At 36.8% G+C, this 72,089-nt stretch overlaps 2 protein-coding genes and 1 non-coding gene across 4 annotated transcripts; 2 read left to right on the top strand and 1 right to left on the bottom strand.

Annotated features, from left to right (window-relative positions):
* Nucleotides 1–1,859: 1,859 nt before the first annotated feature.
* On the top strand, nt 1,860–1,966 carry LOC141620699 (small nucleolar RNA R71). Its single transcript, XR_012532019.1, has one exon. It is a non-coding gene; the product is annotated as a small nucleolar RNA R71 (small nucleolar RNA).
* A 15,396-nt stretch (nt 1,967–17,362) lies between these two features.
* On the top strand, nt 17,363–22,844 carry LOC141608549 (glyoxylate/succinic semialdehyde reductase 1-like). Of its 2 annotated transcripts, none has more exons than XM_074427892.1 (9): nt 17,363–17,509; nt 17,663–17,855; nt 18,672–18,782; nt 18,862–18,963; nt 19,897–19,998; nt 20,207–20,322; nt 21,726–21,804; nt 21,889–22,059; nt 22,454–22,844. In XM_074427892.1, exons 2-9 carry the CDS (start codon nt 17,751–17,753, stop codon nt 22,535–22,537), a joined length of 870 nt encoding a protein of 289 aa, XP_074283993.1. In that variant the 5' UTR covers nt 17,363–17,509; nt 17,663–17,750; the 3' UTR covers nt 22,538–22,844. The 2 variants fall into 2 exon arrangements, with proteins under 2 accessions (XP_074283993.1, XP_074283996.1); XM_074427895.1 differs by having other exon boundaries at nt 17,375–17,509; nt 17,650–17,855.
* Nucleotides 22,845–23,987: 1,143 nt separating this feature from the next.
* On the bottom strand, nt 23,988–32,034 carry LOC141608543 (uncharacterized). Its single transcript, XM_074427886.1, has 21 exons — nt 31,525–32,034; nt 30,578–30,657; nt 29,557–29,643; nt 29,363–29,413; nt 29,154–29,271; nt 29,010–29,066; nt 28,856–28,920; nt 28,660–28,743; nt 28,517–28,567; nt 28,346–28,408; nt 28,203–28,249; nt 28,035–28,104; nt 27,849–27,911; nt 27,399–27,488; nt 27,218–27,256; nt 25,877–26,104; nt 25,696–25,781; nt 25,475–25,523; nt 25,290–25,370; nt 25,102–25,195; nt 23,988–24,779 (listed from the first exon to the last, which is right to left on the bottom strand). The coding sequence occupies exons 1-21, from the start codon at nt 31,640–31,642 to the stop codon at nt 24,451–24,453; spliced, it is 1,950 nt and encodes a 649-aa protein (XP_074283987.1). The 5' UTR covers nt 31,643–32,034; the 3' UTR covers nt 23,988–24,450.
* Between the last annotated feature and the right edge of the window lie 40,055 nt (nt 32,035–72,089).

Below are 72,089 nucleotides of genomic sequence, written 5' to 3'. Positions count from 1 at the left end.
CATTCCAGAACATTCTGACTCGGTTTTAGAAAATGAAGACGGTTTTTGACCCGGACTCCAAATGTACTCTAATTACTGCCAAAACGACCGTATCGGCACGTAGATGACAATTAAGAGGTAGACACAAGTGTTTGAGCGATCACTTGACGATAAACTTACGAACTGTCACAAATTGTTCCGCATACCAAACATGCGGCCCAATCATCACCGGGTGGTTTGCGGGAGGTGCAGAAATGAGGTATCTACTGCGTGCCATATGAAGATTCTAGGGACCAAAAGAGTTGGTTTCCAAATTTATAATAGATTACTAGATTTTCTATTTTAGGAAAGGCCATACTAGGAAATTTATTTATTGCTTTGCATTTTTCTTTATATGTTGCATGCATTGCCAAATCGCCATTAACATCACATGCATTTTTATATATATATCGTCTTTTCGACCGTGTTGATTATAATTATCGTTAGTTCACTAATGTAGTTCACATAAATGTGATAGATTAATTAATTCCTTAAAATTGAACAATTTACGTCTATGAGTGAGAATATATATCTTATTGTAATTCGATTAAATAAGATTCGTTTTAGTAATTAAAATGTTATATTACTAAAATTTGTTTATGAAACAATTAAGAGAGAATGGTTAATCTTAATTACAAAGTGTTGTAGATTATATTAACATGATCCGTTTTATAATATGTAATTGTGAATTACCTTTCAATTAGTTAAAATTGATTTGTTCATTTTGTAAATAACATTTAATTTGTTAAATGTAAATTAGTAAGACTAGTAACATGTGAATTATCACATATCACACAACATTACAAAATGACAATTGACAAAAAATAAAATGGATGTACACATTGTGATATGGACCGAAATTATGGGTGGTTTATTGTTATTGTAAAATGTTTTTTAAATTATTTAAAAGACATAATCATAACCTAACCTTACATAGCCTATACCCTACATGTTTTGGTAAGAGAAAAAGCAAAAGTGAAGGCCATGCATTGACCTTGTGTGAGACACCCCATCCGGCCAACTCCCTTAAAGGGGACTTTTGTTTTTCCATTTTTTTTTTTACTTAGCAACTCTCTTAAATCATATATTCACACACTTCTCTCTAAAATAGTTTTAGACTTGTTTTTGTTCATAAATCTAATACTCTAATTAGATTACTAAAGTAGTAATATTTAGTAATATTAGATTAATTTTAAGGTGTCTAATAATCATATCTAGTTAATATATTATTAGATTTAAGGGATAGTCTTGGTGCAATCAAGAGGAGAATCTCTACTTTGGGATTTTGGAAGATCATCCATATACATTGTAGCTCAAGAACAAGTGGAGGAAGGAGTCCTCACTTGTGCCCTTTTCGTGCCAAACCTACAATGTAAAGAACCTCATTCTTCTTCTTCCTTATTTCATTTTATGTTATGCATGTACTAGATCCTCATCTAAATCAATAAGTAATTTAGAACTATAATTAAATGAGTTTAATTAGAGGGTATATAATCCTTTCAGTAGTGTGGCCATCTATCCCACATCTCTCGCAGGACACTTCTTGTTGAACCATGTAAACCAGTTCTTGCTTTCCAAAAGACTGAGTAGTCTTCAATTAAGCTATTTGAGCAAGTATAGCCCCCAGCTGTTCCGCGACCGCACTATCTGAGCCACGTCCTCTCTTACTTCCTCTGGGATTACCGTACTCAGCTGTGTGAGTAACTATCTGATCAATCAATTTTCAAGCATTACCGTCATTAGTATTATCTTGGAATCTCCCATTAGCAGCTGAGTCAAGTAAGGCTCAATGATCATCATACAACCTGTTGTAAAACTTGTTGCAAAGGAACCAAATCTCAAATCCATGGTGAGGGACGGACCGCACTAATCTTTTGAACCGTATCCAAGCTTCATTAAAATCCTCAATAAGACCCTGTTTAAAACTTGTAATTTGACTTCTAAGAGCATTGGTTTTCTGTGGTGGAAAATACCTCTTGTAGAATGCAAGAGTTAGAGAAGTCCAATTAGTAACAGCGTCGGTCTCCATGTTGTTGGGAAATGTGTCCTCAACAATAGTGCGATTACATGATTTAAATATCATTATTAAATCTCATTTTAAAGAATACAATTGGGAAGTAATATTGTTACTGTCAACTGGTCAACATATATCGGTAATGATTGGTCGACTAGAGTTTGACATTCTGCGTCGTGTGACGGTGGTGATCAGTTGACCCCTAGGTCATACTTATAGGGCGATACTCTTAATTGATCATTTAATTAATCGTATAATGTTACGAGTTAATTAAATTACTTGAAAAATTGACGGACGATTTTGGAAGTAAAATTTACGTATCAAATTGAAATGTGATTAAATGAGATACGGTCTGAGTAATCAAATTATTACTCGGATGAAATTATTGTTTAAAGAAACAATTGGATTTGAATGAATTATTATAAATGCGATTTATAAACGGTAAAATATTTTGGCACAAGTAATTATGAAATTACTAAGTCAATTTTTGTATGTGACGTATTTTTATTAATACGTTGATTTTTAACATGTTAAAAATTACATAACAAATTTATGTCACATATGACATGTGACATATTGACATTTGACAAAAATAATATGGATCTCATATTATCATATGTGCCGAAAATGGGAGGTTGTTTAAACAAATATTGTGTTTGTTTAAGTTAGTGGTAAGCATAATGATAATTACTCTAATTTAGGCATGCATACCTAGTGCCTTTTGTGTAAGAGCACAAAGGCCATGCATAGGCCAATTCCCCTCACCCTACCCGGTTCTACATAGAAAAGAACAAGGGTTCTTTTTCTTATTTTTCTATTATTCACTATATGGAGTAGTGTGTGGAAAAATATAATTCATTCTAATCATAAAATTATTTTAGTGAGACAAAAATAATCTCTCTTCCTCTTCTATTCTCTCAACCGGTTTTGAGAGTTTAAAACCAAACATTTTTGGTTCAAATTTTTCACATGATTAATATTATACTAGTATTTGTAATATTAATTAAATTAAGAGAAAGTCTTGGGTATAAAGCTTAGGGAGAGATCCTACACTTGGATCTTGGTTCATCCATAAGGAAAGCTCAAGAACAAAAGAAAAGGAGATTTCTTTTGTGCCCAATAAAACCGAAATACTCATTGTAAGAACTTGATTTCTCCTCTAATTTATCTTATGTTTGCATGCATAAAATCCGTATTTAATTTTATGACAAATTAATTTTGACATATATGAGTATGTTAGTATGTTTATGAATCTACTTTTCCTTCAATCGGTATCAGAGCCACGGTTGTTTGCATGCAAATTGGTTAAAAGTTTTTCCGAGTTATAAGAATAACAAATAAAACTTGTAAAATTTGTGTTATTATGATATATCATGAAATTATTACATGCATGTTAATATTTCTGGTCCTAAAATGTTTTAGGATATTTTGGTTAATTTTTCGGATTTTTATTGTTCATATTTTACAATAATGGCATTTAAATGTGATTTTATGAGTAAAAATGTCATTTTTGGTCGAAAATTAGCTATACTTCGAATTTTAAGTTGATTTTTGGATATGTTGTCACATATATTATTTTGAGATAACCTGTAAATTTTCATAATTTTTGGACTTGTTATGCTCGAAAAATGAATTTCTCATTATTAAATTCGGATTTAAGTGAAAAATAGGTTAATATGAGTTAAATTTCGAATCTGGTCATAGAAAATTAATATGTTGTCACATGCAATTTTATAAGATGTGTGTAAAATAATTGGCTATAAAGAAGTCTTTTTGCATGATTTATGAATTTTTGAAGAAAAGCATAAATAAATAGTGACATTATTAGTGGAAAATTAATAAAACATAATCTATGACTTAGGAAAAACGTCTAATGTTGCATTTTATTATCTTTTTCAGATCTAAAATTGAAAAGGTAATGAAAATAATTTTTCCATGTTTTTATGATTATTTTATTAAAATAGATAAACCGCAACATTGTTTTTCCGGAAAAATTTCGAAATTTTTAACCTAAGATTTTGAACATTATGAGTGTCATGGAATTTTTCCAGAATGTTCATGAGTTTAAATTTCAAATTTTGAATTTATTTGAAATTTTGTGATTTATTTGAAGTTTAATAGCTTATTTTTGTAATTTTTGGTCCATTTATGAACAATTTTATAAAATATGGGTTAATTATGGTCAAATTATTAGTGAAGACTAATTTTTGAGTCCTAAGAGGTTAGGGTAATTAACTTATGCATAAATATGAGTTTATGTATTTTTGTGATTATAAAATGTTGAAATCACGCAAATCCGTAAAAACCGAGTAATATACGATATTGGCTAATTAAAGGCGATTTGGCATTAAAATTGAGCATGTTCATACATATTATAATGCTGTTTTTTTATGATTGTCATAATTTTAATTTATGTAATTTTTGAATTATGTAATTTTACTTAGTATGGCCTTAGATTTTAATTGGTATTTCCCGAAATGTATGGGAATATCGATTCGGTTGTAATTTTATTGTGATCTCGTATCACCGTTTTGTAATTTAATAGATTTATTTTATTTTAGTTACAAATGTATAATAGGAAATTATGTAATTTATTATGTAATTTTATTCATTCCGGAGTTCCCAAAGACGGATTTCTTCAAGAATGGTGATACATAAAGACGGTGTTACCTCAAGATACGTGCTACAACCGAAGTTCAAGGGACCAATGGAGTTGGTTTCCGAATATGTAATAGTTAAAGAGTTTTTCTATTTTAGGAAAGGCCATACTAGGATTTATTTATCTTTATGCTTGCATTTTATTTTATGTCACATGCATCGCTAAATCGCCATAACTAAACATGCATTGTCATTTTATCGATTTTTATCGACCGTGTCAATTAGAATTATCGTAGTTTACCGCTTTAGTTCACTTAAAACGTGATAGATAATAAATTGACATGACCTCTCGCTAAAATAAACAATTGAGACTTAGCCTTACCAAAAATTAGAAACCCATGAAGTACCAGTTTCGCAAGGGAGTTGAGCCGGCTTTACCGTAAGACAAACCTTGTTACGTTGGTGAAGTGGGGTGATAAATGTCTATCCACCGAATTTATGTTAATGAAGGGTATTTCGGCACACCGTGCCCTAAGTTGAAATGAGTTTGGATCATGGACACATTTATTCGAAATTTGGGTTGAACTCAACGAAAGTATTCACGACGTATTTCCGGATGTGTTTCGGGCTAAAGATAAGTATTAATGTAATTTTATCGACCAAGAGTTCTAAAAGTAGAATCGATTAAAGAGTTAATCCACCAAGTTATATTGATGAGGGGTATTTCAGCACACCGTGCCCCAAGTTAATATGAATTTGGATCTTGGAATCATTTATCATAGTTGGGTAGAGGTCACTATGTAAATGCTATACTTGTTTACAAGTATTAATATAACGATGAATGTTAAGTTTTCCACTATTCCGTTTTTATATTGTTCTATTTCTTTACCACAATTCATATACGATATCATTTCGTTTTTGATAACGAATCTCCTTATAACATCGTAACAAAAGACAAATATGAATTTGCTTCTAAAAACCTCAAATGAACCATTGCTAAGGATATCTTGTAAAGAGTATAGATTAAAGTTATTCATTATCAAACAGGTTTTTGATTCATGACTAACACTTCTACTTACAATGGATTATGTTTCACATACTTAATTGAATTAAGTACCTTGAAGCGATAAATTGTTTTGGTAATTAGTTTTGTCAAGAATTCGTAATTGACCAAAATAACGCAACCACTTCAATGAAAGTTTTAAGACTAAAACGAACAAATGAAGAATAATCTTCATGAATTCAATTTTGCTTCTCAAAGCAAAGACTCATTGAAATAAGTGGGAGCATTCTCTTAAACCGTTAAGATGAGGACGAGGTTCAAGAAGTAAAGATTTGAATGGAATTGATACAAGGTAATGTTAAAGGTAAAGTTGTTGAGAATGACGATACTAAACCTATCAATCCCGACCGATAAAGTTTCCATTGTCTTAAATGTTGGACACGAGAAAGGAAACTACCCCAAATTATTGAAGAATTAACAAGTTAGTTGTGGGACATCTAATGGGACCTTCTTCTTTAAATGTTTATTTGATTAAACATAAATTTTGCTAGTACCACTTCGTCAATATTAGAAACCAGTGGAGGTTTTCATCATTATGTTTGATACATAGGATGATTAGAATATAACGACTAGCAACAATGAAGTCGAGAGAAAGAGTCGTTGTGTACTAAATCTAGTTTTTGGGTTTGGAGTTGTGCTTAATTGTGACTATTAAGTACATAAACTCTAAATTAGAATACAAACTTGTTACGATACAAAAGAGGTTTCACTTTTGTGACCCTATACACCACGATTTGATGTATGGCTAGCTCATTATCAAGGTGAATATATTCTAAACCAAACTAGAATAATATATATCATGAAGATGATGCAAGACTCAAATTGGTAACCCAAGATCAAACCTTAAATTTTGGAATGATGAACGCAAAGAGTTATCGAGTACTCTTGAAACCATTAGATTGTTAATGGTTTATGCGTATCTTTTATTCAAAGCAAGATGTCTCGTGCCTTTTGGTTGAAAAGGAGATCGAGGTTGTAAATCATCGATCCAAAATAGGTTGATCATTTTCTTTTACCAACGATTTAAGTTGACGCTAATATGTTCACTTAATAAGGTAAATAGAGAAATCTTTGAAGAATTTCGAAGAGTTCAAGGAATCACGATTTAGTCGTGATAGGATTATCAAAGTGAAGACTTTGATGTAAGCCAAAGGAAATGTGATATAGTATCACAAGTTAATCTCTCTTAGCACGCATTATGGAATAATGTGTGGTTGGATAAGAAATCAAACGCTATTCGATATGGTTTGAACTTCAATCAAGTTACTTTGAGTTACTTGATCCTTTTTGGGGATATTATCATCTTTGTCTAAATTATTTTTCTATTAAAACGAATCATATGAGATATGATATGGTAAGGTACCATGTTTGTAAGTTCTCACAAGAAACAAATGCTCATTTTTCCCTTTCTATTTTCACGAGTACGACGGGTTTGCGGCTCATGAAGCTGTCTTTCTAAAATACAAGTTTATTTTTAAAAGACAGAGTGGGAGAAATTATTCAAAGAGCCACAAAGAATGTTATGTCGCAAGAAACTGGTCTTTCTTGGCTACATGAGACGTTTTGTGTAAGACATTGTTTCTTCAAAACCTAGGAGGTTAAAATTCGTCACTTGTTAAAAATGATGAATTCATGTTACTTTTAAGAAAGTAAAGAGCTTATAACTTACAAAGAAATTGTTTGATTCAAGATTGATTACTTCTGGAAAGTAATGAACATATGACATACATAAGAGTGTTTAAGTCACAACTCAATACAAGGCTTAGAGCCATAAAAGTCCGAAATAAAAGGCTTGATTAGTGACAAAGGGTTTTGCACTAATAAAGACAAATTTCAAAGTTTGATTGGTTGCAAAGGGTTTTGCACTAATTGAAATGCTTAAGTCTATTTGGATCTTCTTAGGGATTGTGTTTCATTATGAGGTTATGAAATACATAGCAAGTGAATCTAAAACCCACTTCTTCAATAGAAGGAATGTATTCAATACATGTCTTGAGTTTAGTAGATTCTTGCAATCCTAAGATAATGTGAAACTTAAGAGAGGGTCTTAAGTAGGACATCAATGAGTTAGAATCAACATTTTGATCATGTGATAAAACATTTCTCGATAAGTCGAGAAGTTGTGTTTATACATGAAGTTTAGTGGGAGTTACGGAAATTTTAATTAGTCCGATATGTGGATGACATATTGATCATTGAGAATGATTTAAGACTTTTGGAGTATTATAATACATCTTGAATATCCGGATTTATGAAGATAAATCCACATGATATCGTCGATAAGAAGTCTTATGTTGATAAGATTCATGACTAGTTCAATTAAATTGAACATATTTGATTGATTCCATTTGCTTCCGCTGCCGGATCAATTAAATGAGTAATGATGTATAACACTTCATATACTTTGAGTATGATGAACTGTTTTCAAAATCGAATTTAAGTAATCTTTACCCAGTATATAAAGATTATCCTTAAGTGCTTGCAGAAGCATTAAGAAAGTAAAGCAGAGTGTTTATGATGCAATTTTGTGTAAGGGTGTTACACAAGTGACAATTGACAATTGAGGTTGCGCATGGTTTCCGACAAAACCATAATCAAAACACATTAGGATGGTTAAGATACCATTGTGGCTATGATAATTAAGAAGTAGATTTTCTAGAATCGTTCTAGGCAATAAAGAACAGTGAGAGATATTTATAACGGAAATTGAGTACACTTGCAATCATGAGATGTGCAAGAGGATGAGTCCCGCACACTGTGAAAACAGTGGGAGCTACTCTTAGGCTAAGAGGGCCCATGTCTTGATTGGATCTCGACACGTACTCAGAAAGTTTTGTAGTGCAAATGTATACATTACAAAGGAAAACGAGTATGTAGTAAGGTTGAGTAAGGTACAAGAAATTGATAAAACCTACTAACCAAAGCCTTCTCAAAGGCTAAACATGATGAGTCATGTCATTTCAATTGAATTGAAATGAACAACTACGTACAAGATCAAATTAGATTATAGAACATGAAATAGTAATCAGGCATTGACTATTCATGTGTGATAATCGCATTTGTCGTTCGAGTTTTATTTTAAAACTCTTTTATTATACTTTGTTACATCCAAACGGGTTGTAGAGACAACGTTGAACCCAGTTAAAGTGAACCCGGATTAACATAGTATTCGCCCATAGTCACTTGTATGAGGTGACGTCTCGAAGTGACTAGAGTGTGATGCGATTGATGGCAAGTTCAAGTGCCATACGGTCATGTGAGATGACTAGTCGATCACATAGGCAGATGTTAGGAACACCTTTAGGGCCTTATGACCGCTTATAGAGTTCGGCAAATTTATATAGCCTGGTCGTGGCGAGAGCCGCTATAGTATTCAAATGAGTCGATTCTTTTGACTAAAGACTATTCACCTAAGATGGCTCGGTTTCAGATTAACTTTGATTTGTGTTACTACGACCTTCGTAAATGGGGTCAAATGGGCATATTTTGGGTTATGATGGCTGTGGCTAGTCGAAGGGAATGAGTGCGATAGGAATTGTCCATCCCCTTGTCAGGGTTAAAACAATATCTCGGGGCCACTCGAGGAGTAATGAATTGGAAATGCGTGGCCACGCTCGGAAGGTATCCAGAGTGGATAAATCCGGTCAATCAGTTATTCTCCGGATCGAGGAAACCACTCTCGATATGATCACTTGCAAGTACGACCGAAAGACACCTTGCATTGAGTGGGAGATAGTAATAGGACAAGAGAATTGGTAACGCACACTTGTCGAGGACAAGTGGGAGATTGTTGGGAAATGTGTCCTCAACAATAGTGCGATTACATGATTTAAATATCATTATTAAATCTCATTTTAAAGAATACAATTGGGAAGTAATATTATTATGTCAATCGGTCAACATATATCGGTAATGATTGGTCGACTAGAGTTTGACATTACCTTGTCGTGTGTGACGGTGGTGATCGATTGACCCCTAGGTCATACCTATAGGGCGATACTCTTAATTGATCATTTAATTAATCGTATAATGTTACGAGTTAATTAAATTACTTGAAAAAAATTGACGGACGATTTTGGAAGTAAAATTTACGTATCAAATTGAAATGTGATTAAATGAGATACGATCTGAGTAATCAAATTGTATAATTACTCGGATGAAATTATTGTTTAAAGAAACAATTGGATTTAAATGAATTATTATAAATGCGATTTATAAACGGTAAAATATTTTGGCACAAGTAATTATGAAATTACTAAGTCAATTTTTGTATGTGACGTATTTTTATTAATACGTTGATTTTTAACATGTTAAAAATTACATAACAAATTTATGTCACATATGACATGTGACATATTGACATTTGACAAAAATAATATGGATCTCATATTATCATATGTGCCGAAAATGGGAGGTTGTTTAAACAAATATTGTGTTTGTTTAAGTTAGTGGTAAGCATAATGATAATTACTCTAATTTAGGCATGCATACCTAGTGCCTTTTGTGTAAGAGCACAAAGGCCATGCATAGGCCAATTTCCCTCACCCTACCCGGTTCTACATAGAAAAGAACAAGGGTTCTTTTTCTTATTTTTCTATTATTCACTATATGGAGTAGTGTGTGGAAAAATATAATTCATTCTAATCATAAAATTATTTTAGTGAGACAAAAATAATCTCTCTTCCTCTTCTATTCTCTCAACCGGTTTTGAGAGCTTAAAACCAAACATTTTTGGTTCCAATTTTTCACATGATTAATATTATACTAGTATTTGTAATATTAATTAAATTAAGAGAAAGCCTTGGGTATAAAGCTTAGGGAGAGATCCTACACTTGGATCTTGGTTCATCCATAAGGAAAGCTCAAGAACAAAAGAAAAGGAGATTTCTTTTGTGCCCAATAAAACCGAAATACTCATTGTAAGAACTTGATTTCTCCTCTAATTTATCTTATGTTTGCATGCATAAAATCCGTATTTAATTTTATGACAAATTAATTTTGACATATATGAGTATGTTAGTATGTTTATGAATCTACTTTTCCTTCACATGTCTAAGTCTCTTAACCGTTATGCCGCATCATCTTTCAGAGAGAAGGGAAATAAAGTCTGCTTCACTTGATCTTGAGTCACCCCAGTTGTCAAAGGAATGGAGCAACAATAAGTGACAAACTTCTCCATATGCTTTGCTGGGTCCTCTCCAACTTTTCATCCAAATAAATTCCTCTCCACCAAGCTTATGTAATAAGGCTTGATCTCAAAAGTTCCCTTGTCAGTGGTAGGGAGCTTGAAGCCTTTAGGAATGGAAGCAACCGTAGGTTCGGAGTGACTTGCTAATGTAGGCATCTTTGGTGTTGTAGAAGTCACAGGTGCAGAAATAAGAGTGCCCTCTTCAAAGGACGAATCTTCTGCAAAAGTATACCGCTCATAGTCAAGTGTACTCAAGTCTTCCACTTGGCTTACTTCTCTTTGAAATTTTCGTCTGTACTGAAAAGTCTTTTCTGGCTCGGGATCAAACGATAGGATCTCTAACCTGTTAGACCCGGGCATACACGAAAACAACAAGAAAAGATAAAACTGTCTCAAGGAACTGAAGTTCCCTGAAACAAAAGACAAAAATAAACAGAAACAAACAGAACAATTTTTGCCTCCCCGGCAACGGCGCCAAATTTGGTAAAGTTATTTTCAGTCGTTTGCCTTAATCAAAATAAATCCTAGCTTAGTACTAACAAAATAGCTAGCGGTAAGTCAGGGTCGAATCCACAGGGAGGCGGTGATTATCTAGTTTGTTTATATCTAAATCCGTCTTAAAGGTAACAAGTTATGGGGTTTTGATTGGTTTGATTTCTAACAACTAATAGCAAATTAAATAAAGATGATAAACAATAATATTAAAGAGTCTAGGGATTCGGGTTCACTAGGTAGTCATCAAAGGGTAGGATTTAATTCATTGATTGAGCAATTTATATTGTTGAAAGTCATATGATCAGTCGATTCTAATATGTCTTTTTAGATCTAACTTAACATGCAATCGCTATCATTAAGTCGGTCTAATTCAATTATCGTGGCCTATACTATTATTAACCCTGTCGGTGATATTCCTAGTTTATGCGATACTAATTAATCAATTCTGATCAGTAATCAACTAATTAGAGGTAAAACAATAATTGAACAACAATAGAAAGCAATTTAACAATCAATTCATAATAATCCCTTTTCTAACAACCTAGATCCCCTTTCACCCTAGATGATAAGTTTAGCTACTCATACTAATTATAATAGCAACAATAACAATAATAGAAGGCATAATTAAGAACATGAAAGATGAACACGCAATTGGAATTATAATTATTGAAAGATTAGAACAATACCGTAAAGTAGCAATGTTTAGATCCGGAAGGAAGAACAATAAAAATAAACTAAACTAAGTATTTTAGAGAGTTTTTTTAGAGTAACTATGCTAAACCTACGGAAAATAAAGCGTAATTAACCTAGGACACGAGTTTAGGTATTTATAATAATACATAACCGACTTAAGGAATTTGCGGAAAAAATATGGAAACTGGAAGGTTCCTCGATCGAGCCTAAGGTGTACTCGATCGAGGCACCAATTCTCAGATACCCCAACTCTTGGCATTGCACAAACTGGTTCCTCGATCGAGCCCAAGGTGTACTCGATCGAGTATGGAGGTTCCTCGATCGAGCCCAAGGTGTACTCGATCGAGTAACCAAGTTCGTGCTTCGCGCACTGAACTTCAAATGGCCGCCATTTCTTCGTTAATTGTCAGAAACAAGCGATTTTCACGGCGTCGCAAAGCTAAGAAGATAAGCTTTCACCTCCAGTTGGAATAATTTGGATATCAATTGTAGAAGTCGAGATATGGCTCTTCAAAGTAGGCATTAGTAATAAGAAGCTCTTTTCTTCGTGTTTTCTTCTTATCTTCTCTTCCTTCATTCTTATGGATTCTCATGCCATGTTTCGTGTATTCCTTCATGCTCACTCCACGATGCCCATTTCATTCCTTTGCTCCTCAAACTAGCACGAAAACCGTATCAAAAGTAATTAAGGGGAGACATAAATATGTATATAATTATGACTCATCAACAACATCGCTCTCAAATTGAAAGTTTCATTCTTATATGCATCAAATACTTATATCCCATTATCCCACAAAATTCGCAAATCATCTAGAAGAGGTTCCAAATAGACATCTATATCGTTCTCAGGTTGTTTAGGGCCGGAAATTAACAACGACAACATCAAATACTTTCTTTTCATGCACACATATGGAGGTAAGTTATAAATAGCCAACACTACTGGCCAAGTACTATGTTGGCTACTCATGTTTCCGTGTGGGTTCATTCCATCAGTGGACAGTGCTAGACGTAATTTTCTAGGTTCATTGTCGAACACGGGATACTTAGCGTCAATCGATTTCCATGGTATACCATATGCCGGGTGTCTTAGCTTTCCATCATTTATTCTTCCAGTTCATGCCAAGTTAACATTTTTGAATCATCGCTATTCGCATACATCTTTATGAATCGTGGTATCACTGGAAAATACCACAACACCTTAGCCGGGATCCCTTCCTTATCCTTATAACGCTATTCAAAACAAACCGGATAGTTAGTTAAGTTTTGATATACTTTTCGATACAATACGCAGTCATTTGGACATGCATGTATTTTCTCATATTTCATACCCACTCCTCTAATCAGTTTTTTAACCTCATATGTCCTAACAGGAAGAACATTACCATCTGGGAGCAAGTCGTTTATCAAGGCTAAAAAAACTAGTGAAACACGTGTCGCTCACCCCATTTGCCCCTTGATATTATACAACTTCACCACAACCGACATTTTTGTGTACTTACAACCAGGATACATAGGCGCTTCAGACTCACACAACTTCTCATACATGTTGATTAGGTCATCCAAATTAGTGTCATCACCTACATCTTCAAAAGCATTCGACTCATCATCTTTCTCTTCATTATCTGTAGACCCAACATTCAACTTGTCACCTGTATCAACACCAGCTTCGGATGTATTACAAATGTCTTCTTCCAACTCAACAAACTCGACAAACACGGCATCACTCAGCCTTTCGTATTCCTCAAGATCATGTTCTTCAAAACTATTCTCTTCCTCTAATGATTCCCCATGAAAATCCAACGGGTATAGGATCGACTAAAACTATACTTCTCTAAGTGACTTTTAACGTCCGGAAAAGCCATATATCTAACATTGCCACATCTTTCACAAGGGCATGGAATACTAGAAGAACCTTTCAAATTTTTCGCAACGACTTCATAAAATTCAGCTAAACCATCTTTATAGTTAGGGTCACTCTTATTTGCATCAATCATCCATGTTCGAGCCATATATCTACATTAATTCATAAAATTGAATGAAATTGACTAGTACAAACAATCCAAATTTCCTAACACAAACAAACCAATTTTCCTCACACAAAAATTGAATGAAATTGTGTAGTACAAACAATCCAAAAATTGAATGAAATTGTGTAATTCTACAGTTTTTTATATACTAGTCAAGGAATGAAATTATGTAAACAAACAATCCAATTTTCAACTAACTCAAGAAATCCAATAAGCAAACTAATAACCGCAGAAAAATATACAAAAAATAATAAGAATCTCATCATCTCTACCACAATATTTAGAATCCTAAAACAAAAATTGAATAAAATTATAAGAGATATTTTCTATGATAAAGAGAGTAATACCTGCTGCTGCTGATAAAGAGACAGAGACGATGAGGGAGAGACGACGATGACAACAGTGACGGAGATGACAGAGACGGCGAGGGGGAGTTTTGACAACAGTGACGGAGATGATTGTCGACGGGTTTGTGTTTCTGTTAGTGTTAGTGTTTGTGTGGTGTACAGTGGTGTTTGTTTTTGTTTTGCTACATATTGAAAATAACGACAACGGTTACTGAATTATAAACCGTTGTTATTTGTAAATAACAACGGTTATAACAATAACTGTTGTTAATAGTTTTCACTGAATTTTGCGCCAAAATAAGATAATCAAATTAACAACGATGATACCTATTACGCGTTAGACCGTTGTTATTTGTTTTAAAAATGACAACGGTTTTCATTTTTACAACCGTTGTCATTAGTAATAACAATAATTATCAAAATAGAACCGTTGTTATTACACGTAGCTGAGTTCCGCGAAAATAAAATTGTCCATTTAACAACGTTATTATGTATTACGCCTTAATATGCGTTGTTAATGGGGCGTTGTTATTGCCTATATTTGTAGTAGTGCTCATGTGTTTTTTTTTTTTTGTGTTTTTAATGTGGTTAGGATGATGAAATCACAAGACTCTCAACCCAAGACTAACACAAAGGTGGATTTGTGTTATAACCTGGCTCTTGGTACCAATTTGCAGTGTATAACTCCAGGACAATCACTATTTGGGAGAATAGGACTGAAAAAATATGTTGGACCATATAAATATATGTTTATGTTTTGATGATGTCAAGAGTACTTGATATTTTATATACTCGTTGCGCGTAATTGTTTGTTTAGTCTTTTAGATTGGACTTACTAATCGCAAGCATTAAGGAATTGTGATGAAAGTATGATGCGTTTATATCATGATCAAGCCCTCAATCAAAGATCAAGGTTTTACAACTGTTAAAGTATTATTCAAGCATTCATGAGAAGATGAAGCTCATTTAAAGAATAATCAAGCTTGAATAATGAAGAAGCCTACATTCGAAGATCTCCTAAGAAGATTAGAATAGTGTAGGTGGTTATCTCGTAATGGTAACGTAAGAATGCACTTCTTAGATTGGTAAAGTTATAGCCTCACAGCATTTATATTATACACGACTAAAATGTTTTCAAATTGTTTTTGAAAATTATTTTTGTTTCTTTTAAATGTTTTAGCAAAAAGTATTTATTATGCAAGTGAGGTTATATTCTTATTGAGGATGGTTTTATGATAAGCTTATAATTAGTAATTGTATTGAATCAACTTATGAGTTGAGTCACGTTACTAATTAGGGTTTCTAATATTACATACTCTAAAACCCTAAATCTAACCTAATAATATGCTAGGGCTTCACGAGATAATAAGGCATATGGGGCGTGTTGTTCTCGTGTAAGCATACTAATATAAGATAAATATTGTTAAGATTTTATTCTATAAATTATCTTAATATTGTTAAGATTTTATTCTATAAATTATCTTAACATATCTTTTATAATTAGCATAATATGGTTAGTATATATGACAAGATATTTTGTTGATAAAAATCTTACCATATCTAGGGATTTAAAGAAAATATATTAAGTATATATTTGATTGGATTATCTTATAATTATCCTATATCTTTTCTAAGAGATTGGTTAAATAAAATAAGGAAAGTTGTTATGATTTTTCCTTATTGTCATTCGGCATATCTAGGGCATTAAGGAAAGAATATTAGGTGAATATATGATAAGATAATCTAATAATAACTTATATCTTTTCCTAAGATTTTATGGATAAAAATAATAAGATATGATTCTATTTTCATATCATATTATTTCGGCCATATTAGGGTTTCAAGGAGACCAAAACTCATCTCACCCTTGCTATCCTCTTTTCCTATAAATACTTTACTCTTTGCTACATTTGAAAGTGAGACATTTGAGCATAACTTTGATTTATTTCAAAAAGCAAAAACCGTGTTTTAAAGCAAGAAAACCGTTTTGTTATTTTTTCGAAAAGGTCGTGTATTTTGTTAACGCGTGCATTCATTCTTTCGTTATCGTTATAAGATAATAGTGCTTAATTGATTTCTTACTCGTTCATTAACGTGAACTTTTAGTAGAATCATTAGTGCTTTCTTATTAGCGTAAGTTAGTCACTCGAGTATTTAACGGTACTCACTTGAGTTACAACTAGGGTTAGTTGTACGAGTTGGGTTAGTAAATTTGTAATCCGTAGAAAGGTACTAAATTTATTAATCGAGAATAGTGGACGTAGGTTTCGATTTGTGAAACTGAACCACTTCAAAAATCCGTGTGTCTCTCTTTCTCTTTCGGTTGTGAAGGTGAACGAATGAGATTGCTCCTGGCGTGGTCATGTGTCGGATTAAGCGACGCTGTTGCTTCTCCTATTAGCTCGAGGTGCAGGGGTGTAATAGCAGAAACTCGGCGCCAGTTTTGAACTTGTGGTGGACTGCTACTGTTGTCCGAGAGAGCAATGATGAATGAAGGACGGGGATAGTGGGGTTGCGGAATTAAACGAGGTGTTTCGTGTTGGGGTTGGTGTTGGTGTCGATGTCGGGTTGGGGGCTGTTGGTGAGGACGGAGTGTAGTTGTTGTCATGGTGGAAGGTTGGTGATTTATGTGGTGGATTGATGGTGAAGGAGTCAGATTTCGGTGCTGCTGCTGGTTGTCACACAAGCCAGAGAAGACCGCAAGAGCTATGAGAGTTGAAGATGGAGACTGAAGAGTAATTAATATTAACAGATAAATGACGGAAATAAACAGTAGGGTTATGTTAGAGAGTAGTTAGAAAGTAGAAGGGTATATGTGGGAATAAGAAAAACGTAAGGGTACAAGTGAGAAAACGTATAAACATAGGGGTACAGATGAGAAAAACCCCAAAAAAAATTAGTATTTTTACATTTACATTCGTTTTCTTTGTTGAGATATAAAACCTGTGAATTTGTTTGATTGAGAATTGGCATCAAAGAAACCAGAGGCCATAAAAGGCCCAAAAGAACTTGTACAAGCATTTGTCTGCTCCATCATCCTTCACAACACTCCGTGAAAGCCAAGAGGTAAGCGCACAATAACTCTCTTTAAGTTCAAATAAAAGTATCAACTTTGTTCGCATTTCAAACTTTAATTTACTTTTTAGTTATTTCTATAGTTGTTACAGTAATACAATTGGATTCTGGAATTAGTTACTCTACTGTAGAATTTTGATGCAGGGTAAAGGTGAAAGGTGAAAGGTGAAAAAAGGTTAAAGGGGTAAACTTTATTTGTGGTTGAAAGGAAAAAAGGGTGAGGAGATCAAAAATGGAAGTGGGGTTTCTGGGTTTGGGAATAATGGGCAAAGCCATGGCCTTGAATTTATTGCGCAATGGCTTCAAGGTTACTGTTTGGAACAGGACTCTTTCAAAGGTATCATTTCTCTCTTTTCTCCCCGAAATAGAAGCTGTTTTATTAGTAAGGAGTACGACTGCTTAGAACCCGAAACCTCAGATAGTTCATGCCTTCTTGGGTTTGTTGTTTTATGCTATACTTTTGAATTTTAATCTGAGTTACCCGTCTATTCTGGTTGATTTAAAACATTTTTTTGCTTCAAATTCCGACTTGTTTAGCAAATTCATGTGGATGGATTTGCTACTTGCATTTTCGTTATGGCGTGTTTGGAAAATGAAACAAGATGTTTGGTAGTTTCTTGCTTGATTAAAGCTGTTCTTACTGAACCCTTGTATTCATGTTAATGCCATTAATTTGGCCATATTGGGATACAAGTTTACAAGACTGGCTTGATAGTTCGTTATAAGTAAGTGATGCTATTGCTCCCGTTTTGCTACTAATCTGGTCGATGGAATCCATGGTTTATTTCTCTACACAATATGAATGCCTATATTTAAAAATAAAAGCATGTAAAGCATTTAGGTTGGACGGTTGGTTAAAATGATCTAATGTGTTCGTAATGTTACCAATGGTGAAGCAAGCGACACTTTCAATCAATCAAATAAGTGAACTGAGAACTCTTGAATCAGTTAATAAACAGATTGGCTTGCAGTTGATGTATCCATTTTGTTTGTGACTAATTTTTCTCATTTAAGGGTCATACGACAGTAGGCACAGGTTAGAAGTGGATAAGAACGTGCATGCGCTCCTTTTATCAATCAAATAAAGTATTAATTAGTTGGTTTATTACTTTACAGCTCATGTATGCATTTTTTTTTTCTTTCTGGAAATCAGTGTGATGAACTTTTGGAGCATGGAGCCTCAGTTGGACAAACACCTGCAGCTGTGGTCAACAAGTGCAAGTATACCATTGCTATGTTGTCTGATCCTTCAGCCGCCATTGCGGTTTGTGACCTCAGATCTCTATTTCTCATCCAATAATAGTTTGATTTTTCTTTTAATTCCTAGTTTCATGATCACTTAGGTTGCTTGTGGAAAAGACGGAGTTGTTGAGGCAAGTTGCAATGGTAAATGTTATATAGACATGTCAACAGTTGATGCAGACACATCCACGAAGATCTGTGAGGTCTGAAACTGCATTCTAATGCTAACATTTCTTTTTTGCTGGCGAGGGGGGCATACAGTTTTTTTTTTAGTTAGGACTATACTTGATTTTTCTATCCTTAAAGCTTTCATGCTATTAACTTTTGTGGTTTATGATCTGAGTTGCTTTTTCAACTATCACATGCTTAAGTGTATTTTTTAAAATGGCACTTTACAGTCAAGCCATATATTTTCAATTTCAGTGAGGCGAAAGTGACACTATTCTTCGACACTGAAATACGATGGAATAGGGCAAAACAACTCACTAAACTCTCAATGCTTTTTGTATTGTGAAGTATTTTACTGTCGTTACTTATGACCCAAATTTTCGAGATTCGTCCATAAACAACCTGTTTCTGATTTAACACTGAGGTCGGACTGCATACTTAATCCACTCCCTTAACCTGACATAGCTAATGCAGGTGTTTGTAATCCTATAAGCTTATCATTGCTATGCTTCCTTCACTGTTCTACTCATATTGGCATCAAGATGATTTTGTATTGCTTTCATATTAGTTGAATTGTAATTCTTTTGAGACTAGCCTTTGTTGTTGTAACTTCTTGACGACTATGACTGAAGTGCATAAGTAACAATCATTAATCATGTTAGATGAAATTATGTGAAACCTGCTGATTTACCTTTTTAACAATCCGTGGCACCGTGCCGGTCTCATTTAAAATACTGCAACGCTTGTACAAAGTTTGGATATATAGTCATGGATCCTGGGCTTGAATTGGAAGTTGATCTCTATTTGATAATAAAGAAGTGGCCAAAAATCTCACCTATATGCAATGTTCATCTAACTATTATAGGTTTTAGGTTTATATTTGGGACTTTGAATGCATGCCATTTTCCATGTTTCTTTCCTTGAATAGTCTTCACTCTCCTGTCACTAACTCATCAAATGATATACAGGCAGTTACATCCAAGGGAGGGCGCTTCCTTGAAGCCCCAGTTTCCGGTAGCAAAAAGCCTGCAGAAGATGGCCAGTTAATTATATTAGCTGCAGGAGAGAAGGTATTCAGCATAGAATAATTTTCTGTTGCTATCTTAATGAATCACTAACACATTTTAATCGTTTATTTTGGTGATAATGTCTAATGACAGCCTTTTATATGATAATGGCATGCTTGCTTGCCTTTATTTATTCTACACACATTTCGCTTACCATATTTTGCATCAGCTAATTATTGACTTATGTTTTTTATCTATGACTGAAATGTAGGAACTTTATGATGAGGCTATTCCAATTTTTGATGTCTTGGGGAAGAAATCTTTCTTCTTGGGCCAGGTTGGAAACGGAGCCAAAATGAAGCTTGTCGTCAATATGATAATGGGAAGGTCAACTTTTTTTATCATACTAAGGAAATTATCTTTTTTCATTTTTTCATTTTTTTTTTGTGAAATAACTAGCATAAATCAATAAATCATGGGTGCTAGTACGCTCACTAGAGTGCTAATGTCCAATTACTTGATACGTATCGTGCTGGTTGAGGTTTGAGTCTTGTGCATAATTTTCTCTTGTAACTTGTTTGGATCTGCTGGTGTCATGTTCAGTTGTTCACTGATGCGTATGTAAGAGGTATGACTCAAAATCTTAATTGTTACCGTACATCTAAATATGTTAAGCTTTCAGTGTACAATCCATAACTGATTGGATGGCACACTCTATACTCCACCATTGTCCCTTTGTTTGGATTCAGTTAGGAAAGGGAAGAAGAGAAATAAAAGAGAGAAAAGGGGGACGGAGGGAGGGGTGGGATATTGAGAAAATGTCATTTTTTTTCCAAATCTTTCATATGTTGGAGGGATTTTAATTAGCTTGTTGGAGGGAAAATAGTTCCCTCCATGTTACTGCAATGGCCGGCCCCAATTTATTAACTAAATTACCGAAGTTGTCTCCCTACCCCCCCTTTTCCTCCAAATTCCCCCAACCAAACAAGTGGTGTTAATGTTTTCGTATTTCCTGTACAGCAATGAAATTGTAGCATAATGTTTACCTTATCGATCCTTTTCTTATGAGATCGTAAAATATACTCCGTAGGAATGTTTAAAATGTTTCATTTATATTCCTATGGTAATGCTCCTTCATAAGTATCAAGAGTTTCTCTTTCATATTTATTACCGCTTAATACCACGTGTCGGACTCTATACTCTACCTTGTATCATTTGTCATAATTACATATACACTAATTTAGGCTTGGTATATAATCTTTATCCTTCGCGGTTTGTTTGTTGCAAAGTCATTAAGTAGAAATGGTAATCAGTTTTTGCGTGAGTTTAATTATAATTCCCCATTTGCATTCTATGTAATGCTCCTCAGTGTCTACCAGTGATCTTCTTTTGTTTTCGTTACCACCTCAGGTCATACTCATATAGTAATAGCACTAATAGCTGTAGAAGTAGCAACCTTTATTTCTGTAATTGTTGGCTGTCAATTTTCCTTGGGCCCAAACACATTTTCTTTTGTTCAGAATTTGTGATTGAATAACTCTAATGATTAGAAGTGGCCTTCTGATTCTGTTTTAGTTAAGACTCTACTTACGTACAGTCTTAATTTGGAGTGTGCAATCCTATGTCATGCATTTATGTTTGTTTTTGGCATAAAGGGAGCTACAAGGGTAGTTGTAATGATGATGGAATTAGGGTTTATGAGTAGCATCACTGGATGATTTTACCGGCTAAGCTAATCACATCTTATATTGTTATCTTGTGTGCATATTAACATTCGGTTATTGCCGCAGTATGATGAATGCATTTTCAGAAGGCTTAGAATTGGCTGACAAGAGCGGACTGGATCCCAGCACTCTTCTTGATGTGTTGGTAAGACATTGTATCTCTGAGGTTGTGACATGTTACTTTGTTTGGATACAGTCTAATCTTTTTGCCACTTTTTTCCACCCTCAGGACCTGGGAGCCATGGCTAATCCTATGTTCAAGATGAAAGGACCTTCAATGCTTCAAAAAAAATATCCCCCTGCTTTTCCTCTGAAGCATCAACAGAAAGATATGAGACTGGCTATTGCGCTTGGGGATGAAAATGCTGTTTCAATGCCAGTAGCAGCTGTTGCAAATGAGGTGATACTCTTCTCTCCCTCTGTAATGTGTTTTCACCATCTAGGAAAGTAAAGGCTTGCGAGTGACCCTGCCGACCTGACTCGAAACAATGCAACCGTGGCTTACATTGTTTTTTTTTTTTTATGTTATTTACTCGTATTTAGTAGAAAAAACCATGCCAGCTCGAAGTTATTAATCCTGTAAGAGCAGGTCAAAGGGTTAGGAGAGCCTTATTAGTTTCACTGCCAGAAGCAGAGCATCAAAGCCATAATCCATATTAGAATCTATGTTTGGCTGCTATGTAACTCAAACCTGTTATAAGTATTGTACAAAGGTGCATGTCCTAGTGTTTGACTTGGTTATTCTATGAGAAACTGGATTAACTTTGATCAACTACTTCACGTTTATCATCCAGGCATTCAAGAAAGCAAGGAGCATGGGGCTCGGGGATGAGGACTTTTCAGCTGTACATGAAGCAGTCAAGGCCTCTAAATCTTAAGCCATGTTCACATCATTCATGGGATACCCAGCTTGTCTTCCGGCATATGCCTAGTGGAGGCGGCGTTAGTGCTAGAGAATTTACGCTTGCAGTGGTTAAACTTGAAATAAGGTTTACGGTATCAGCAGCATTGATGGGACTCGGTATTCCCTTATTTTGACGGCAAAATTTGTTGGGCTCGCTTTCAGTGGTCCAATATGTTGCCAATGTTTATTGTTTTATTTCGTACGGAGTACCAAGACTGGTGTATGTTCAGATCATAGTCTATTTTTAACTTGAAAGAATCCTCATCTTTTGTTTTGGTTTATGTTTGGTACTTTGATGGTTCTTTTTTTCCCCTTTTTCGATACAGTGAAAAGGTGGCCAAACACCAAGAAGAGCTCCCCCTCTCTAACTTTTGAGAGAGAGAGAGAGAAGCATTTCTAAAAGTCTAAAAAATCTGAGGAAAAAATTTGTCTTTCTTAAGTCCTTTCTTTCCCACCTTTCTCTATTCACTTGAAAAGATTTCTTCAGTACATTTTCCTACTTTATTTTTTACCTTCTTTTAAGATTCGATTGTTTTACTTCCCCATTTTAGCACCGGATGAGTTACATACAATCAATATATCCTTAGCTTGAAAGTTTAAGTTAAACAGGAATTTAGATAGAAAAGTTTCATGTGATTAAGATTTAATCTCATGAATTAATTTTAGCAAAACTCAGTTAGTAATTTTTTAGAATTATTTGGTTTTTAGGTTTTTTTATTTATTTTCAGTGTTGCTTTGGAATGGAGATCCGAATCTTTAAACCTCTCCGTTAACGATTAGCGAAAGCTTGTGAATTTTTTATTAGTTACTTGGAGATTGGAGATATGCTTTCTTTGGCGTTCTCCTGTTTTTTTTTTATTGCCTATCTTCATTTTTCTTTCCTTTATTTTTCTTCTTTGATGTTTGGAAGCAAAATTTCACAAGACTAAGTTTTGTTTTGTACCCTTTGTTTCCTTTATTTCTTATGATTTGGGTATGTTGAAAGTTCTTTGCTTTTAACTACCGCTCTCATCCACGAGAATGTTATGGGTCAATTTCGATTGACCTAGTTTCCTTAAAAAACTGAAGACTGACCTCAATCCTTACCTGTAGGGCAAAGTAGCTTTGGTATTTACGGTTACCCTGGCATGATTAGTCTAACTTGACGGAATACCCTCATGCAACTGTTAAGGCTGTTACCATATCTTGCCTCGACTGTGGTCTGACAGCAAATGCGAAGCTAGCTACATTGCCAGGTCAAGTCTCAACACTAAACGTGACTAATTGAAACCTAGGGGAATACAAAATCAACTTTCAACTCTGCTCTAATCAAAAACTATTAAGGGAATAAATAGTTTGAGGGAATTCTCCATATGATTAATTGAAAATGCTTATCGAAATTTATACCCCAAAAATATGTGCTCAAAATAGAAATAAAGTATGTGTTCTAAGAATAAAAATACCAGCATTTCATTTCATCTGATAATTATGTATACAGACAGACACAAGTCCCCTGCTCCAAATAATTTGATTATCAACAACAATTATTCAATTAAGCAGGGCGTACATCGTCTGTGGATAAACATGAAAAACCAGACATAAGAGTGTACTCCGAAACAAAAAGACTCAATACACTTCTAAACTAAGGAGTATCAATTCCACCATACCACGAATGAATTGCTCAAAAAAGCAGCTACAGAAAAGATACTCTCGTTATGGAATGACGCAGGTGATCCCGACAAAAAACAACGGAAATGCAGCCCTGTTTGTATGCAGAATCCAAACATCTACGATACCTGAGCTTACTCCTCTAGTCTCTAACCAATAAACTATACATTACAATCGAAGAAAACGCTAGATAATCGAGCTACTCAAAAATCGCTGATCTTCAGCTTATCATTGACTTTACTAGTGATACCCATTCCCATTACTGCAAAAGCCATCGACGTGATCACCAAAAACCCCATTTAAACTGCCTTTAGCTTGATCTTTGTGAATCCCATTGAGCGAACCGTTAACATGTTTAATATAAACTCCGTTTAGTGACCCACTACCATGTTTTGCATGCACCCCATTTACTGAGCCGTTACCATTTGGATACTCCGGATGAATGGCGCCATTTGATTTAATGGAAAACATCCCATTGCAATTTGGTCGTTCCGTTTGTAATGAGTCATGTATAATTGTGGGGCTCCCTAAGAAGGCATCTAGTTGCCCAGTTGCTGCTGTTATTAGACCTATTATAGAGAGCGAGGATGAGATTAGTTGACAATCGATCACTTAAAAACCTTGCACAAAACCCTTAGAATTACTGTTGGTCAGTACTCCCTTTCTTCTATATGATAGTCCACTTTTCTTTGTAAGTGGTAAAACTTGTTTACCTTTGTATGTTGGTAAGTCAGCCTAGTACCGGAGTATATTGGGAAAAAAGTGAAGAAATATAGTATTTCTCCAAAAACATTGGAAGTTATAGAGTTTTGAACGTGGTAAGAAAACTGACTGTTTACGATATAGAGTAGTAAGCAGTTAAGAAGTACGGAAAGAGAGAAACATACGCACCTACAAACAGAGGAGAGGGTTTTCCTGGTCTTGACTTAAACTCTGGATGGAATTGAGCTCCAATGAAAAAGGGATGATCAGGCAACTCAATGATCTGCAAAACAAAAGAAAATCATCAAAATACTTTAGAAAAAACTTGAATTACCATATACAGAACAAAACCAATCACTTTGAAATGTAACCCGGACCTCCATTCGCTCGCCAGTTTCATCTTTTCCAGTGAATGACATACCAGCACTCTCCAGCTGGGCTACCATATCGGGGTTGACCTAAAATTACAAGGTATTGGGAAAAGGGTAAGTCGTTCATAAAACTACTAATTTATCCTCTGCCATCACAGGGAGTACTTAAGCTAATTGCCATGTAGACAAACCTCATATCTATGCCGATGTCTCTCGTCAACAAAGCTTGCATTACCATAACTATACAAGGAAGACAAATAATGTAAGCTTTGGGTCAAATATAGATTAATACAAATACTTATGTAAGACGGTTTCAAGTAATCCATTAAGAATATGGGTGAATTTTAAATTTTTAATAAAAGAAAATTACAAAATCTTAGTGTGAAACTTGAAAGAGATTTTCTGGTCTTACAGTTTCGAGCTTGTGCAATCCTTTACTTGAAAGTATGTTCTTCTTGAACCAAGACGCATTGTGCCTCCCATGTGAGTTTTTGATCCCTAGTTAAAGAGTAGCACCATCATAAACTCAGGCTGACAGAAATGGAAGACATGCATTTTTACAAATGAAAAATCATGGTGAACAAATTACAAACCTCTGGCATAAATATAACAAAAGGGCTCTTGCTATCTTTATCGAACTCAGTGCTGCTCGCATCTAGTACTCCAAGTCTGGAGCGAGCATATTCAAGTACTGCGGTCTGCATCCCTAGGCAAATGCCGAGATATGGAACCTTATTTTCTCGGGCATACTTTGCTGCAAGAATTTTTCCTTCCACACCTCTGTCACCAAATCCTCCAGGCACAAGAACACCATCTGCACCCTGAAAACCAAGGACTTGTTTGCATTATATTGGGCTAAAAATTACTATTTTTCAGTCTTAGAATAGAAAGGAATACAGCAAATGACCAACTAAACACTCTAGGGCTCTTGTATTCATGTAGCAGCAGAGTGTTGATGCATTTTACAATGCAATTTTCTTCACAGGTCAGCTGGAAACAACCTTACTATGTTTTTAACATAGGGATAAGCCTATGTACATCCAATCCCACTTTCGCCAGACTGGGGCCATTTCGGCACTACGGTGATGTTGATATGGAGACAAGAAATCATTTATTTTGACTTTGGAAGATGATGAATTATAGTATAATAACTCATCAAACAGGTTCTTACATCTGACCCCTTTACCCCCACCATAGGCGGAAGAGTTGCGACATTTGGAGACTAAGGGTCCGTTTGGATTGAAGGAATTGGAGAGAAGGGGAGGGGAGGGAAAGGGAGGGATTTAATTTTCTTTGTTTGGATAAAAAATATGGGAGAAAGGAAATGGAGGGGGAGAGAAATGAGATGACTTATTTCCTCTCCTATAGAACAAACTATAATCTTTCCAAGGGTGGCAAGATTTGGAAAGAAAACATTATTTGGACTCTAATTATACAACCAACATCCTTCAATCCTCCATCCATTCTTCATCTCCCTCTTTCCTCCCCTTCCATTTCCCTTTATAATTTTTGTTATCCAAACACCCACATCCCATTTGCCCTCCCCTTCTCTCCCCTCCCTTCACCTCCCCTCACTCCCCCTCCCCTCCCCTTCCCTCCTAAAGTTGTATCCAAACGGACCCTAAGAGACATTAGGGTAATGTTGATGTTAATATAAGGCCGTATTGGTACTTAGTACCTATTATATACACTTTTTACAACTTGCTACTTCGTATCTCATAAAACTCTCATCTAGTCCAGAGTCCAGACTACCCACTTCACTAACATATTATCATGCATCGATAACTTAAAAGCAAACAATTCACTAAAAATATTGAAGATAGAAGGACCAATGCACAAGCTAATTCAATAAGGTTATCCATGATGCAAGGAAAATAAGAGTAGTCAACCCAATGTGACATTTAAAAGAAAAAAGGACAATGAGAAACACAAACCTTCAGCAAATTCCAAGCCATTCTGTAGCCATCAGGGTTCTGTATTTATTAAAATTGAGAAACACTCTATCAGATTATGCACAGTGAACTTGAACGCGGACAAAAAAGCCTACATAAGGTAGAAGAGAGGATTGGGATAGAAAAATAAAGGCAAATAGAGAAGAAAAAAACAACTAATCACCTCTTCAATGGTTAATTCTTCTAGGTCACTAGCTGGAACCCAATCCACAATAAGTTTCCGCTCACACGCAACTGAGGCATGTAAAAGAGCCTGCATGTAGAAGAAAAAACAATATCATTAATTTGTACACAGTTATCATTTTGGAGCTTGCCGGGAAAATTAACGCTCACATGAGAAAGCGAAAAAACTGCAAGAAATAATATAGGATGGTTCTGCGTGAGCCTACAACACAACAGTACAACACAGCTCCAATATATCTATAGTTTCACAAGTACACGATTACCCTCACTCTACACCAAACCTAAAATACGACTACACCCTCTTAAATGAAGAGACCTCACACAACTACATCTCTCAACTACAAGACAGTTCAAAGTCCTTTTTATACTGGGAATACGCCTCAATGAATTTATTAAAGAATAACTAGAGTACCTCAAAAAAGTAGATTACCTTAAGTACAGAGAGGTAAGAATCTGAAAGCCCTGTGTACTTCCCTACCATGGCTATTCTCACCTACGAGATTGAAGGACAAGTCAGGACATACAGAAATAAAAGCAACAGAAGCTACTAAATAGAGTTACCGGGAGGTAAACACAATACAAATAATAGCAATCCAACTTATTAATTTCGACACACCGTCTTCTGCAACATAGCACAGCGTTGAGTCCTGTGGGTCCATTCATCCAGTACAGGCTCCGTCGAATAACTTCCATCATTGAAACATGAGTCAGGTGTGAACCACTGAATAGTGAATACTAATAACAGCATGAGAGAATAAAACCAAACTAAGGAGGTAACACAAACCTTTTCAGATTCAGCACTTTCAAAATTGCTTTGTGAGTCTTTTGATCCTGGTGAAACAAAGAATCACAATTTTGACGTGAGCGATAACATGGAAAGAGGTCATAGAACATCAAATTGGCTCGACTTTATAATCAAAAACTTACCCTAAGAAGTAACGGTAAGTGCCAAATGTTGGGAACATCATATAAGGTGATGATATTCTCTCCCTGATAAATATATACTCAACGTTATGGTTCAGATAATCAGACACCAACATAACAGTAAACTACTAAAGTGTGACTAAATGCATGCAAGTGATAGTATCATGAAAGTACCGGGACATGGCAGAACTGTGACAGCTTCGCCTTTACACTTTCCTCTAGAGGCTGTTAACAAACAAGTAAAAGTCTCAGTTTAATAATAAAGTAAGCTTTGAAACAAGAAAAGGAGGATAAGAGAGAAAGAGAAAGAGAAAGACCATTGTGCTCCTACAAGCCAACATATCTGGGGTCAAACCCAGTCCACGCAATCCCCGAACACTGTGCTGAGTTGGCTTTGTTTTCTGATGAAAGAACAAAAAAGGCCTGTCAGGAAGATTCCTAACATCACATGGCTAATTGGCCAACCAATACAAGTAGAAGCAGAGATATTCAAACAATTTCAAACAAAATTACCTGTTCCCCAACAACATTCAAAACAGGTACAAGACTAACATGAATTAGGCAGAAGTTCCCTGGACCTGAAACGAAGATAAAATTTACAAATCTTCAAAACAGCAAAAATTATCCTGAAGCAAAACACAACTAGTCTAAGTTTTTTATAACCTACCTACACGGTACGAAAATTGTCCAATAGCCTCAATAAACGGCATGGATTCAATGTCCCCTGCAGGTTCAAACAATGTTGCAACGTATTAGTCATATGACATCTCGTTCAATATGAAATCACCTAAAAACATATCACATGGCACACCTATGGTTCCACCCAATTCTATGACACAAACATCGGGTGGGCCCTCATGTCCATCCACAGGTATTTTTGCAACATGCTCAATCCATTCTTGGATGGCATCGGTGATGTGTGGGACGACCTAACGGACAGAAAATAGTTTGATTCAGGGGATTATGATGTTTCAGTCACAACCATTATAGTGGAAAATATGGGTTATGAATGATACTGACCTGTACAGTCTTTCCCAAATAATCTCCCCTCCTCTCCTTGTCAATCACATACTGGAACATGAAAGCAAAACAAAAAGAGACTCATCAGTGACGATAAATTGTTACTAGTTAGAGGTAACTTCATCAATGTGAAAATAAGATTGTGGGGCACACTAAGCAATGGGTTAGGCAAAATCAATATATGAACTATATACCTGGTAGACTTTCCCAGTAGTGATATTATGATCACGCGTCAATTTAATGTCTAAAAACCTCTCATAGTTACCAAGATCCAAATCCACCTGTGGAGCAATCAACATAACTCATTCTTTTAGTACAAATATTAAGACAAGTAGTGAACTCCCTTAAACTGCGATATTAACAAGATGAAGCAATATCACGAGTAGCCCACAATAGCTTTCTGTCATTCATTTATAAAAGCTATTAGCCTAGTGCCTGTAAAAGGCATCCACTGCAGGAAAGGTAAGGGGGTAGGACATAAGCACCCTCTCCCCTGAAATATGAATAAGGATTTCCAAACATTCCTTAATCGAAAAAAAAAAAGGTTCTCAACATTCTAACTTTAGCGCTACGGAGAATCCTTTAGTCCATCTCTGCAAGACCAATTTCAAGGATATAGTTCATTTAGAAGTCATTGGAAAAGATGAGTCACGACATTTTGGTCGTTCAAAAAATAAGAGCGAAAATGTTATGATTTCACGGTCTAAAGCATCTATGGCATGATTTTCACCATTTGACTATGACAGGATCTAGACAGAAAAAACATGAGCTCACACAAGACATGGAAAACTAATTTCCTAGGATAATCCTAGGTTATACAAGAACTCTCTGCTTCATGAATAAACAACAATATCCATATCACTTTCCAACTAATCGGAAGGGCATATAGTTACAAAAAAAATTAGTATTTTCATTTATCAAAAGCTTTGCAGAAATAAAATTGTTGTCGTCGTTTTCTAAGATACTTGTGCTAGCCAGCTACCTCACTGCCGCAAAGAGACCAAACAAACAAAATTGCCACTAGTTACAAAAAAAACTTAAATAAATAAAAATGAGTCGACATCATCAACTACCACTAAAGACTATATCCAGTTCAATCTTCCACTGTTGAGTCATTGACATTTAAGAGGTGGCTTTAAACCAATTTTTTTTTTTCTAAAAAATATAATTAAAGTGGCAAGAAGAAGAACAGAATAAGGATAAGGTTGACATTACCTCACCACCATCATCTAACACAAACACTTCGCCATGCTCAAAGGGCGACATTGTTCCAGCATCGGTGTTCAAGTAAGGATCTTCAACAACCCCCACATGTAAATTACAAAGAAAAGGTTAAAAACCACAAAAACCAGCAAACGAAAATGATGAGAAAGGGTAAGATTCAACTTGAATTAAGAGAATGTGAGTATGCAAGATAAACAAAAGAAAAAAATGAACATAGCTGCCGCCCAAAAAAGAAAGAAAATAGCTGTCTAGTTTGTTTTGGGCTTAGTTCTGAATTGGAGCATGATAGTTGATGCAACATTATCGTTAGCATACCAAAATGATTTGTGGCCGGCCAACATGAATAAGCATTTGACATCAACAACCAACATGTAAAATAATGAAAAGGAAGAAAGAAATGAAAATAAAAAGACGGAGAATCCCAGGAATAGCATCTTTTGACTCAATGAGCTACTTTAAGTGGTTCATTTCTCCTCCTGGAAAAACACACTTCAGTATCAAAGTTAGCATCTTTGTTAACATAAACCTGTAAATCTAAGCATGCAGTTGCGTCTTCAAGACAACAAACCAACTAATTCATTTACACAGCATTTTTCCTCGCAATCATAGACTAATTTCATTCATTTCTCCTCCGAAATACGAATGAAAAAACACTAAAGTTAGCATCTTAATTCGCAATCAAATCAATATCATCCCAACAAAACAATCAGCAATATGGGAAAAACCCATCTTTCCATTAAAAACCTCAAACCCACGTAACCATTGAACCTAATCTCAAAAACAACATCAGAAATGAGTATAAGAACCCAGGAAACACATGAACTCAATACAAAAAGAAAAAAAAAAAAAAAAAAAAGAGGAAATTATAATATAGAAAATGGCATTAATTTATATAATAAATTTGTAAATGTAGAATGAAACAGAGAATATATTAATACCAATTTTAATGGAGGTAACACGAAGACCACAAGCTTTAAGAAGAACACCAATACTACTGGCAGTAACACCCTTTCCTAATCCACTTACAACTCCTCCTGTTACCAATACGTACTTCATTCCTCTGTTCTATGTAAATTAGCAGTTATAATCAAATGTATGTTAAACACTACCCTATGATGGCGGCTAAGATAATAAAGAAGAAAACCCAGAAAGCGATGAGTGTGTTTTTGAGGAAACGAGTATATTACGGAGTATGTTTATGTTTTATATGTGTGAGAGAGACTTGGGAAAATATAGAGGAGGAGCAAAGATTACAATTGCCGATCCTTTTGACGACCCCCCTCTATATTTATATACACCAACATGGCAACAACCGTACTTGTTCCGACTCATGCCGGATCTTAAAACAAAACAATACTTGCGGTTACTTGGATTCAAATTTTGACAAATAATTATCAACCTTAAATTTTATGGTTGTCCGTCTTAAATTTTGTATTAACAACTATTAGGAAAATTTATAAATTATACTCCCTCTTATTCGCTATAATGTTCTCTCTTTTCCAAAACGGATTATTCAAGTAATGTTCCCTTTCGTTTTTTTTGTTAACTTTTACTCTTATTTTATTCATCCCTCTCTCCTATCACCAAATCCCACACAACTCTTTTACTCCTATTTTATTACTTTTCTTAATGTTTTGGCCCCACAACTCCTTATTTAACTCCTAATAATTCATTTCTCTCCTAACACCAACCCCACCAATGTCCTTTATTCATTTTTAATAGTATTCCTTAACTATCGTGTCAAAGACAAAGGAGAATATTATAGCGAATTGGAGGGAGTATACTATATATATTTCTTTTTACGGGTTATTTACAATTCTTATATATAGATCGAGTATGAGTTTTATGGGTGTATTGTTAAGACACATATTAAATGGTTGAGCCATGTCTAGTTGTTTTAAAATCTTCCTTTAATTAGCCGTACAATCTTGACCGTCTTGTTAGTGAAATTTTGTCTTATTTCATTTTATCTTTATGCATATATGTACTCCATATATATTATTTATTTCGAGTAGGTTTAACATTAATTATAGCATCTTTCAAATAAAACAATGGAATGTCTAAAAATATATTTACGTAAATAAATCTCGGGTGTCATTGAGCTAGTATAATAAAAATATATTTTATAGAATTGTTAGATTGTTATATTCGACATTTTTACCTTTTTTTTTTCTCTTACGTGAGTGATTTCCCAATATAGGGTTGAATAAATAATTAATTCTTAATTTAGGTTCGGTTGTAACTTATTTCCCATTATGTTGTCCAACTAGGATTGGATACTTAGAGCGGATTTTAAAAATAGATATATCTATATTAGTATATAAATAACTAAAACAGTCTGTCTCATTGAAGACGGCCACTATCCATCACAAGCTGAAGACGAATAGTGGCCCTCTCACAAAATGTAAGTAGGAGGGCAAGTGGAGGTATCCATTTTTCCCTCACTTGCACTATCCATTTGTATTTTGTGAGAGGGACACTATCCGTTTTCAACTTGTGACGGATAATATCCATCTTCCATGAGAATTTGTGTAACTAAAATTGCAATTGAATCAATAATTTCTCTTGTTTACTTGTACTTGATTCGCGTAAAAACAAGTTGCCTTCAACAAGCACTTCATCCTACAAGACATGTTCAAACAAATAAAGCAGAGGCAACAAAACGTACAATCTTAGCTCTAACTAAGCTTGTGGAAAATTTTAATTGCATATTGTTGTTCCTCGTTGAGGCTATGTGCCCTGTTAAATTACAACGAAAGCGTTCGCCACCCTAGGATAATAAGCCCCACTGGGGCTAGGAAGTAAGCCCCACAACCCAAAGCGGCGTGCGTCTTGCATCCCTACCCACTCCCGCGACTAGTTGGGGGGGGGGGGGGCGTGAGGGGGAGGTTGTTCGCCCTTTGAATAAAACAAAGGCAGGAAGAGCTTGTCCCCCAACAACACGCCAGTTTCTTTCGTCGCTTGCCCCAAAAGCTATTTACTTAGCCTCTATCCCACGCCGCCATTCGAGAGCTTGTGCTAGTCGAATCAGCTAGAGCAGAGGCTGGAGAATCCCCCCTTCTTATGCCAAACTCAAATTAAAGGTAGTGCATACAAGGAACGATGGGATCAAAGCAACGCTTCCCCTATATACTAAATGAATAGGAAAAGTTTCACGTTTTCCCGCCTAAAAACACCTTTCCTATTTAGATATAATTAACTCTTATTTACTTTCCTATTTTGATATAATTTTCTATCTACAAAGATTTATCGTATAGAGGATTTGTTTTTAGGTTTTTGCGATAAAAATTTCGTTAACTTTGTAAGATTTATCCTATTCTAAATAACTCTCTCCCTTTCCTTATTCAGCAGGTCTCATGAGAGACCGTCTCTCACTAATTTAGTGGGAGACATAATAGAGAAAAAATAAATTGAGTGGGTCCCCCACCCCATCATGTGAGAGGTCTCTCAATAGCGAGAGACTGTCTCTCCGGAGTTTTTGTGTTCCTTATTCATCTATTCACAATACTCTCCCCCTTTCCTGATTTGGTAAAATTTTATACTTATTTTAATCACCTCACCCCACAATAATACTCCACCTCATTCCACAATAATACTTATTTTAATCATTTCACCTCACAATAATATTTATTTTAATCACTCCACCCTCAATAATATCCCAAAATACCTCCCCTCACTCCAATTACCCCACCCACCACAATAATTTAGCTTATTTAATTCGGTTTCCTTAATTCTAGTGCCATCCTTGAATAGAAAGGGTTATTCAGAATAGGAGGGAGTATGTTATTAAAAAAAATCTCCCCTCCATTTTTAGCCTTTCCAATTATTTTCTCTTGATCTCCTAGTCATTATTTTGACCGCTCTTTTCGACACACATATATAACTTCTTTTTTGCTTGAAAATGATATTTTGTGAAAGAAAAGAGATTTTGATAAATGGGAAGATATAAAAAATTTGGAGTATAAAATAATATCACTAATTTCGCATAAAAAAAAATATTTTCATTAAAATACAAGTTTCATGTCACTACATAAATCTCTTGATTAATTTTATTGTTTTAATTTATTTTTTCAAATAAAATAAAATAATGAGAAACGTTACAAAAGTAATGAATTGTCAATTTATAATCTATAATAATATATTAAAAACTAGAACTCTATAAATACTGTGCATGCAATGCACGGGGTCTACTCTAGTTATTTATTAAGTGGCAATGTTGTGGATAAAAATGTGATTCCAAATACTGCAAATAATACGGTAATTCAAAGATCTAAAACAATAATCGAGTCACAATAATCTCATTTCTCAAGTCGTCTTCAAAGTCCGTGTAATTGACTGCACCACAAAGACAAACCGTGAAAATATGACAGTGCAAACTATTTACAACCAAGAGAATAAGTGATGAGTAAATAATACTTCCTCCTATTCTTAATAACTCTCCCCTTTCATGGAGGGCACGGGATTTAAGGGAGGGGAGTATTATATGGTAAAATATTGTAATGGGGTAGGAGATTGGAGAGAGGGAAGGTATTATGTGATTAAAATAAGTATTGTTGTGGGGTAAGGTGATTAAAATAAGTATTATTGTGAGGTAAGGTGATTAAAATAAGATAAAATATGAGTATTGTGGGGTATTGTTGTGGGGTGTGGTGATTAAAATAAGTATAAAAGTTTACCAAATAAGGAAATGGGGAGAGTATTGTGAATAGACGAAAAAAGAAATAGGGAGAGTTATTTAGAATAGGAGGGAGTATATTTTACAAATAATAAATTAAAGATTAATTGCACCTTGATAATTGAATATCATTGCTTGATCCAATTGATCATTTAAGAGAACAAGTCTTCTTATTATGACCCGTTTGTCGGCAAATACTACACGAATTCTTAACTCGATGAGTCTCATCCATCTCATTTTTCAACCTTTTTGAAATTGGTCGACCTTGACCTCTTCGCATGGTATCATCAGCAACAACTTTGGGATCAGTGTATGAGCTCCAATAAGGTTTATCTGGTATTGGTTAGAATGTCTGCTCATACGCAGCAAGTGTGACAGATGATGAAAAATAAGCATCAACAAATTGTGTAGCCGACAAACTGTATTCTCTACATACAACGAGTACATGAGAACATGGGGTTTTATAGATTTGAAGCTTCTTACATGTACATGTATTATCATGAAAGCTTACAGTATGAGTGTTACCACCCTTTCCAAGTGCTCTATCACCCCTACGTGTTTTTACTTGATATAATCCATGTTCATGGTGAAAAACTCGAACTTCATGGTGTTTTTCTTTCTCCATATTTTGCTCTAAAATTCAAGAAACATTTTCGCAGAATGGATGTTGCTCAGCAACTCTTATGCTTGCCCAACCCCGCTTCTCCACAAAATATGCATTCACTCAAAAAAAGAGAGTTGTACAAGAGCCATAATTGGTAAAAAACGTGCTCCTTTTAAGGCATTATTGAACACCTCGGCCATATTCGTAGTTTTCAAGCCATATCTATAGCCTCCATCATGACAAAGAAACCATTGACGTAAAGGAATTTCACTAAGGTACTTCCGAGCACTAACACTCAGTTCTCCTAGTTTGTTAAACCATGCATTAAATTTCTTTTCTTGGTTTTGTTGTGCAGTCCACCCAAACATGTTTTTTACAGCAATATTCTTAAATTTAGTGTTGAAGTTTGAGGCCAAGTGCCTCATGCATAGTCTATGGTGAGCATGTGGCTCTTGCCACCCAATATTTGGCTCTTTCATAGCTTTCATAATTCCGAGATGCATATCTGAAATTATGCATAAGCCTTCTCGCTGTGTGACAAAACCTTTAATACATGCAATGAACCACGGCCCACTACTTCCATTTTCACGTTCAACTATAGAAAATGCAAGGGGAAATAATTGGTTGTTAGCATCAACACCCATAGCAATTAAAAGAGTGCCTTGATACTTACCATATAATTGAGTTCTATCGATAGTGATAATAGGGCGGCAATGCTTAAACCCTTCTATTGAAGGTCCAAATGCCCAGAAAACCCGTTGAAATATTTCAAGCTGAGGATCACTTGTCCTTTGGTTAGCAAAATGTACAATAATTCCTGGATTTGCTTCTTTCATAGCTTGCATGAAATGAGGAAGCTCTTCATATGATTTCTCCCAGTCACCAAATATATGTGCGATGGCACGCTGTTTAGCTAACCAAGCCTTTTTGTAAGAAATGTCAAACTTAAATCATTCTTTCATCACCTCACGTATCACAGAAATTTTTATCGATGTATCTGCTTGAACAAGTTCTCTGGTATGGAAGCTAGAGAATTCAGAATCCAAGTGGATATGATTTCTCGGAATAGTGGTTCCAACACAAGTTGATGAATGTGGTCCATTATAAGCTATAATAGTAAATACCTTTGAGTACAAAGGGTTCTTTTGACGCGCATGAAGTCTCCAAGTACAAGGGGGTTTCCTTTTACAAACAAGATTAACCACGTCCCCCTTTGATTGTTGTACTTTAAAACTTTGGTTTTTTCATAATTGAATAAGCTTTCACCACATTCTTTAACTCAACTTTGTTTGGGAAATCATGACCAATACAGAACTCACTACCAGGAGTAAATTTGTTGAGACTTGTCCAAATCTCCCAAGAATTAACAAGCTCTATGTCTATTTCACTTAGTGTAGCAAACTCTGGGACTGGAGCAGAAGAACTAATATCAATCTCATCATCACTTTTGTCATATTGATCATCTTCATCGGAGGAATTATCACAGGATATAATAACTTGGTCGTTAAAATCAGGCGAAGCCGATGGTGTTCCCAAGTGATCCAAAAAATATTGATCATCTGTTAAAATTCTTGTAAAGTCCATCTGTTATTAGTTAAAAAGAAAAAATATTTCAGTATATATAACAAGAGTATTACTCTACTGTTCTACTCATAGTTCTTTGGATTCCAAACTTTATAAATGTTGATGGATTGAATTACTACAATATCTGCCTTAAGTCATGCCGCCTACATTAACAACACTTCTTAATAAGAAGTATAAATCAAACCTAACTTTTAATCCGTTAACATTCTGAAGCATAGGTTAACAATTTCTAATTCAATGTGCGCCTAACTTTTAATCAGACCCCCTTTAACAACCTCTTACATAATAAAACTACCCACTTAATATACTTGATCTTCTCGTAATGGTGTAATACTAGATTACTTGCAGTAGTTTCCTTTAATCACAATAGCATTGAACAAGAGTGCAAAACAACAAATAAAATTTTAAATGGGAATGAATTTGCCATATAGAATACGATTCACATACTCCTACTTTGTACAAATTATTAAGGAGGAACACATAAAGAAATATAAAAAAAAATCAAGTATTCACCTTTGAAGGAGATGATCCGATGATATGGTGAACGCAAATGGAAGAGAAGGCAAAGCGTCAGCGGGTGAGGGTTATGTTGTTCTTGTTGGAGTGTCCCCGACAATAATGCGATCACAATTGTCGATCATGATGATCACATGTTTAAATCTCATTTTAAGATTACGTAAGGGATGATTCATTTTATAGTCAACTGATCAACATTAATCGGTAACGATTGGCTTGCTAGAGTTTGACGTTACTGTCGTGAGACGGTGGTGGTCAGTTGATCCCTTAAGGTCACACCTAAAGGCCTAAAGGATGATGCCCTAATCTGTAAAGTTGATTAATTGTATGACGATGCAAGTTAATTAATTCCTTAAAATTGAACAATTCAATTTGTGAGAGAGAATATTGATATCTTATTATGGGATTAAATAAGATTTATTTTAGTAATTGAAATACTTTATTACTAAAATTGTTTATGGTTTGAGAAACAATAGAGATAAGAATGAATGGTTGATTATAATTACAAGATGTTGTGAATTATAATTAAATGATCCATTTTATTTATGTGATCAAGTATCACTAGTCAATTTGTTGAATATAATTTAATTAATTTATAAAAATGATATTTATGTGATAAATATGCATTAAATTAATTAACAACATGTAACATACTACATGTGACATATTGTGTGACAATTGACAAAATAAAATGGTAGTCCATTTTATGGAGGATGGACCGAAAAAGGAGGGAGTATTAGTGTGTTTTGGTTGTTTTATTTTAATTGATAAAGTAGCATGATGATGCCGACCTACAACTAGCCTTACACCTACTCTTACACATCTTACACACCTAATTCTTGTGAAGACAAAAAGAGAAAAGTAAGATGCCCTATGTTGGATGTTCCAACCGTGAACCCTCCTTTAATTTAAGGGAATTAGTTATCTTATTATTCATTCTAATATATTACATGCAAAGTTATCCTCTCTCACATATTCATCTTTTTCTTCATCAAAACAAGAGATTTTTGATTCAAATTATTCATAAAATATTACTAATATTATTAATGTAATATATGAGTATTAGTAATCAATTTTAAGGTAAACTACTAAACAAATATCTAGCACATATTATTTAGTAGAGATAAGGGATAATCTTGGGTGCAATCAAGAGGAGTGGCTTCTATACTTGAAGTCTTTGGAGGATCATCCTATTACTCATCATAGTTCAAGAACAAGTGAAGGTAGGAGACCTTACTTGTGCCCATAAACCGAAATATTCAATGTAAGGAACCGGTTTTCCTCTACACTTATTTATATGTTTTGCATGCATAAGATCCTTAAGTTTTTATGACTAAAACTTTAAACTAAAATATGTGATATTTATACGATTTCCATCAAGTGGTATCAGAGCATTATGGTTGTTGCATGCAAGATCGGGATCGTTTTTCCGAGATAATACGATTAACGAATAAAACTTGAAATTTGTGTTTTATGTTGATAAATCACGAAATAATTTTGCATGTTAAAAGTTTCTGGTCCTAAATGGATTTTAGGTCATATGGGACAATTTATGGATTTTTATTGTTCATTTTATATATTATTGGCATTAAAATGTGATTTTTATGATAAAAATGTCATTTTTGGACGAAAAATTGCTAAACTTCGAATTTTTCAGTGATTTTTGGATATGTTTTCACATATATTATCTACTGATGGCCTGTAAATTTTCATGTTAAAATAAGTTGTTTTGCTCGAAATATGAATTTTATAATTTAAAATCGTATTTAAATGGGTAAATAGGTTAATATGAGTTATATTTCAAATCTGGTCATAGAAATTTAGTATATTGTCACATGCAATTTTATAAGATGTGTGTAAAATATTTGGCTATAGTGAAGTCTTTTTGCATGATTTATGAATTTTTGATGAAAAATCACATAAATAGTGACTAAAATTAGTAATAATGCTAAAACATACTTCATGACTAAAGAAAAATGTCACATGTTGCATTTTATCATATATTTCAGATCTAAAAGTGAAAAGTTGATGAAAATAAATTTTCTCATATTTTAATGGTCATATTTGTTAAAACCGATAAACCGCAACATTGTTTTTCTCGATAAATATTCGAAATTTTTAACCTAAGTTTTGAACATTATGAGTGTCATGGTATTTTTCCAGAATGTTCATGAGTTTAAATTTCAAATTTCGAAATTATTTAAAATTTTTATAATTTAATTTGAAGTTTATAGCATAATTTTGTATTTTTGGGTCCATTTATGAACAATATTAAGAAATCAAGTTTAATTATTGTCAAAATGTTAGTGGAGACTAAGTTTTGAGTCCTAAGATGGTTAGGATAATTAACTTGTACATAAATATGAATTTATGTAATTATTGTGATTTTAACAAGTTATAATCACGCAAATCCATAAAAACCGATAAAATATACGATATTGGCTCTTTAAAGGCGATTGAGCATAAAATTAAGCATGTTCATACATATTATAATACTGCATTTTATTTATGATTGTCATATTTTAATTTTAATGTAATTTTTGAAATTATGTAATTTTACTTAGTATGGCCTTAGTTTTTAATTGGTATTACCCGAAATGTATGGGAATATCGATTCGGTTGTAATTATTGTGATCTCGTATCACCGTTTTGTAATTTAATAGATTTATTTTTATTTTTAATTACAAATGTATAATAGAAAATTATGTAATTCATTTTGTAATTTAATCATTCCGGAGTTCCTTAAAGACGGTGCCATTCGAGAAGATGGTCCATCAAAGAAAGTGTTACCTCGAGATGTGTGCCAAGACCGAAGTTCAAGGGACCAAAGGAGTTGGTTTCCGAATTTGTAATAGTTTATTAGATTTACTATTTTAGGAAGGCCATACTAGGATTTTATTTTTATGCTTTGCATTTTATTTATATGTTGCTTGCATCGCTAAATCACCATAACTAAACATGCATTTTAAATCGAGTTTATCGACCGTGTCAATTACAATTATCGTAGTTCACCGCTTTAGTTCACTTAAAACGTGATAGATAATAAATTGACATGACCTCTCGCTAAAATAAACAATTGAGACTTAGCCTTACCAAAAAATTAGAAACCATGAAAACCTATTTCGTGAGGAAGTGCGCTCGGCCACACCGGGGTACAAACCTTGTTACGTAGGGAAAGTGGGTGATAAATGTCTATCCACCGAATTCATGTTGATGAGGGTTGTATCGCCAAAGCGTGCCCAAGTTAATGTGGATTTGGATCATGGACACATTTATTCGAAATTTGGGTTAAACTCAACAAAAGTATTCTCGACCATAGCCGGATGTGTTTTGGGCTAAAGATAAATATTAATGTAATTTTATCGACCAAGAGTTCTAAAAGTAGAATCGATTAAAGAGTTAATCCACCAAGTTATATTGATAAGGGATGAATCGGCTAGATCGTGCCCAAGTTAATATGAATTTGGATCTTGGAATCATTTATCATAGCTGGGTAGAGGTCACTATGTAAATGCTTTACTTGTTAAATTATTTACAAGTATTATTATAACGATAAATGTTTTGTTTTCATTATTCCGTTAATCATATTGTTCTAATTCTTTACCTCAAATTATATACGATATCATTTCGATTTTAGTTAAAATCTCCATTAAAACATCGTAACTAAAGACAAAATTTGAATTTTCTTCTAAAAACCTCGTATTATCCATTGTAAGGATCTCTTGTGAAGAGTATAGATAAAAGTTATTCGTGATCAAAAGGGTTTTTGATTCTTGACTAACATATCTACTTACAATGAATTGTTTCTCATATGCTTAATTGAGTTAAGTACTTTGAAACGTTACATCATTTTGGTAACTAGATTTGTAGGAAATCAAAATTGACCAAAATACCGCAATCACTTCAATGAAAGTTTTAAGACTAAACAAATGAATTGAAGAGTAGTCTTCATGAAATTCAATTTTGCTTCTCTAAGCAAAGACTCATTGAAATGAGTGGGACCATTCTCTTAACCGTTAAGATAAGGGCGAGGTTCAAAGAAGTAAAATTAGAATGGAATTGATACAAGGTAATGTTAAAAGTAAAGTTATTGAGAATAACGATACTAAACCTATCAATCACGACCAATAAAGTTTCCATTGTCTTAATTGTTGGACGCTAGAAAGGAAACTACCCCAAATTATTGAAGAATCAGCAAGTTAGTTGTGGGACATCTAATGGGACTTTCTTCTTTAAATGTTTATTCGATTAACATAAAATTTGCTAGTACTACTTCGTCAATATTAGAAACCGATGGTGGTTTTCATCATTGTATTTGATACATAAGATGATTAGAATATGACGACTAGCAACAATGATGTCGAGAGATAGAGTCATTGTGTACTCAATCTAGTTTTGGGTTTATATTTATACCTTAATTATGACTATTAAGTGAATAAACTCTAAATAAGAATATAAACTTGTTAAGATACAAAAGAGGTTTCACTTTTGTGACCCTATACACCATGATTTGATGTATGGCTAGCCCATTATCAAGGTGATTATATTCTAAACCAAACTAGAATGATATATCATGTAGATGATGCAAGACTCAAATTGGTAACCCAAGATTAAACCTTAAATTATGGAACGATGAACGCAAAGAGTTATCGAGTACTCTTGGAACCATTATATTGTTAATCTTATGGTATATGCGTATCTTGTATTCAAAGCAAGATGTCTCGTGCCTTTTGGTTGAAAAGGAGATCGAGGTTGTAAATCATTGATCCAAAATAGGTTGATCATTTTCTTTTACCAACGATTTAAGTTAACGCTAATGTGTTCACTTAATAAGGTAAATAGAGAAATCTTTGAAGAAGTTCAAAGAGTTCAAATAATCACGATTTAGTCGTGATGGGATTATCAAAGTGAAGACTTTGATATAAGCCAAAGGAAATGTGATATAATATCACAAATTAATCTCTCTTAGCACGCATTATGGGATAATATGTGGTTGGATAAAGAAATCAAATGCTATTCGATATGGTTGGACTTCAATCAAGTTACTTTGAGTTGCTTGATCCTTTTGGGGATTTTATCATTTTGTCTAAATTATTTTTCCACTAAATCTAAAATGAATCATATGAGATATGAAATGGTAGGGTACCATGTTTGTAAGTTTTCAAAAGAAACAAATGCTCATTTTTCCTTACTATAATAACGAGTACATCGGGTTTGTGGCTCGTGAAGCTGTCTTTCTAGAATACAAGTTTATTTCTAGAAGACTGTGTGGGAGAAATTATTCAAGAGCCACAAAGAATGTTATGTCTCAAGAAAGTGGTCTTTCTTGGTTACATGAGACGTTTTGTGTAAGACGTTGTTTCTTCAAAACCTAGGAGGTTAAAGTCATCACTTGTTGAAGATGATGAATTCGTGTTACTTTTAGAAAGTAAAGAGCTTGCAACTTACAAAGAAATTGTTTGATTCAAGTTGATTACTTATGAAAAGTAATGAACATATGACTTACATGAGAGTGTTTAAATCACAACTCAATACAAGGCTTAGAGCCATAAAAATCCGAAATAAATTCCAAGTGAATTGTTAGATATCAAAGCTTGATTGGTTGCAAAGGGTTTTGCACTAGTTGAAATGCTTAAGTCTATTTGGATCTTCTTAGGGATTGTGTTTCATTATGAGATATACATAGCGAGTGAATCTAAAACCCACTTCTTCAATTAGAAGGAATGTATTCAATACATGTCTTGAGTTTTGTAGATTCTTGTCATCCTAAGATAATGTGAAATTTAAGAGAGGGTCTTAAGTAGGACATCAATGAGTTGGAATCAATGTTTTGATCATGTTATAAAACTTTTCTCGATAGGTCGAGAAGTTGTGTTTATACATAAAGTTTAGTGGGAGTTACGGTAATTTTAATTAGTCTAATATGTGGATGACATATTGATCATTGAGAATGATTTAAGACTTGGAGATATATAATACATCTTTAATATCCAGATTTATGGAGATAAATCCACCTGATATTAGCGTTAAATAAGAAGTCTTATGTTGATAAGATTCATGATTAGTTCAATCGAGTTGAACATATTTGATTGATTCCATTTGCTTCCGCTGCTGGATCAATTAAATGAGTAATGATGTATAACACTTCATATACTTTGAGTATGATGAATTGGAATTGTTTCAAATCGAATTTAAGTAATAGTTACCAAAAAGCCATATAGATTATCCTTAAGTGCTTGAGGAAGCATTAAGGATGCAAAGTTAAGTGTTTTTGAAATTGACAAATTTGTGTAAGGGCTTACACTAATGACTGTTGAGATTGTATAAGATTTCAGACAAAAACCGTATTCGAAACACCTAAAGATGGTTAAGGAACCATTGTGGCTATGTTATTTAAGAAGTGGATTTGCTAGAATTGTTCTAGGCAATAAAGAATAATGAGAGATGCTTACAATGGAAATTGAGTACACTTGCAATCATGAGATGTGCAAGAGGATGGATCCCGCACACTGTGAAAATAGTGGGAGCTATTCTAAGGCTGGAGAGCTTATGTCTAGATTGGATCTAGACACGTACTCAGAAAGTTTTGTAATGCAAATGTATACATTACAAAAGTAAACGAGTATGTAGTAAGGTTGAGTAAGGTACAAGAAGTTGATAAAACCTACTAACCAAAGCCTTCTCATAGGCTTAACATGATGAGTCATGTCATATGTCATTTCAATTGCATTGAGATGAACAACTACATATAAGATGAAAATTGATTATAAAAATATGAAGTAGTAATCAAGTATTGACTATTCATATGAGATAATCACATTTGTCGTTCGAGTTTTTAAATCTAAAAACTCCTTTTATACTTTGTTACATCCAAACGGGTTGTAGAGACAATATTGAACCCCGTTAAAGTGAACTCGGATTAACATATTATTTGCCCATAGTCACTTGTATGAGGTGACGTCTCGAAGTGACTAGAGTGTGATGCGATTGATGGCAAGTTCAAGTGCCATAGAGTCATGTGAGATGACTAGTCGATCACATAGGTAGACTGTTAGGAACACTCTGTCGGGCAGTGACCGCTTATAGAGTTCTGGCAAATTTATAAAGCCTGGTCGTGGCGAGAGCTACTATAGTATTCTAATGAGTCGATTCTTTTGACTAAAGACTGTTCGCCTAAGGTGGCACGATTTCAGATTAACTTTGATTTATGTTACTACGACCTTCGTAAATGGGGTCAAATGGGCATATTTTGGGTTATGATGGCTGTGGCTAGTCGAAGGGAATAGTGCGATAGGAATTGTCCACACCCTTGTCAGGGTTAAAACAATATCTCAGGGCCACTCGAGGAGTAATGAACTGGAAATGCGTGGCCACGCTCGAAAGGTATCTATGGTAGATAATTCCGGTCAAATCAGTTATTCTCCAGATCGAGGAAACCACTCTCGATATGATCACTTGCAAGTACGACCTGAAAGACACCATGCATTGAGTGGGAGATAGTAATAGGACAAGAGAATTGGTGACGTACATTTGTCGAGGACAAGTGGGAGATTGTTGGAGTGTCCCCGACAATAATGCGATCACAATTGTCGATCATGATGATCACATGTTTAAATCTCATTTTAAGAATACGTAAGGGATGATTCATTTTATAGTCAACTGATCAACATTAATCGGTAATGATTGGCTTACTAGAGTTTGACGTTACTGTCGTGGGATGGCGGTGGTCAGTTGATCCCTTAAGGTCACACCTAAAGGATGATGCCCTAATCTGTAAAGTTGATTAATTGTATGACGATGCAAGTTAATCAATTCCTTAAAATTGAACAATTCAATTTGTGAGAGAGAATATTGATATCTTATTATGGGATTAAATAAGATTTATTTTAGTAATTGAAATACTTTATTACTAAAATTGTTTATTGTTTGAGAAACAATAGAGATAAGAATGAATGGTTGATTATAATTACAAGATGTTGTGAATTATAATTAAATGACCCATTTTATTTATGTGATCAAGTATCACTAGTCAATTTGTTGAATATAATTTAATTAATTTATAAAAATAATATTTATGTGATAAATATGCATTAAATTAATTAACAACATGTAACATACTACATGTGACATATTGTGTGACAATTGACAAATTGACACCATAAAATGGTAGTCCATTTTATGGAGGATGGACCGAAAAAGGAGGGAGTATTAGTGTGTTTTGGTTGTTTTATTTTAATTGATAAAGTAGCATGATGATGCCTACCTACAACTAGCCTTACACCTACTCTTACACATCTTACACACCTAATTCTTGTGAAGACAAAAAGAGAAAAGTAAGATGCCCTATGTTGGATGTTCCAACCGTGAACCCTCCTTTAATTTAAGGGAATTAGTTCTCTTATTTATCATTCTAATATATTACATGCAAAGTTATCCTCTCTCACATATTCATCTTTTTCTTCATCAAAACATGAGATTTTTGATTCAAATTGTTCATAAAACATTACTAATATTATTAATGTAATATATGAGTATTAGTAATCAATTTTAAGGTAAACTACTAAACAAATATCTAGCACATATTATTTAGTAGATATAAGGGATAATCTTGGGTGCAATCAAGAGGAGTGGCTTCTATACTTGAAGTCTTTGAAGGATCATCCTATTACTCATCATTGTTCAAGAACAAGTGAAGGTAGGAGACCTTACTTGTGCTCATAAACCGAAATATTCAATGTAAGGAACCGGTTTTCCTCTACACTTATTTATATGTTTTGCATGCATAAGATCCTTAAGTTTTTATGACTAAAACTTTAAACTAAAATATGTGATATTTAAAATACGATTTCCATCAGTTCTGTCGTTCCCTCTATTTTAATTTTTCTCTTTTTCGTTTTGCTAAAGATTTGATAATAATTATATCTTTAAGTATCCAAACCTAGGTGGACACTGTAATGGGAAATAAGTTAAAACTGAGCCTAAAATAAGAATTATTTTATCTTCTAACCCTATATTGGGAAATCACTCTATATATGTATATAGGAGTTTAATGTGTGGTATAATCGAGAGATTTAATTTATGTTTTAATATTTTTGTACCGTGTGTGGGAAAACTATGTCTGTGAATGTCTCTACTGCATCTATGTCCACTGTCCATAATAGTACGATATTGCCTGCTTTGGGTCAACCCCTCGCGTATTTTTTTTTGCAAGAACTTTATAATCCTTTTATTCATCCTCAAGGGGCAAAGAAAAGGATTGTTTCATTACAAAAGATATCCACCATAGCCCAAACAAATAAGGCTAATAACCATTTAATCTCTCAATCATCCTAGCATCCTGGTCAGGGAAAGCCTTATGTAACATGTACATACTGACAGTGGATTTAATGTGATATAATATCTGTTCAGCTGATCTTTCTCTCCCATCAAAACATCTGACATTTCTCTCCTTCCAGATACTATAGACTGCTCTCCCATAATGCAACTAGTAAGCCAAGCATGCTTCCAATATTTCCTACTATTTCTCCTGGTACATCAAAGAAGTTCAGCTTTGAGCTTACATCCCCTCGCACGAATTCTCATCCAGTTAAGGATTCCTGTCCATATGCCCTTGGAATAAGGTCACTTAAAGAAGAGGTGACTGTGGGATTCATTTGCCTGCTTACAGAAATGACATTTGTTTATTCGTATCATCCCCTTTCCTATCGGTTTGTCCTGTGTTGCCAGCTTTCTCTGTATTACCAAGGATGCAATGACACTGTGTCTGGGGACAACAACTTTACCAAAGAGGGCCTTATCGCAAGGGGATGCAGCATATTTAGGCCTAAACGAATGATAAGCTTCCTGAATGTTAATTTTACCATCTTTCTCCCAACTCTATAATAATGCTTTAGCAACTGCAGTAGAGGAAGTAGCTTGAAGTATCTCATCTTTTACAGCAATAATGCTTCTGAAGCTTTCAGAGTACTAGCTTCTGCAATTGGCATCCCAAATTAACTGGCCTAATATGTTGTATGCTAATTTCCAGGAGCTCCACAAGCCAGAAGGTACATGATCAAGTTTTCAGATCCATTTAGTAATCAATGCTTTATTCCAAGAGAGCAGTTCCTTAATATCAAACCCTCCTTCAGTTCTAGGTGAGCAGATGCTAGCCCAACTTTTCATCACTAATTTCCTTTGATTCTCACCAATATTCCAGAAGAAATTTTTACACATTTTATTAATTTGCTGAATCACACTCTTTGGGAGTAAGACACTGCACACCAGAAATTTTCTAAACCAAAGATGACTGATTTTAACAGTTGAAGTCTACTAGCATAGGACAAGAGCTTAGAGGACCATTGCTGTAATGAAGCCTAAACTTTATTTATGGGGGCTCCATACATATCCATTGTAGTTCTAGCAGTATTGCGGGGCAGACCTAAATATCTAAATGGGAAGGCTCCTTCAGTAAACCCTGTGCCATGGAGTATTTGTTGTTTGACATCAACATGCACTCCTCCAAACATATCTCTGTCTTATCAATGTTAGCATAAAGACCAGACCAAGCTGCAAACTTATTTAAAGTAGTCAGAACTGCATTAACAAAGGGAACATCCTCTCTAATAAAAATCATAATATCATCAGCAAAAATTAGGTGAGTCTAACAAATCTTTGAGCATTTAGGATGGTAAGAGACCTGTCTTTGAGAGCATATGACTCTGAGATACCTAGACAACATCTCCATGCTAAGCACAAGTAGGTAGGGGGATATAGGATCCCCTTGCCTAATACCACTTTCCCCTTTAAAGAAACCATGGACAAAACCATTAAGCTTTAGAGAATACCACGGAGAAGATATGCATCCCATAATCCAAGTTATAAACTGCTGCGGTGTAACACCCCCTTCTTACCCGGCCAAGGTAATTGGGAGATGTTATCATCTCGGTTCCCGAGGCGGTGCATTAGAGATACAATCAAGAAACATTTGTTATAAATGATAAGTTTAGTGAAATACATAACCATAAATGAATGAATAAAAGAATATAACTCATGACTACTATACTGTAACACCCCAACTATCCGGTCAAGATAATTGGAGCGTTACCATCTCAGTTTCCCGAGGTAGGGTTTCAAAACTTCAATCAAAGAACATTTTATTAATGTAAGGTTTAATGAATTACATAAACGTAAACAAATGAATAAATAAAATACAACTCGTGACATCTTTACTCTTCTCGCCAACTTGAATCGTCTCGTGATATCATCAAGCTCGTCCCGTCTCCCGCGTACTATCCAAATAACCTATACTTAACCTGCTCCCCATATGACCAAAGGATATCATATGGATCGACACAGTCCACCCAAAAAGAGATAGGTGACAATACACATACACATAAATGTCAGCTTCAATAAATAATTAAAGTGTGACTCGACTCGAGTGTGTGAACATACAACATGACCATGATATGAATGAACCCCCATCAACAACCACCACCACGGTACTGGGACACGCTCAGACATACCGATAACCACACTAGTACCGGGACACGCCCAGACATACCGATAACCACAAACAGGTACCGGGACACGCCCAGACGTACCGAGTCCGGAAGCCAACCAGTTCCCCTGCCAGATGTCGTGTCTCAACCACACGAGTCCCTCAGTAACTCAAGCCATTAATGTGCATATCCCTCTTGGAGTGGGAAGCTCCAAGAGGCGACTTAAGCGCAAGACGGTCTCCTAATCGTCTTCCGTCTCCAAAACAGGTAACAAATCAAACCACCATGTCCTCCGACATACAAGACAAGACAACAAATACGATATACCACATAACATGCCAATTACCGACTCACTCAATGCAATTAATGACAAAAGACTCATTTTACAAATAAATGCAACAATGAAACTAAGTAGGATAAACCTACCTCATAGCATATCCGCATATGCAAACCGTCACACAAGCTAGGCCCGTCTCGTAAAACCGTCTCACAAAACCCATTTCCTAAAATACGATAATGATACAAATACGTATAAATATACTAATCTAATCATATAAATACGTATAAATATACTAATATATTTATACCAATATGTATAAATATTCTAATACATTTATACAAATACGTATACGACAAATTAAACTAAATAAACCCGTCTTATACACTACCCCAAATCCCGACTCAACTCAACCACACCACCACCACTTCCGCCACCGTGGGCACCACCACCAGCCACCACGGCCAGCAACTACAACAACACGGCTACAACAACAACAACAACCCGCAACAACACAAACCCGCAACACCATATACGGCCACCCCGTGGGCCACCACCACCATGGTGGTCGACACTCTCACCACCCCCAGATCCGACAACCACCACGGCAGCCATCAGCAAAATCATCGACAACAACAACAATAACAAGCAACAACAATAATAACGGCAAAACAGGCCGTACACCCTCCTTTAGACTCGATTTCCGACCACCACAGCCACCTTACATGCCACCCAAGACCACCACTATACTCTCCTCACTACCCTCGACACAACCAACCTAAGACAACCACGAAAGGTGCGCTAAAAATCCGTCTTAAGACCGTCGTACAAAACAGCTATAACAACAATTTAAACCCTATAAAAGTCACGGTCAAACCCCTTTTTGGGCGGTCAACGGTGGTCAAATGACGGATCAAGGTGAGTCGGGGTCAAGGCGGGTCGATGGTATAAATTAAATAGTATAAAGGCTAGTATAAGACGGTCTTACCTTATGATCTCGAGGCGGAGGGCGAAATCTCCATATCTTCCAATCTTTCTCTTTTCTCCCTTTTTATCTCTATTTTTGTGGTGGAAATGTGATGAGTGAAATGATAAGGATATGATAGTAGGTGGGAGTATATAATACATGTATTATTATTATTATTATTATTATTATTATTATTATTATTATTATTATTATTATTATTATTATTATTATTATTATTATTATTATTATTATTATTATTATTATTATTATTATTATTATTATTATTATTATTATTATTATTATTATTATATTATTCCGTCTCAACATAACTCATATCAATAAAATATTATTACTTTATAATTATTAAATACGGAGTATTACAATCTTCCCCCTTTAAAATAAACTTCGTCCCCGAAGTTTCACCTCACTCTTTTCTTTCCGACTATTCCTGTGGACATGGGCCACCCGTGCTGCGCGCACCCGCGTGTTGGTTTTGAGGCGATGACACTTCTCCCACGGAACCTTAGTTTGCCAAAGCACGTCATGGGCCGTTACCGATTGGTGAGGCATTGAAACCGGTGAAAGCTTGAATAAGCCTGCATTTGTGGAGTCGCCACCAATTTATTGTGGAAAAATTGGAAACCGTTCGAATACCTCATGCCATATCAAGACACAAAGTAATGACATGAACACTAAGAACTCGTTACCCTTACCATTCCAAGTCTAGAATGACTCTCGAAGATGCCAATGGACACAGATGTCCAGAGATAACTGGAGTAAGGGGTGAGGGTACGTATTAGGATGCTCTTTAATTCGAATACCTAATCCCGCCCGCCTTGATAGAGGCCTCTACTAATGATTAGGGAAATTGTTCATATTTGATATGTCGTCGATGTAATGCATGCACTGCAACAAACATAGATTAATCCTAGCATGTGAAATTGGACTATGTCGGTTAACACGTATTTTAGCAAACAATTTGGGTCAAAATTGGAAGTTCGATTAATTACATGTGAATGCCATACAACTAAATCATACATAATATTAACGAATATTAAAATTACAAGAATTAGAATTACAAATATTACAAGGTTTATTTGATCTACGTCAAAAGCACGGTCAAAGACGGGATTTCAAAGAAGAAAATAAAAGAAAATAAAATTTAAATTTAAATACGAAAATACGTCAGATTAGAGGTGATAATATGAATAATAGTCGATTTAAACCGTAATTAGGAGCTACGTTAAAGCGAGAAAGAGTTCAGGGACAGACACCAGCCCAGAACAGGCGCAGCATCTGCCACGTCCTCTGGAAGAGGCGCAGCACTTCCTGCGTCTGTTCTAGAGCTGGGCTATGGCTGTGAATTCAGAACCGCAACATCGTTATTGTTCATTGGTAAATTTAAGATCGATTATCAATTTTAGACCCAAATTGAAGTGCTTTAATTGATTATATGCATCTGGGCAAGTCATAAACGAATAAAAAGAGCGAGAATTTACAACGGTTTACATAGTTATGATGAACTCGTGTCAGAAATACAAAAAGAACAAACTTTAGGTTAAATTGACACTGGACAAATAAGAAAACTTATGTATCAAATTAGATTCTCAGAACCCCGACTTGAACAAGTCGAAACCCCAAAGAATCGATTTGAATTAAAATGGCGAAAAGGTATTGAATTACCCGGGATTAAGGACGATTAAACATTGTAATTTAAGAGGATTTGTTAAAATACAATTTATACACTGAAAATTACAAAAGAGAACGAAAGACGAAAGAAAATAAGAGAAAAGGAAAAAATGCAGGAAGTCAAGGAAGACGAAGAAGAGCAGGAGCAGCGAGCAGCCTCTGGAAGAGGCGCAACAGCTGCTGCTGCGTTTCTTCTCGACGTCTGACCTCTGCTGTTTTGTAAAAATAGTTTTAAAAGATGGATTTTAAATCGGTTTTTGGACGTGCTCTTGATATAAATCTACATTAATTGTTATAAAATAAAAAGTACAATAATAAAATGGAATTTACACGCTCAGACTTACATGTTTGACAAAACGAGATTGACAAAAGTTAACGTTTAGTGATTGCTCGACTCGAATATGCGTGGAAAGTGCCCTCGTTAGAGAATTTAAAAGATTGATTAGGTTGATTAAAAGTAGAATTGGTCAAATTGGTCGGTCTATGCAACGTGACTGGGACTCAGAAGGATCTGAGCTTACGTGGTCGATTGATCAAGCACGTAGGCATCAAAAGCAATAACGTAGTCTAGAATGCAAAGAGAGAAAGAAGGGGCGGAACACTCGCGTGCCAAATATGGATGCCGAATGTCTCTATTTATACTAAACATACGGAAGAGTTTAGGAATGACACAGATTTGGAAACAAATCACGGAAATATTCTGAAAAGTGTGAAAAGAGGGCTGGGTAAGAGGCGCAACAGCCACTGCGATCCTTGGAAGAGGCGCAACACCTGTTACGTCCTTTCCCCAGAGGTTTCCTCCTCAGCAAGAAAGATTTTCGCGTTTTATTATGGAATTTCGGTAGATCTATACTTCCTTATTCCATAAAACACAAAATACGGAAGATATTTATTTAAAAAAATTAATTTAAATTTAGGAATAAATATCCAGAGAATTCTAGAACATTCCGGAATATTCCGACTCGGCATTTAAATGGTTTTTAGAAAATGAAGCGGTTTTTGACCCAGACTCCAAATGAACTCTAATTACTGTCAAAACGACTGTATCGGTGCGTAGATGACGACTAAGGGGTTGACTCGAGTGTTTGAGCTATCACTTGTCGATGAACTTACAAACTGTCATAAAATCATTCCGTGTATCAAACATGCTGCCCAATCATCACCGGGTGGTTGGCGGGAGGTGTAGAAATGTGGTATCTACAGAGCCCCCACTTTGACTGAGGCTTGGACAAAGCAAAAGTCAAAGTATAGCCATCAGGTCAATCGAAGATTACAACCTGACGACTATGGCGACGCGAGGCGGCTCAAGGGGTCTGAACCAAGAACCTGTCGTCGGAAACATTTTAGAGTCTGTCGACTATCGGAGAGGCTCGTTTAAAGTCCATTAGACTACGTAAGGAAGCTTGCTAGCCATAAGAAGAAACCATACCTGAGATACCCCTGGGTGAAACGAGACTGAAGGCGCTTCGGCAAAACTCTTTGGTCTGAAGATAACTTGGTGTCTGAAGGCATTAGGGGTTACAGGGATTCCGAAGAAACTTCTTAACGCTTCTGAAGGCTAACTCTGAAGGCTATCTCCAAAGGGAAGGTTAAAGGACATCTCTCTGAAGGACTGAACATGAGGACTTAACTGAAAAGAACTTCTGAAGGGTGCTGAAAGGATTATCCTGAAAGTTGCTGAAGGAGGAACACATGAAGGTCAGCAGGACGTTGGAAGAAACTACTGGGGAATATGCTTGCATCGGTCTCAAGCGAACTCTGTTTCTGAGAAATACGTAGGTTGTAAGCGACAACGAACTCTTACTGGGGAACACATTGATGACTCCGCTGGAGAAGATTCATATGTTGAGTCGACAACGGCGCGCCTTTGGCACCGCTGAGGAGAAAATAATAGATCGACAACGACACGCCCTTGGCATCGCTGAGGAAAATAATGGTGTAGATCGACAACGACGCGTCCTTAGCACCGCTGAGGAGAAAATCTGCTCGGGTCATCGTAAGCGAAATTCCGATAAAAAGGGGAAACCCATGAACTGTATTTAGTGATCACGAATTCTCGCGGGGAACAAAATGTCGTGGTTGTCTGCAATCTGCTGAAGAGAAAATGTCGATTCGGACGAAGAGAACGCCCAAAAAGAGAGCCATATGTCGAGGAAAAGGAGCATTAAGCCTGGGCCCATAAGTAACGAACTCATAACGAACTTTTGAGGAAACCTGCTGGAGAAGAGGCGCAGCAAAAACTGCGACCTTTAGAAGAGGCGCAGCAGGTGCTGCGTCCTTTCCCGAGCTCGTCTCTGTCTGAGTAAAAACCCGACTTAAGCCGTGTTTTGTTTTCATTTAAAAAACACAAACATTTCATTTCTTCACCAAAACTCAACCAAATTCCGTCAAAACATGATCAAATCTCGCCATAGACGATGACTACTCAAGGTATGTGTCTTGCATTTGCTTTATTTTGCATTTGAGCTTTGATTTAGGGTCGAAAATTAGGGTTTACATACCCAATTATTTTAAAAATTTGGGGCTTTCGTCCCAAATGGATTTGTCTCATGAAATTGACATTAGAAATGAGTAATTGATCATGTTAGGAACACAACCATGTATTTCTTTCGAGTTTTCATCAAGCATTAAGGATTTGAGGGCGAAATGTGACGGTTTCTCTACTAAACCGTAAAACCCTTCGAAAATGGCCCTATACTAGCCCATTTTTGATGAAACTTGGTGTTTTGGAACCCTTGAGTGATGGGTAAACTTGCTATCATGCCGTATTTTCAATTTGTGACAGCTCCTCCGGGACACTTTTATATGGCATAATTGATATTGTAGCGAAATGCTGCCGAATTTCCGACTCAAATCCGCAACTAGACTTGAACTTAGACTCATCTTGACTTAACCTACCACATGTGTGGCCGGGGTTGGAAAATATGGGCCAAAGATGGCTAGAAATGCCGCTTTTAGATGCTTGAAACGCTTAAAAATGCATGAAAAATGCTTAACATTGCTTCGAAAATGCTTAGAATTGCTCCGTTTATTTCGATTTTGCTGAGGATATCCCTTCTACGTCGGGGAGAGACCCCATGGACACCGTCGTTGACCCTTATACCGCTCCGGGAGCGACCCAGGAGATGGAGGAGGACGTAGAGGAGGAGGCCCCGCGGAGGGCCAATGTAGGACGGGGCGGCCATCAGCTTGGAGGGGCGCCTGAGTGGGCCAAGAAATGGGATGGGAGACATCTCATTTGGGCGGCAAAGAGCTACTTGTCGTATAGGACGGCGAGGAGTATGGTAAGCCTTCAACTTGTCATTTCTTCATTTACTTACTTCTTGTCATTTCCTTATATATTCATCATTTCTTATCATTATTTCTTTATGCTTAAGAAAGCTTTCTTTTGAATTAACGCAGGAGGCTGGGAACATGAGGTCCTTTTCTGGTTACACGACAATGATGGACGCCTTCGGGAAGCTGTCGGAGGAGAAGAAGGCTATCATCGAGCGGGGAGCCTTTGGTGCCTTGGTACGAGGATGGAGGGAGATTAAGGAGAGGAAGATTTGGGCTAACCTCAGCCTGATTTGAGCCTTTCTTGATCAGTTCTGGGACACGACCTCGACTTTCCATATGCCTTTTGGAGAGATCGGGGTCACCTTGGAGGACTACAACATGATCTCGGGTCGGCCGTGTGGAGAGGAGCCGTTGGTGTGGCCGTTGACGGCCATGACCCCATGAGAGTAGACTCGGCCGAGGCGAGGAGTCTGATCGGCTAGAACCTGGCTACGGGTGCGGCCCAGGTTCCTGGTTTGGTACCGAGTACCTACGTCAGGGACTACTTCAACGGCAGGGTTCTGGCGAGAGTGAGGATGTATGGACGTATGATGCCTCCACCACCTTGTACTGCTGAGCAGCAGGCTCGTCTGTGGTTGTGGTGGTTCTTGTCTTCGATTTACCTTAGAGACAAGGGGGAGAGGCTATCGATGAAGCTTCTTCCGTTTCTGGCTGACTTGAGTAGCCTAGGTCGTTGGGACTGGGTTACTCCCAGCTTTGTGGTCCTCACACGCTACATGAGGGCCATGGTTCGTCCGAAGTTGATGGAGAAGGGGACTTCTCCTGCCACTGTTGGTCCTGGACTTCTCTTGGAGGTATGAGCCTTTCTTGAAAATATGGAAGATCATTTTTTATATATGAAAGATCATTTTTTTTGTAGAGAATGATTTGTAATCATTATTATTCTGCCTGCGGGCGTGGGTGTACTCTTACTTTCCTGGCTTCACGCCCACGAGCGCGGCGGACGTAGCGAGAGCGTACCCCGTCGTGAGGGGCTAGATAGCGTGTCGTCGGAAGAGCCAACGATCTTCTTACGATGTTTTTCGGAGGGGCGTGAATGCCCTGAGTTTAGACAGCGTAAGTGTCTTTGATCTTCATTTTATCTTTTCTTTACTTAAGAGATGATCATAGGAATGACCCCCTCGTTTTCTTGCTTTAGTGGGTGTCCCGGCCTTGGTAGAGCTACTCTGGGGCTCCCGCCTTTGTGGCAAAGTTTCTCCGTCCTCGGAGTTCGAGTTGGTTGCTGTTGACGAAGCCCATGGGGCCTGTGTGGTACCTGGGTGAGCGTTTGGCTCGGCAGTGCTCCCTTGACACTTTTACGGTAATCATCGACCCTCCACGGACGATGTTTAGGGAGCCTTCAGAGGCTGAGAGGACAACAGACCTGGCTGGTGCGAGTGGTGACGCTCTCCTTCTTCCTGGTGAGGAGGACGCTGAGTTTGTTCGATGGAGGTTAGCGTACTGGCCGATCGTGGTAAGCATATTTACCGTTTACTTGTCTTTGAGAAATCTGATGGATGATGAATGATCACCAAAATAATGAACCGTTTGAGTTTTGCAGGAGATCGAGGTGGCGGGCGTCGAGCCCCAGGTTTTATAGAGACACTGGAGTACACTGACTCGGTGGGCATGACGGTGGTCTCGGAGATCCGGGATTTCAGCGAGGCGGTGACTGACACTGGCTAGGACGAGTGGCAGCACGTCGTGAGTAGGGTAAGCCCCCAGCTTTGACCGTCTTTTGTATTTTATGCTTTATTACATAGGAATGCATTTGCTTGAACCTTCTCTGTTTTTGAATGAAGGTGGCACCGTCCAGGCACGTGGAGCTGTGGAGGATGGCTAACCAGCTGCGAGCTATAGCCATTGAGGCCCTCATAGGTGGCTCGGGGCGGCAGGTATGAACCTTTCGTACCCGTTCTTTTATTTTATCATTTCCAATTTTGTGAAGTGAAGTGAAGTATTAGTAAAATATCGCTCCATTTTTCTGCGTAGAGGAGCGTGAGCTGGCGCTGTCCCAGGAGGAGATGGCTCACTTGCTGAAAGAGCTCGAGGCCAGAGATGCTGAGATCGCTGCCCTTGAGGCGACAATGGCTGAGCTAAGGGGTTGTTAGGACTAGTTTGCTGGCTGTTTGTTGTACATTTGTACATTTTTGGATGTCACTTTGGGTAGGAGCCCGTATTTTGATGTACATTTTTGCATTTTGGTTTTATATATGACGGCCTGCGTGCCTTTGCCGCTGGGTGTTTGCTGTATCTGCAGGTTATCTTTAAAAATAGGTTTGGCATGTGACGGTTTGCGCCATCATGCTGCTGAAATTCACGTAGGAAATCACAAGCAAAACATATAATGAAAGGAATTAACGTAGAAAACTTAAAATAGCCAAAATAAGCGCGAAAAAGAAAAGGAAATGAAAAAAAGGTGCCCGAAAATGGATGAAAATGACAAAATGACGCGACCGGACGGTAGGGAGGGCTACCCCCTAAAAAAAGAATTTAACAGAAATGTCTAAGTGTATTAGAAATATTTTGAAAAGAGGGAGTGAAATGATTCCCCGAAAAGAAAAAGAAAATAAGAACGATTAAGTGTGCATATTTGGCGAAAATGTCGATTTTGCCTTGAAAAGAGAACCCGTAAAAGATTAAGAAACATAAAGTTGGTAATTAATCGGAATTACCGAATTAAGTCCCTATAGAAATAGGAAACTTTTACCAAAACAGAAATAGGAAAGATCCACGGCCGTCAAACGAGGAAGCGAGCTTGGGGAAGAGGCGCAGCAGGAGCTGCGATCCTTCGAAGAGGCGCAGCATCTGCTGCGTCTTTCCTCCAGCTTGCCTGTTCTCGAGAGAAAGTAGGAAACGTCGAATAGTATAAATAGAGACCTCGGTTGAGCTTCTATTCTCACAATTCTCTCTTCCTTGACTTCGTCTATTACATAAAACCTCCTATATCTTCTCAAAATTTTCCAACCAAATATGGATGCCTTTGAAAATCGCATTAAGGAGTGGACGAATAAATGTACGAATGTGGAGAAACACGACATGGGTGCTTTTAACTTAGGATCGATCATAAGTTTGAAGCTGGTGAAGGTAATTAAGCCCTTTTTGTATGCTTGTCTTGAATATTGGGACTCGACTTTTCATGTATTTGCCTTTCCGGGAGGCAAAATTTGTCTCTTTCCTGAAGAAATTGCTGTGGTTGGTGGATGGGATGCAAAAAGTGTTCCGGCTATACCCCCTAGTTCTCAAGGCTATAAAAATAAATTCAGGGATTTGCTTGGATTGACCATGGCTGAGGTAGACCGTCTTGTGACCTCAAAAGGTGTCCGCATGTTTGAATTTGTCGATCGATTTATAAATTGGGAGGACCCTACTATCTCTCATGTGGCGAGATGCGGAGCTTATGGATTTTGCCTTCTTCATTGCTATGTCCTACGAGGGCATGTGGACCAAGAGATGAGGGGTGACCCTCGATTTCTACGCATAATGGAGCAAATGGAACTGCGCAGGAGCCCAACATGCTTAGTTCTAGGGGAGACCATTCTAGGATTGGAAAACAGAAAGGTGAATTGCGAGCATCCTTATCTTGGGAGTCCCATCATTTTACAGGTAAGAACCCATTTTCTAGTCCTATTCGGCCATTTTTTTTTTTTGAAGATATGGCTGATGGAAAGGCTACGGTTGATCGAGCCCCCAGTTGATGTGACAGGATATCACTCCCGATCAATTGCGATGAGAACGAGGCTATACATGGTGGACTTCACTCGAGTATGCAACTATTGGGAAAATGAAGTGAAGAGTGAAGATGGGCCCTTGATCAGGTGGATAATTCCTTGGTGGCATCTCAGATCAGTGACTGGAGTATCGTCTTTGGATCCGACACGGTCAGTTCGCGTTCCTGGCTTGGAATTCATGGTCCATACTTTTCCGGAGAGATTGATGAGGCAAGTGGGCCTAAGACAGAAAATCCCAAAGCTAGACACCGCCCCTCAAACTGCCTTGGCGCATACTTGGGAGTCTTGTCGAGAGTGGGCTATTCGCTGGGCCCAAATGAATATGTGGTTCATACCAGTTCCGGTTTGCTCGTTATGGGTATCTGACTCATATCTGCAGTGGAGGAAAGCTAACACCCCCGAGGAGCGTGAAAAGCTGAGGAAGCACGAACCCGTAGACTATAAGATCCACGAAGTGGCGAAGGAGAACCAAAAGTACTTAACTGAGGAGAAAGAAGAGGCCGGATATCGGGTCGTCCGTCCGTCGAAGAAACTAAAGAATGCTCCTGTCGAGAAGATGGTGGTGGATCAAAATGGGAATGCTAGACCGCGATAACGACAGTTGGTGATTAGGTCGAAAATATTGCAAGAGCGTCCCGCTCGTGGTCGAGACAAGAAATATGACAAGGGTGACAAAGGCAAGGGGAAAATGGAAGAGTAGCCTTAGTCATTTTTACAGTATTACTCCCTCCATACCACACCAATGGTAACATTGACTTTTTCACACTTGTCGAGACACGTTTTGCAACGTGAATATCTTTAGTTACACATTATTAAAAGCTATAAAAATTTGATATTCTTATAAAATTTATAACGATAAATCAAACAAGATCTCACATGACTATATTTTGTCTTATAGATTAAGAATAATATTGAAGATTCCCTACGACCATGAATAGTGCCAAGATTCTCAATGTTACCATTGGTGCTGTATGGTGGGAGTATTTATTATTATTTGAGTTGTAATAAACGACGGGGTTTTTAGAATCCTAGCCTAGCATTTAAATTTTCAGTATTTTAAAATTATATGTATTTGTCGTATTACTATTATTTAAGGAATAATGAATAAAAGACATATTAGTTAAGAAACTTTCATAAATTTTCTTTATCTATTCTTGTCGAATTTCAAATGCAACATGCAAATGTCCTTCTATTTACATTTTGAAATGATGGGTTGTATCATGTGAAGGATTGCCTACGTATTCATTAGAAAAAATGAAATCAAACCTTGTACGTAGTTCGAAAAAGTGTAAAACAATAAATGTTCGAAGCAAGAGCTTGTAATGAACTTAGAAAATAAGCGTGTGTTTTACTTACTCCTAATAAAATGCAATTCAATTTGATGATATGAGGATGTCAAACATGTCAAAACGCAAGAGCGAAATTTCATAAGCTTTTAGCGGGCCAGGGGCCGTTTTTATTTCGTGTCGCAAGAGCGGCACGTATGTCACGCGAGGCGCATCTTTTCCTTTTTCTAAGGGTAGTACCGTTTCAATTGGTCTTGGTTAGTCGGATTAGAAAACTCATTCCCGTCTAGGTCTGTGATCTTAACCGCACCCCCTGAAAGTATGGGCTTTGTTGGAGTTTTTGTCCTCCACAATAGTGCGTGATAATATTATTAAATCTCATTAAGGAATATGCATGGGATATTCATTGGCAATACTAGTCAGTTGATCAACGTATATCGGTAACGGTTGGCCAACTAGGGTTTGACGTTACTGTCGTGAGACGGCGGTGTTCAGGTGATCCCTTCCAGTCACACCTAAAGGAACGAGCCCCAACACGAAAGCTAATTAGTTGTATGAGATACAGTTTAGTTAGTCCCTTGATAAATTGACTAAGAGTTAGTCGATTATATTTAATTTAGAGAGATATCGAGTTGTGAACTCGAGGCGCGGAAATTATTATTTAATTATGTGATAATTGAATAATAAATTATTTGAGACGGGAATTAATAATTAAACGGTTAATTATTAAATTCATACTAATCGATTAATGTGATTAATATTAGTACATAAAATATATGTGGAGATGTACATGTATATTTACGGAGTGTCTAAGACGGAAATAATTGGGAAACGTCTTTATCATAAAAAGATGCTAAACACGGAAGATTTATATCGATTTGTGAGACAAATTGTAAAATCGAAATGGGCTCATAAGAGCTTCATTTACACGGTCCAAATAATAGAAAAGGGAGCATCATGATTAGTCTATTGCATGCTTTTTCTCTCTTTTTCTTTTTGGTCTTCCCAATTCTTTTTTTCTCTAATCCATGCTTAGCTCCATTGGGTGCATGAAAAAGAGAAAAATGACACTCCATCATTCACTCTAAAAATCCGGCCTCCCTTACTTCACTCTACTTCTCATTGTTCATTTTTGAACCTACTTTTGCATGTGGAATAAAAAGGAGTTTATATCTCTAAAAATATTAGAATTTTATACTAATTGTTAGTAATCAATAAATCTAATATTCCTATATTATTACTAAGAGTTAGTAATACTTTTTTAATAATATTCAAGGGTGGTATTTGGTGTAACTAGTTTACACACCATATACTAGTTGGTGGTTTTGTTCTTGGGTGCAACAAGGAAGGAGGTTTTCTCTTTTTGAGACTTTGATTCTAGGAGGATCTTGCCATATTTGTATAGCTCAAGAACAACAAATATGGAGATCTTGGTTGTGCCCAAATACTACCATTTCTCAATGTAAGGAAATATTATTTTTCCTCATCTTTTATATTTAAATAGCTTAAATATTACATGCATACTACATAGATACATTAATTTATAAAATAAAGATTTTGATAACCTGATTAGAGAGGTCTAATTTGGGGTTATGGACTTTCAGGCTTGACCAGAAATGGTTATGTCCAATTAGGTTTAAATTTTCCCCATGGATCGACAGGTAAGAGAGCTCTGACTGACTTGAGTACTAAATCCCCTTCCTTGATATTTATGGGCTTGACCCGTTTGTTAAAGGCTCGTTTGATACGTGCCTGATATGTCTGCATATTATGCAATGCGCGTAGCCTCCGTTCGTCCAAGAGGACGAGTTCATCATACCTATCCCTATTCCATTCAGCTTCTGGAATTTGACTTTCGAGTAAAATGCGTAGAGACGGGATCTCTAGCTCTACTGGTTGTACAGCTTCCATGACGTAAGTCAAATAGAAAGGAGTGACCCCAGTGGGCGTCCTAACTGACGTGCGATATCCCCATAATGCAAAGGGTATTTTGCTAGGCCAATCGTGGTAATTGTCGATAATTTCTTGAGGACTGTGACGACATTTTTGTTAGCTGCCTCTACCGCACCATTAGTTTGAGGTCTATATGGCAAGGAATAGTGATGCTTGATCTTATATTTGGTTAGCCATTGTGCAGCTTTGGCCTGAAAATGTGACCCGTTGTCACTGATGATTTCATGTGGGCAACCGTATCGACAGATGATATTGGTTTGTATGAACTTTGCCACTTGTTTGGCTGTAAGGCTAGTGTAAGATGCTGCCTCGACCCATTTAGTAAAATAGTCGATAGCTAATAAAATGTAACAATGGCCTCCGGTCCCAGCTGAAGTGATTTTCCCGATTATGTCTATTTCCCAAGCAGAAAATGGCCAAGGAGATGTCATGGTATATAGCATTGAGGTAGGAACATGTTGCACATTCCCGAAGATCTGGCAATTATGACAATGCCTACGTATTTGATGCAATCTGACTCCATTGTCATCCAGTAATACCCTAGACGCGTAATTTTCTTTACCATCATAGGTCCACTCATGTGAGGACCGCATTCTCTGTCGTGAACTTCTTCCATTACTTTCTGTGCATGTGAATGATCAAGACAACGTAAGAGGACACCAAGTGGTGTTATTTTGTACAACTCTCCCTACATGAGGAGGTATTGAGAGGCAAGTAGGCGTATGGCGCGTTGTCCCCTCTTATCCATATCTGGTGGGTATGTACCATTAAGCTTAAAATTTAGAATGGCCTGGAACCAAGGTTCCTCCGGGTTTTCCTCTTCATCTGTAAGGAAGTGTACATAGGCTGGCTCTAACTGAAGTTCGATGCATAAAGGAATTTCAACCATGTTGTCTAGCATATTAATCAAGGATGCGAGTTTTGTAGGAGCGTTCGCAAACTGATTTTCTTCGTGAGGCGGGTGTAAATAAGTGACCTGATCGAAGAATTGAGCAATCTGATCTATCCTAGCCTGATAGGGTGCTAGACTTTCACTTCGGATTTTCCAGGATCCGGTGGTTTGGTTAATAATTAAAGATGAGTCCCCGTGAACTCGAAGGTTCTTGATGCCTAAACTTACTGCTACTTGTAAACCAATGAGGCAAGCTTCATACTCTGCTGCATTATTTGTCACCTCGAAGTCGAGTTTGACAGAAAGTGGTGTATGCTCGCCTTTAGGAGAAATGAGCAATACTCCTATTCCAAATCCTCTCAAATTGGATGCCCCATCAATATCCCAAGAATCCGTACTGGTTTGTAAAATATTCTCATCAGAAAACGACCACATGTCTATTGTTTGCGTATTGTTGATAGGATTATCTGCGAAGAATTCGGCCACGGCACGCCCCTTTATGACTTTCAAAGGTACGTATTTGAGATCGAACTCTGAGAGCATTAAGGTTCATCTTGCCAAGCGTCCATTAAGAACGGGTTTCTCGAAAAGGTATTTGACGGGATCCATTTTAGAATACACTTTGACCGAGTAGCTAAGCATCTAATGGCGTAGCTTCTTTGTTGCCCACACAAGAGCGAGGCATGTCTTCTCGAGAGGTGTATACTTACTCTCGTACTCCAAAAACATCTTACTAAGGTAGTAGATAGCTCTTTCTTCTTTTCCAACAGTCTGTGCAAGCATAGCCTCCATGGCTGTTTTGGTGATTGTGAGATATAAACCAAGAGGTTGATCTTGTTGGGGAGGCATTAGCACTGGTGGTTTGGCCAATATCTCCTTTATCCTGTCAAGTGCCTTTTGACAGTCATCGTTCCATATGGTGTGGTCCGTTTTCATGAGCTTTTTGAAGATAGGTTCGTAGATAATAGTGAGTTTTTTGGACTCCTTGACTTTTGCGATTTTGAACTTGAGCAAGAATTTCGAGGGTTTCAGCCTTTGTGGCCTTGTACCCCAAGCCTAGTGGTATCTTTTGGGAGTTACCTTTCTTAAAAGGTGCAAAGGTACTCTCTCTGATAGGGTTTAGTGGCATTCCTGGGAAGTTTCCCTGGGTTTTGAGTATGTGGTTGACCACTAAATTGGAGTATGGGTTGAAGTACAAGGGAGCCAGCTCACTCTCTATAAGTATGATCTTAAATCCTCCAAGCTCGTACGCTGGATCTGTAACTACTTGGTTGCTTGACATTTTCTCTATTACGGCCTTGATAGGCGACGAAGTGATCGTTACTACCTTGCCATCCAGAGGGATCTTGATCTTTTGGTGTAAGGTGGATGTCACTGCTTTGGAAGCATGAATCCAGGGCCTACCTAGAAGTATATTGAAATATGCCTCGATGTCCACTATCTGAAAATTAACCTTTCGCTCAACTGGCCCAGTGTCCACAGTAAAGTTAACTAGCCCCACTACTTTGCGCCGCATTCCATCGTATGCCCGAACGCCTTGGTTAGTAGGAATCCAGTCTGATTCATTCATGCCTAACTTGTATGCTGTTTTTAGTGGTATGACATTGACGGCGGAGCCATCATCCACCAAAGTCATTGGTACGTTTTTCTTCAAGCATGTGATTGTGATGTATAGAGCAAGGTTATGAGTGACGCCAAAGGGAGGAAAATCCTCATCTAAGAAAGTAACTGGGTTACTTAGCCTGACCGAGTCTTGGAAGACTAGGTTGACAATGTCGTCAGGTGTAGAGTCGTGTGCTACGTTTAATTTAGCCAATGCTTCAGTAAAGCCTGGCGATGAGGAAATGAACTTATAACTAGTTGCCAGACTGAAAGATCATCAGCCATTGTCTTTTGAAGTTGTTTTAATAAATGGTTAGGATATGTATCTTCACCATCACTTGGCGTGATGACATTGGTGTTAGTAGCAACTGGACCACTCGTTTATCCTTGAGTGACATTTTGATATGGACGTCCTGAGCGGGTGAGGTGGTCCACATCTTGATCTTCATCAGCCTTGACTAGAGGATGTTCTTTGAGGTAAACATCTTCGTCGTCATCTGCCCATATTCCATTGACGATACTGAGTTCTCTCAAGCTTATGATTTCAGCTTCTAAGCTGATTATTTGCGCGACTAGATTGTCGGTCACTGCGATCACTTCTTGCATTGTGAATCCTTGAGATAAGATTGGAACCACTGGCCTATCTTCCCTAGGTATCGTGCTTGGATTGCGTAGGGATGCCACTATAGCTTCTAGCTCTGAGACTTGTCTACTTACACTCTTTGCCCATGCGACAAAATCAGCGATAGTAGGGGAGATGGTGGAATAACTCTCCTCATTTTCTAGTGCATTGTTCTCATCTTCAGTTGGAGAAATGAGATGTGAGCAATCCAAGGTGGATTCCTCATCCGTGATCATCAGAATTCCAAGAGGATTATGAGTATTGTTAGGCTTGCTTGCAGGAGGTATAGGCAAACGCCCATCTTCAATCATATCCTAAATGGCATGCTTCAATTTGAAGCAGTTTTCTGTATCATGCCCTTTACCTCTATGGTATTCGCAGTAGGCATTCTCATCCCAAAACCTAAACTTCTTCTCTGGATCAGGTGTAGGTCCTATGGGTTGGAGTTTGCCTTGTTTCATCAATCTTTTTAGAGTATTGGAGTACGAGTCACCAACGTTGGTGAACTTTCTTTGCGGGTTATTCTTCTTAGTAGATGATTCGACAAGGTTGACCTCGTCGGTCTTGCTAGCGGAGCCATAAGAACGACTCGTTGTGCCTTGATATCCGCGACCTATAGTTTTGGACAAGAGCCCTTTACGGATGTCGTCTTAAATCCTTGTTCCTACTACAGTTAAGTCTTTGAAAGACTTTATATTTTGGTACCTTAGATAGTTCGCATAGATTGGCCTTAAATTGTCCACGAACTTTTCAACAAGAGTAGCTTTGTCTGGGAGTTCAACGAGTTGCGTGCTAGTCTTTCTCCACCTACTTAGGAAGTCGGTGAAACCTTCTTTCTCATTTTGGGTAAGAACCTCTAGAGTGAGCATATTGACTTGAATTTCAGCATTATCTACGTACTATTTGGTGAACTCAATTGCAGCATCAAGCCAAGTAGCAATTTTCTTGTGATCCAAGGAGTAGAACCATTGCTTAGAGATAGTATTGAGAGACGAAGGAAAGATTCTTAAGAACATCTCTGGCTTGATGCCTTTGATAGACATATAATCTTTGAATGCACGAATATGGTTCAAAGGGTTTTCATGCCCCTTAAACTTCGGGATGTCAGTCATGTTGAAGTTAGTTGGTAGTTGAGCATTTACTGCCTCATATTTGCAGCTGTTTTCCCTGTAGATGCCATCTCCCTTGAGATACATTAGGTTCTCCTCCAAATACTGGAGTCGCTTTTCAGCTTCAGTAGGACCTGGTGGAAGATTGACTTCTGGTTGTCCAACAAAGGGTGGAAGATTATCGTGTATGATCATGTCGGGAATGTGATCCTCTACAGGAGGAAGTCTAGCTTCTACAGCGACAATACGGCCCTCGATGGCGTTAAGGCGAGCATAAGCTTGGTCTTGGCTTGCTTGGAGACGAAGGAGTGCAGCTAGGATTTGATCATTACCATTTCCGGGTTGTTCGGATCGACCATTAACTCTTCCTTGACTAGTTCCCACCATTTTGGACTGAGGATAAGAGATCGACGACGAATCAAAACACGATCGACCATTTTCGCACACCTACTCAAAAAAGACGAGACTCATGAAGTGGGTGTGTGCCACTGTGTCAAGTGGGATTTAAAACTGACAAATTTTGGAATGTTTGTCCTAGTCATATGTAGTGCAGTTGTAGGAGTGCTGACTCGAAGTGAGTTTTGAAATGGGTTTGAAGCCCGAAGTTTGACTCGACATTTGGACAGAGTTTCAGCTTATTTTGCGCTGTTTTAGGCCATTTTTCGAAAATGTTTACATTTTGAAATGGATTTTGTTTTACAAAATTTCGTCATGGTTTTGTTTACAAATGGGATCACGTATATGATACAAACATACATATGGGCATTATAACGGTATGCTGAGTGCATTTAAAGGGGTTTGGCTTAAAAGGTGGGTTGCCATACCAAGCAATCAAACCCTGGTTTGTGGAGAGGTCCGTGCCAAACATGAGTAAGGCCGGTTCTTAGTCCATTTCCTCGAGCCGTGAAAGCTCTTGATACAAACAGAGTATGTACCACAGTATGGTTGACGTCAATCACTATCCATCTTTAGGCCCAAATAAGAATGTGGACCGTCCAGACGAGACGATTGGTCGAATGGGTTGGGTTAAGCCTAGGAAGGCTGGCTAAAACGACCTAAGAAGGTCGAGTAATGAAAATCGACAACTGTCTCGTATAAACTATTCCCTAACCTTGTTCAAGTTTCACCCTGGGTAACACGTAAGTGTATCATCCCCAGCGGAGTCGCCAAACTGTGGACATGGGCCACCCGCGCCGCAGGCACCCGCGCGTTGGTTTTGAGGCGGCGACACTTCTTCCACGGAACCTTGGTTTGCCAAAGCACGTCATGGGCCATTACCGATTGGTGAGGCATTGAAACCGGTGAAAGGTTGAATAAGCCTGTATTTATGGAGTCGCCACCAATTTATTGTGGAAAAATTATAAACCGTTCGAATACCTCCTGCCATGTCAAGACACAAAGTAATGACATGAACACTAATAACTCGTTACCCTTAGCATTCCATGTGTAGAATGACTCTCGAAGATGCCAATGGACACGGATGTCCAGAGATAACTGGAGTAAGGGGTGAGGGTACGTATTAGGAAGCTCTTTAATTCGAACACCTAATCCCGCCCGCCTCAATAGCGGCCTCTACTAATGATTAGGGAAATTGTTCATATTTGATATGTCGTCAATGTAATGCATACAATGCAACAAACATAGATTAATCCTAGCATGTGAAATTAGACTATGTCAGTTAACACGTATTTTAGCAAACAATTTAGGTCGAAATTGGAAGTTAGATTAATTACATGTGAATGCCATACAACTAAATCATACATAATATTAACTAATATTTAAATTACAAGAATTAAAGTTACAAATATTACAAGGTTTATTAGATCTACGTCAAAATCACGATCAAAGACGGGATTTCAAAGAAAATAAAAGAAAATAAAATTTAAATTAAAATACGAAAATACGTCAGATTAGAGGTGATAATATGAATAATAGTCGATTTAAACCGTAATTAGAAGCTACGTCAAAGCGAGAAAGAGTTCAGGGACAGAAACCAGCCCAGAACAGGCGCAACATCTGCTGCGTCCTCTGGAAGAGGCGCAACACTTCTTGCGTTTGTTCTAGAGCTGGGCTCTGGCTGTGAAGTCAGAACCGCAACATCGTTATTGTTCATTGGTAAATTTAAGATCGATTATCAATTTTAGACCCGAATTGAAGTGCTTTAATTGATTACATGCATCTGGGCAAGTCATAAACGAATAAAAAGAGCGAGAATTTATAACGGTTTACATAGTTATGATGAACTCGTGTCGGAAATACAAAAAGAACGAACTTTAGGTTAAATTGAGACTAGACAAATAAGAAAACTTATGTATCAAATTAGATTCTCAGAACCCCGACATGAACAAGTCGAAACCCCGAAGAATCGATTTGAATTAAAATGGCGAAAACCCGCAAGAATTGAATTACCCAGGATTAAGGACGATTAATCATTGTAATTTAAGAGGATTTGTTAAAATACAATTTATACACTGAAAATTACAAAAGAGAACGAAAGACGAAAGAAAATAAGAGAAAAGGAAAAAATGCAGGAAGTCGAGGAAGAAGAAGAAGAGCAGGAGCAGCGAGCAGCCTCTGGAAGAGGCGCAGCAGATGCTGCGACTCTTCGAAGAGGCGCAGCTGCTGCTGCGTTTCTTCTCGATGTCTTACCTCCGCTGTTTTGTAAAAACGGTTTTAAAAGATGGATTTTAAATCGGTTTTTGAACGTGCTCTTGATATAAATCTACATTAATTGATACAAAATAAAAAGTACAATAATAAAATGGAATTTACACCTTCAGACTTACATGTTTGACGAAACGAGATTGACTAAAGTTAACGTTAGTGATTGCTCGACTCGAATATGCGTGGAAAGTGCCCTCGTTAGAGGATTTAAAAGATTGATTAGGTTGATTAAAAGTGGAATTGGTCAAATTGGTCGGTCTATGCAACGTGACTGGGACTCAAAAGGATCTGAGCTTACATGGTCGATTGATCAAGCACGTAGGCGTCAAAAGTGATAGCGTAGTCTAGAATGCAAAGAGAGAGAAAGAAGGGGCGGAACACTCGCGTGCCAAATATGGAGGCCGAAGGTCTCTATTTATACTAAACATACGGAAGAGTTTAGGAATGACACAAAATTGGAAACAAATCACGGAAATATTCTGAAAAGTGTGAAAAGAGGGCTGGGGAAGAGGCGCAACAGCCACTGCGATCCTTGGAAGAGGCGCAACACCTGCTGCGTCCTTTCCCCAGAGGTTTCCTCCTAAGCAAGAAAGATTTCCGCGTTTTATTATGGAATTTCGGTAGATCTATTCTTCCTTACTCCATAAAACACAAAATACGGAAGATATTTACTTCAAAAAACATAATTTAAATTTAGGAACAAATATCCGAGAATTCTAGAACATTCCGGAATATTCCGACTCGGCATTTAAACGGTTTTTAGAAAATGAAGCGGTTTTTGACCCGGACTCCAAATGAACTCTAATTACTGTCAAAACGACTGTATCGGTGTGTAGATGACGACCAAGGGGTTGACTCGTGTGTTTGAGCTATCACTTGTCGATGAACTTACGAACTGTCATAAAATCGTTTCGCGTATCAAACATGCGGCCCAATCATCACCGGGTGGCTGGCGGGAGGTGTAGAAATGAGGTATCTACAATTCCTTCAAATCTCATGTGTACTCTCTTCCCAAAGTTCGACGTTCCATTCTCACTACTTTCTCACAACTCTCACTATTTCCTCACATTCCGCACTTCCTTTTCCCTAAACTTCCGAATTGTTACATTCACTCCCCCTAAAAGAGAACTTCTTCCCGAAGTTCAACTATCAACCACAAAATACGGTCCCATACTTTCATTACTAAATTCCACAAATGACCATGTTACAGGTTCCACACTCTCTCCTACTTATTGCAAATCCATGATAAATTAGATATGGTCCTAATGCCATTGATATAACCCTACTCTACGAGCCTCCCAAATGTCAAGGTACAAGGTTCAGCCCACGGTTCGAAACTCTAATCCTAATCCCATAACAACTCCCAACTCAACTGGTTCTAAGTCTACGCATCGGTGTCAGGGTATAACTCGATCATTACTATACACATATAAATTACATATAATCTCATACATGCACTTGCATGAAAATCAATCACGAACATGCAGACTCTATAAAACAACCAAATGATGCAACATCATTCGTCATATGACTAAACTATGCTCAATATTCCCATATTCCGGATACCATACCACATATAGACCGCGTCAAATCCACTACATGATCACATATGTGTTTTCAACATCCATTCCATCTATTACCAACACTTCTGCTCATACGGAAGACCATATATACAATTATGCAAATGATCACTATGCAACACATAATTTGCATATTTCCTCTTACTTTACACAACCAAATAGAATCACGTCGATAAACATACATCAAACAAGGTTATCATATCATTTCTATCATCAATCTACTCGTGTCGAATCAACGATTTCCATTAATTGCAAAATTCTACACCATATGGTCAAATGCAAACAATTCACACATATCACACATGTAAGGTCAATCGTGGTCATTCAACCCAAGTCAACTAATATAAACCGCTAAATAAAGGTACATGCTCAATATTTGGTTAAATATCCACAAAACAAGGGTCAAAGCAGTCCACTCGGTCGAGTGCAGAAGGCCACTCGGCCGAGTAGGCGACCACTCGGTTGAGTGCATGGTACACTCGGTCGAGTGTCACATGGGGCAGAATGTTTTCATTCTCAATTCGGTTCCAAACTTCCTATTTCATCACATAGATGTCGTACACTACCATATACGGCCACCCCGTGGGCCACCACAACCACGGTGGTAGACTCCCTCACCACCCCGAGATCCGACAACCACCACAGCAGCCAGCAGCAACACCATCGACAACAATAACAATAACAAGCAACAACAATAATGACGGCAAAATAGGCCGTACACCACCCCCCTTAGACTCGATTTCCGACCACCACAGCCACCCTACTCGCCACCCAAGATCATCACTATACTCTCCTCACTACCCTTGACACAACCAACCAAAAACCAACACAAGACAACCACGAAAGGTGAGTCAAAAAGCTGTCTTAAGACCGTCGCACAAAACAGCTATAACAACAATTTAAACCCTATAAAAGTCACGGTCAAACCCCTTTTGGGCTGTCAACGGTGGTCAA

The sequence above is a fragment of the Silene latifolia genome, chromosome 1, assembly GCF_048544455.1.
Source record: "Silene latifolia isolate original U9 population chromosome 1, ASM4854445v1, whole genome shotgun sequence".
Classification (NCBI taxonomy): domain Eukaryota; kingdom Viridiplantae; phylum Streptophyta; class Magnoliopsida; order Caryophyllales; family Caryophyllaceae; genus Silene; species Silene latifolia.
The sequence above is the reverse complement of the archived record's forward strand: the minus strand, read 5'-3'. Positions and strand labels throughout refer to the sequence as shown.

Coding starts and splice junctions, on each gene's coding strand:
- LOC141608549 (XM_074427892.1), top strand. CDS start 17,751: ATGGAAGTGGGGTTTCTGGGTTTGGGAATAATGGGCAAAGCCATGGCC. Junction 18,783..18,861: donor ATCCTTCAGCCGCCATTGCG/GTTTGTGACCTC, acceptor ATGATCACTTAG/GTTGCTTGTGGAAAAGACGG. Junction 18,964..19,896: donor CATCCACGAAGATCTGTGAG/GTCTGAAACTGC, acceptor AATGATATACAG/GCAGTTACATCCAAGGGAGG.
- LOC141608543 (XM_074427886.1), bottom strand. CDS start 31,642: ATGAAGTACGTATTGGTAACAGGAGGAGTTGTAAGTGGATTAGGAAAG. Junction 28,921..29,009: donor ACAATTTTCGTACCGTGTAG/GTAGGTTATAAA, acceptor TCTTCGTTTCAG/GTCCAGGGAACTTCTGCCTA. Junction 28,105..28,202: donor AAAGTGCTGAATCTGAAAAG/GTTTGTGTTACC, acceptor CAATGATGGAAG/TTATTCGACGGAGCCTGTAC.